The sequence below is a fragment of the Neovison vison genome, chromosome 13 (genome assembly GCF_020171115.1).
Source record: "Neovison vison isolate M4711 chromosome 13, ASM_NN_V1, whole genome shotgun sequence".
NCBI lineage: Eukaryota > Metazoa > Chordata > Mammalia > Carnivora > Mustelidae > Neogale > Neogale vison.
Window position 1 is genome coordinate 121,138,446 of NC_058103.1, and position 72,089 is coordinate 121,210,534.

A 72,089-nucleotide genomic window follows, 5' to 3' on the forward strand; every position below is an offset into this window, starting at 1 on the left:
TACTGTCTTTCTTGTCAAAAAAGCTTCACACATTGGGAGACAAGTGTGCTTGAGGAGGGATTCGTGGCAGTGTTCAGTCTGTCCAAGAAAGAAGCTGCTGGGACTGCATTGTGGGAAACAGGAATAGTCGCTTATAGGGCTCTAGTATCAGACGTCCATCGCCTTGACTCTAGGACCTTCTGTTTCAGGCAAACTGCATCAGGCGGATCCTCATATCTGACAGTGTCTTTCCAGTGGAGGAAAGCAGATAGAAAAAGGACGGACAGAGGGCAGGTTGCATACTATGAGGGAAGGGCAGGGTAATGCTCTTGCGCCTCTCAGACACATACTAGACGGGCAACACCCTTGATAGTCCACAGAGTCTACCTCTGCTCAAAACACTTCAAATGTCCTGAGATAACTGTGCCATGGGACGTACTCATGACAGGGATGCGTCTGTGTAAAGCTGGAAACTGTGGTACCTGTCTGTGGTGAGGTCATGATGTTTTCCATACAGGGCGCTTACCTGTGTACATAGTAAAGTGTCTATTCAAGGAAGCTAGTTCAGTTGGATACTCACTCATAACAGTGTCTTCTCCTTTAAGGAATGAAGGTAGAACTAGGACGGACTGTGGGCACTTCAGATACTGTGAATGAAGTGCAGGCTATAACGTGTAGGCATCCAAAACCAATAAGGAATGTGCACGACATGTGGTCATCCGCACTCTGTTTCCGTGTCGATTCCCCAGTGTCTACCTCTGCTCAAAACACTTCTAATGTCACGACGAACGGCGTTCTAGGACGTACTCATCACAGGGACGAATCTGTGGAAAGTGCGTAGCTCTGGGACCTGTCTGTGTTGAAATGATTAAGTGTTGCACACAGGGCCCTGACAGGTGATTCATAGGAAAATATCTGTTTGGGGAAACGACTTCAGGTGGATACTCATTCATAACAGTGTCTTCTCCTTGGAGGAATGAAGATAGAACAGAGACGGACTATGGGCACTTTGGGTACTGTGAGTGAAGTGCAGCCTATGGTGCGTAGGCATCCCAAACACATAATGGATGTTCACGACCAGTTGTCATCCGTACTGTCTTTCGTGTCAAGAAAGCTTCACACATTGGGAGACAAGTGTGCTTGAGGAGGGATTCGTGGCAGTGTTCAGTCTGTCCAAGAAAGAAGCTGCTGGGACTGCATTGTGGCAAACAGGAATAGTCGCGAATAGGGCTCTAGTATCAGACGTCCATCCCCTTGACCCTAGCACATTCTGTTTCAGGCAAACTGCTTCAGGCGGATCCTCATATCAGACAGTCTCTTTCCAGTGGAGGAAAGATGATAGAACAAGGCCGGACAGAGGGCAGGTTGCATACTGTGTGTGAAGGGCAGGGAAATGCACTTAGGCCTCTAAGACACATACTGGCAGTGTATTGAACCCTTGAGAGTTCACAGAGTCTACCTCTGCTCCAAACACTTCAATTTTGCGAGACAACTGTGATATGGCACGTACTCATGACAAGGAAGCCTCTGTGCAAAACTGAATACAGTGGTACCTGTCTTTGTTGAAATCATGATGTGTTCCCTACAAGGCACTTACCTGTGTTCCGAGGAAGGTACCTATGCAGAGAAACGAGTCCTGGTGGATACTCAATCCAACCAGTGTGTTCTCCTTTTACGAAATAAGGTAGAACAGGGACGGACTATGGGCACCGCAGGTACACTGAGTGAAGTGCAGCCTAAGGCGCTTAGGCATCCCAAACACATAGTGGATGTTCAATACCTGTGGTTATCCTCACTCTGTTTCTCTGTCGAAAAGGCTTCAAACCTTTGGAGGGAAGTCTGTTTTAGGTGGGTTTCGAGGCCTTGTTGAATGTTTCATGAAAGAAGCTGTTAGGACTGCCTGTGTGCTAAACAGGAATAGGCGCGTATAGGGCTCTAGTGTCAGATGGCCATCCCCTCGAGCATAGGACATTCTGTTTGAGGCAAACTCCTTGAGGCGCATTCTCCTTTCTGACACTGTCTTTCCAGTGGAGGAAAGCAGATAGAAAAAGGACGGAGAGAGGGCAGGTTGCATACTGTGAGTGAAGGGCAGGGTAATGCACTTGGCCTCACAGACACATACTCGACGTGCAGCACCCTTGATATTCCGCAGAGTCTAGCTCTGCTCAAAACACTTCAAATGTTCTGAGAAAACAGTGCCATGGGACGTACTCATTACAGGGATGCGTCTGTGCAAAGCTGGAAACTGTGCTACGTGTCTGTGGTGAGATCATGATGTGTTCCATATAGGGCTCTTACCTGTGTTCATAGTAAAGTGCTATTCAGGGAAACTAGTTCAGTTGGATACTCACTCATAACAGTGTCTTCTCCATTAAGGAATGAAGGTAGAACAAGGACGGACTATGGGCACTTCAGATACTGTGAATGAAGTGCAGGCTATAGCGTGTAGGCATCCAAAACCAATAAGGAATGTGCACGACATATGGTCATCCACACTCTGTTTCTGTGTCGATTCCCCAGTGTCCACCTCTGCTCAAAACACTTCTAATGTCACGAGGAACGGCGTTCTAGGACGTACTCATGACAGGGACGAATCTCTGGAAAGTGGGTAGCTCTGGGAACTGTCTGTGTTGAAATGATTAAGTGTTGCACACAGGGCCCTTACAGGTGATTCATAGGAAAATATCTGTTTGGGAAAACGACTTCAGGTGGATACTCATTCATAACAGTGTCTTCTCCTTGGAGGAATGAAGATAGAACAGAGACGGACTATGGGCACTTTGGGTACTGTGAGTGAAGTGCAGCCTATGGTGAGTAGGCATCCCAAACACATATGGATGTTCACGACCGGTTGTCATCCGTACTGTCTTTCTTGTCAAAAAAGCTTCACACATTGGGAGACAAGTGTGCTTGAGGAGGGATTCGTGGCAGTGTTCAGTCTGTCCAAGAAAGAAGCTGCTGGGACTGCATTGTGGGAAACAGGAATAGTCGCTTATAGGGCTCTAGTATCAGACGTCCATCGCCTTGACTCTAGGACCTTCTGTTTCAGGCAAACTGCATCAGGCGGATCCTCATATCTGACAGTGTCTTTCCAGTGGAGGAAAGCAGATAGAAAAAGGACGGACAGAGGGCAGGTTGCATACTATGAGGGAAGGGCAGGGTAATGCTCTTGCGCCTCTCAGACACATACTAGACGGGCAACACCCTTGATAGTCCACAGAGTCTACCTCTGCTCAAAACACTTCAAATGTCCTGAGATAACTGTGCCATGGGACGTACTCATGACAGGGATGCGTCTGTGTAAAGCTGGAAACTGTGGTACCTGTCTGTGGTGAGGTCATGATGTTTTCCATACAGGGCGCTTACCTGTGTACATAGTAAAGTGTCTATTCAGGGAAGCTAGTTCAGTTGGATACTCACTCATAACAGTGTCTTCTCCTTTAAGGAATGAAGGTAGAACAAGGACGGACTGTGGGCACTTCAGATACTGTGAATGAAGTGCAGGCTATAACGTGTAGGCATCCAAAACCAATAAGGAATGTGCACGACATGTGGTCATCCGCACTCTGTTTCCGTGTCGATTCCCCAGTGTCTACCTCTGCTGAAAACACTTCTAATGTCACGACGAACGGCGTTCTAGGACGTACTCATCACAGGGACGAATCTGTGGAAAGTGCGTAGCTCTGGGACCTGTCTGTGTTGAAATGATTAAGTGTTGCACACAGGGCCCTGACAGGTGATTCATAGGAAAATATCTGTTTGGGGAAACGACTTCAGGTGGATACTCATTCATAACAGTGTCTTCTCCTTGGAGGAATGAAGATAGAACAGAGACGGACTATGGGCACTTTGGGTACTGTGAGTGAAGTGCAGCCTATGGTGCGTAGGCATCCCAAACACATAATGGATGTTCACGACCAGTTGTCATCCGTACTGTCTTTCGTGTCAAGAAAGCTTCACACATTGGGAGACAAGTGTGCTTGAGGAGGGATTCGTGGCAGTGTTCAGTCTGTCCAAGAAAGAAGCTGCTGGGACTGCATTGTGGCAAACAGGAATAGTCGCGAATAGGGCTCTAGTATCAGACGTCCATCCCCTTGACCCTAGGACATTCTGTTTCAGGCAAACTGCTTCAGGCGGATCCTCATATCTGACAGTCTCTTTCCAGTGGAGGAAAGATGATAGAACAAGGCCGGACAGAGGGCAGGTTGCATACTGTGTGTGAAGGGCAGGGAAATGCACTTAGGCCTCTAAGACACATACTGGCAGTGGAAAACCCTTGAGAGTTCACAGAGTCTACCTCTGCTCCAAACACTTCAATTTTGCGAGACAACTGTGATATGGCACGTACTCATGACAAGGAAGCCTCTGTGCAAAACTGAATACAGTGGTACCTGTCTTTGTTGAAATCATGATGTGTTCCCTACAAGGCACTTACCTGTGTTCCGAGGAAGGTACCTATGCAGAGAAACGAGTCCTGGTGGATACTCAATCCAACCAGTGTGTTCTCCTTTTACGAAATAAGGTAGAACAGGGACGGACTATGGGCACCGCAGGTACACTGAGTGAAGTGCAGCCTAAGGCGCTTAGGCATCCCAAACACATAGTGGATGTTCAATACCTGTGGTTATCCTCACTCTGTTTCTCTGTCGAAAAGGCTTCAAACCTTTGGAGGGAAGTCTGTTTTAGGTGGGTTTCGAGGCCTTGTTGAATGTTTCATGAAAGAAGCTGTTAGGACTGCCTGTGTGCTAAACAGGAATAGGCGCGTATAGGGCTCTAGTGTCAGATGGCCATCCCCTCGAGCATAGGACATTCTGTTTGAGGCAAACTCCTTGAGGCGCATTCTCCTTTCTGACAGTGTCTTTCCAGTGGAGGAAAGCATATAGAAAAAGGACGGAGAGAGGGCAGGTTGCATACTGTGAGTGAAGGGCAGGGTAATGCACTTGGCCTCACAGACACATACTCGACGTGCAGCACCCTTGATATTCCGCAGAGTCTAGCTCTGCTCAAAACACTTCAAATGTTCTGAGAAAACAGTGCCATGGGACGTACTCATTAAAGGGATGCGTCTGTGCAAAGCTGGAAACTGTGCTACGTGTCTGTGGTGAGATCATGATGTGTTCCATATAGGGCTCTTACCTGTGTTCATAGTAAAGTGCTATTCAGGGAAACTAGTTCAGTTGGATACTCACTCATAACAGTGTCTTCTCCATTAAGGAATGAAGGTAGAACAAGGACGGACTATGGGCACTTCAGATACTGTGAATGAAGTGCAGGCTATAGCGTGTAGGCATCCAAAACCAATAAGGAATGTGCACGACATATGGTCATCCACACTCTGTTTCTGTGTCGATTCCCCATTGTCCACCTCTGCTCAAAACACTTCTAATGTCACGAGGAACGGCGTTCTAGGACGTACTCATGACAGGGACGAATCTCTGGAAAGTGGGTAGCTCTGGGAACTGTCTGTGTTGAAATGATTAAGTGTTGCACACAGGGCCCTTACAGGTGATTCATAGGAAAATATCTGTTTGGGAAAACGACTTCAGGTGGATACTCATTCATAACAGTGTCTTCTCCTTGGAGGAATGAAGATAGAACAGAGACGGACTATGGGCACTTTGGGTACTGTGAGTGAAGTGCAGCCTATGGTGAGTAGGCATCCCAAACACATATGGATGTTCACGACCGGTTGTCATCCGTACTGTCTTTCTTGTCAAAAAAGCTTCACACATTGGGAGACAAGTGTGCTTGAGGAGGGATTCGTGGCAGTGTTCAGTCTGTCCAAGAAAGAAGCTGCTGGGACTGCATTGTGGGAAACAGGAATAGTCGCTTATAGGGCTCTAGTATCAGACGTCCATCGCCTTGACTCTAGGACCTTCTGTTTCAGGCAAACTGCATCAGGCGGATCCTCATATCTGACAGTGTCTTTCCAGTGGAGGAAAGCAGATAGAAAAAGGACGGACAGAGGGCAGGTTGCATACTATGAGGGAAGGGCAGGGTAATGCTCTTGCGCCTCTCAGACACATACTAGACGGGCAACACCCTTGATAGTCCACAGAGTCTACCTCTGCTCAAAACACTTCAAATGTCCTGAGATAACTGTGCCATGGGACGTACTCATGACAGGGATGCGTCTGTGTAAAGCTGGAAACTGTGGTACGTGTCTGTGGTGAGATCATGATGTGTTCCATAGGGCTCTTACCTATGTTCATAGTAAAGTGCTATTCAGGGAAACTAGTTCAGTTGGATACTCACTCATAACAGTGTCTTCTCCATTAAGGAATGAAGGTAGAACAAGGACGGACTATGGGCACTTCAGATACTGTGAATGAAGTGCAGGCTATAGCGTGTAGGCATCCAAAACCAATAAGGAATGTGCACGACATATGGTCATCCACACTCTGTTTCTGTGTCGATTCCCCAGTGTCCACCTCTGCTCAAAACACTTCTAATGTCACGAGGAACGGCGTTCTAGGACGTACTCATGACAGGGACGAATCTCTGGAAAGTGGGTAGCTCTGGGAACTGTCTGTGTTGAAATGATTAAGTGTTGCACACAGGGCCCTTACAGGTGATTCATAGGAAAATATCTGTTTGGGAAAACGACTTCAGCTGGATACTCATTCATAACAGTGTCTTCTCCTTGGAGGAATGAAGATAGAACAGAGACGGACTATGGGCACTTTGGGTACTGTGAGTGAAGTGCACCCTATGGTGAGTAGGCATCCCAAACACATATGGATGTTCACGACCGGTTGTCATCCGTACTGTCTTTCTTGTCAAAAAAGCTTCACACATTGGGAGACAAGTGTGCTTGAGGAGGGATTCGTGGCAGTGTTCAGTCTGTCCAAGAAAGAAGCTGCTGGGACTGCATTGTGGGAAACAGGAATAGTCGCTTATAGGGCTCTAGTATCAGACGTCCATCGCCTTGACTCTAGGACCTTCTGTTTCAGGCAAACTGCATCAGGCGGATCCTCATATCTGACAGTGTCTTTCCAGTGGAGGAAAGCAGATAGAAAAAGGACGGACAGAGGGCAGGTTGCATACTATGAGGGAAGGGCAGGGTAATGCTCTTGCGCCTCTCAGACACATACTAGACGGGCAACACCCTTGATAGTCCACAGAGTCTACCTCTGCTCAAAACACTTCAAATGTCCTGAGATAACTGTGCCATGGGACGTACTCATGACAGGGATGCGTCTGTGTAAAGCTGGAAACTGTGGTACCTGTCTGTGGTGAGGTCATGATGTTTTCCATACAGGGCGCTTACCTGTGTACATAGTAAAGTGTCTATTCAAGGAAGCTAGTTCAGTTGGATACTCACTCATAACAGTGTCTTCTCCTTTAAGGAATGAAGGTAGAACAAGGACGGACTGTGGGCACTTCAGATACTGTGAATGAAGTGCAGGCTATAACGTGTAGGCATCCAAAACCAATAAGGAATGTGCACGACATGTGGTCATCCGCACTCTGTTTCCGTGTCGATTCCCCAGTGTCTACCTCTGCTCAAAACACTTCTAATGTCACGACGAACGGCGTTCTAGGACGTACTCATCACAGGGACGAATCTGTGGAAAGTGCGTAGCTCTGGGACCTGTCTGTGTTGAAATGATTAAGTGTTGCACACAGGGCCCTGACAGGTGATTCATAGGAAAATATCTGTTTGGGGAAACGACTTCAGGTGGATACTCATTCATAACAGTGTCTTCTCCTTGGAGGAATGAAGATAGAACAGAGACGGACTATGGGCACTTTGGGTACTGTGAGTGAAGTGCAGCCTATGGTGCGTAGGCATCCCAAACACATAATGGATGTTCACGACCAGTTGTCATCCGTACTGTCTTTCGTGTCAAGAAAGCTTCACACATTGGGAGACAAGTGTGCTTGAGGAGGGATTCGTGGCAGTGTTCAGTCTGTCCAAGAAAGAAGCTGCTGGGACTGCATTGTGGCAAACAGGAATAGTCGCGAATAGGGCTCTAGTATCAGACGTCCATCCCCTTGACCCTAGGACATTCTGTTTCAGGCAAACTGCTTCAGGCGGATCCTCATATCAGACAGTCTCTTTCCAGTGGAGGAAAGATGATAGAACAAGGCCGGACAGAGGGCAGGTTGCATACTGTGTGTGAAGGGCAGGGAAATGCACTTAGGCCTCTAAGACACATACTGGCAGTGTATTGAACCCTTGAGAGTTCACAGAGTCTACCTCTGCTCCAAACACTTCAATTTTGCGAGACAACTGTGATATGGCACGTACTCATGACAAGGAAGCCTCTGTGCAAAACTGAATACAGTGGTACCTGTCTTTGTTGAAATCATGATGTGTTCCCTACAAGGCACTTACCTGTGTTCCGAGGAAGGTACCTATGCAGAGAAACGAGTCCTGGTGGATACTCAATCCAACCAGTGTGTTCTCCTTTTACGAAATAAGGTAGAACAGGGACGGACTATGGGCACCGCAGGTACACTGAGTGAAGTGCAGCCTAAGGCGCTTAGGCATCCCAAACACATAGTGGATGTTCAATACCTGTGGTTATCCTCACTCTGTTTCTCTGTCGAAAAGGCTTCAAACCTTTGGAGGGAAGTCTGTTTTAGGTGGGTTTCGAGGCCTTGTTGAATGTTTCATGAAAGAAGCTGTTAGGACTGCCTGTGTGCTAAACAGGAATAGGCGCGTATAGGGCTCTAGTGTCAGATGGCCATCCCCTCGAGCATAGGACATTCTGTTTGAGGCAAACTCCTTGAGGCGCATTCTCCTTTCTGACAGTGTCTTTCCAGTGGAGGAAAGCAGATAGAAAAAGGACGGAGAGAGGGCAGGTTGCATACTGTGAGTGAAGGGCAGGGTAATGCACTTGGCCTCACAGACACATACTCGACGTGCAGCACCCTTGATATTCCGCAGAGTCTAGCTCTGCTCAAAACACTTCAAATGTTCTGAGAAAACAGTGCCATGGGACGTACTCATTACAGGGATGCGTCTGTGCAAAGCTGGAAACTGTGCTACGTGTCTGTGGTGAGATCATGATGTGTTCCATATAGGGCTCTTACCTGTGTTCATAGTAAAGTGCTATTCAGGGAAACTAGTTCAGTTGGATACTCACTCATAACAGTGTCTTCTCCATTAAGGAATGAAGGTAGAACAAGGACGGACTATGGGCACTTCAGATACTGTGAATGAAGTGCAGGCTATAGCGTGTAGGCATCCAAAACCAATAAGGAATGTGCACGACATATGGTCATCCACACTCTGTTTCTGTGTCGATTCCCCAGTGTCCACCTCTGCTCAAAACACTTCTAATGTCACGAGGAACGGCGTTCTAGGACGTACTCATGACAGGGACGAATCTCTGGAAAGTGGGTAGCTCTGGGAACTGTCTGTGTTGAAATGATTAAGTGTTGCACACAGGGCCCTTACAGGTGATTCATAGGAAAATATCTGTTTGGGAAAACGACTTCAGGTGGATACTCATTCATAACAGTGTCTTCTCCTTGGAGGAATGAAGATAGAACAGAGACGGACTATGGGCACTTTGGGTACTGTGAGTGAAGTGCAGCCTATGGTGAGTAGGCATCCCAAACACATATGGATGTTCACGACCGGTTGTCATCCGTACTGTCTTTCTTGTCAAAAAAGCTTCACACATTGGGAGACAAGTGTGCTTGAGGAGGGATTCGTGGCAGTGTTCAGTCTGTCCAAGAAAGAAGCTGCTGGGACTGCATTGTGGGAAACAGGAATAGTCGCTTATAGGGCTCTAGTATCAGACGTCCATCGCCTTGACTCTAGGACCTTCTGTTTCAGGCAAACTGCATCAGGCGGATCCTCATATCTGACAGTGTCTTTCCAGTGGAGGAAAGCAGATAGAAAAAGGACGGACAGAGGGCAGGTTGCATACTATGAGGGAAGGGCAGGGTAATGCTCTTGCGCCTCTCAGACACATACTAGACGGGCAACACCCTTGATAGTCCACAGAGTCTACCTCTGCTCAAAACACTTCAAATGTCCTGAGATAACTGTGCCATGGGACGTACTCATGACAGGGATGCGTCTGTGTAAAGCTGGAAACTGTGGTACCTGTCTGTGGTGAGGGCATGATGTTTTCCATACAGGGCGCTTACCTGTGTACATAGTAAAGTGTCTATTCAGGGAAGCTAGTTCAGTTGGATACTCACTCATAACAGTGTCTTCTCCTTTAAGGAATGAAGGTAGAACAAGGACGGACTGTGGGCACTTCAGATACTGTGAATGAAGTGCAGGCTATAACGTGTAGGCATCCAAAACCAATAAGGAATGTGCACGACATGTGGTCATCCGCACTCTGTTTCCGTGTCGATTCCCCAGTGTCTACCTCTGCTCAAAACACTTCTAATGTCACGACGAACGGCGTTCTAGGACGTACTCATCACAGGGACGAATCTGTGGAAAGTGCGTAGCTCTGGGACCTGTCTGTGTTGAAATGATTAAGTGTTGCACACAGGGCCCTGACAGGTGATTCATAGGAAAATATCTGTTTGGGGAAACGACTTCAGGTGGATACTCATTCATAACAGTGTCTTCTCCTTGGAGGAATGAAGATAGAACAGAGACGGACTATGGGCACTTTGGGTACTGTGAGTGAAGTGCAGCCTATGGTGCGTAGGCATCCCAAACACATAATGGATGTTCACGACCAGTTGTCATCCGTACTGTCTTTCGTGTCAAGAAAGCTTCACACATTGGGAGACAAGTGTGCTTGAGGAGGGATTCGTGGCAGTGTTCAGTCTGTCCAAGAAAGAAGCTGCTGGGACTGCATTGTGGCAAACAGGAATAGTCGCGAATAGGGCTCTAGTATCAGACGTCCATCCCCTTGACCCTAGGACATTCTGTTTCAGGCAAACTGCTTCAGGCGGATCCTCATATCTGACAGTCTCTTTCCAGTGGAGGAAAGATGATAGAACAAGGCCGGACAGAGGGCAGGTTGCATACTGTGTGTGAAGGGCAGGGAAATGCACTTAGGCCTCTAAGACACATACTGGCAGTGGAAAACCCTTGAGAGTTCACAGAGTCTACCTCTGCTCCAAACACTTCAATTTTGCGAGACAACTGTGATATGGCACGTACTCATGACAAGGAAGCCTCTGTGCAAAACTGAATACAGTGGTACCTGTCTTTGTTGAAATCATGATGTGTTCCCTACAAGGCACTTACCTGTGTTCCGAGGAAGGTACCTATGCAGAGAAACGAGTCCTGGTGGATACTCAATCCAACCAGTGTGTTCTCCTTTTACGAAATAAGGTAGAACAGGGACGGACTATGGGCACCGCAGGTACACTGAGTGAAGTGCAGCCTAAGGCGCTTAGGCATCCCAAACACATAGTGGATGTTCAATACCTGTGGTTATCCTCACTCTGTTTCTCTGTCGAAAAGGCTTCAAACCTTTGGAGGGAAGTCTGTTTTAGGTGGGTTTCGAGGCCTTGTTGAATGTTTCATGAAAGAAGCTGTTAGGACTGCCTGTGTGCTAAACAGGAATAGGCGCGTATAGGGCTCTAGTGTCAGATGGCCATCCCCTCGAGCATAGGACATTCTGTTTGAGGCAAACTCCTTGAGGCGCATTCTCCTTTCTGACAGTGTCTTTCCAGTGGAGGAAAGCATATAGAAAAAGGACGGAGAGAGGGCAGGTTGCATACTGTGAGTGAAGGGCAGGGTAATGCACTTGGCCTCACAGACACATACTCGACGTGCAGCACCCTTGATATTCCGCAGAGTCTAGCTCTGCTCAAAACACTTCAAATGTTCTGAGAAAACAGTGCCATGGGACGTACTCATTAAAGGGATGCGTCTGTGCAAAGCTGGAAACTGTGCTACGTGTCTGTGGTGAGATCATGATGTGTTCCATATAGGGCTCTTACCTGTGTTCATAGTAAAGTGCTATTCAGGGAAACTAGTTCAGTTGGATACTCACTCATAACAGTGTCTTCTCCATTAAGGAATGAAGGTAGAACAAGGACGGACTATGGGCACTTCAGATACTGTGAATGAAGTGCAGGCTATAGCGTGTAGGCATCCAAAACCAATAAGGAATGTGCACGACATATGGTCATCCACACTCTGTTTCTGTGTCGATTCCCCATTGTCCACCTCTGCTCAAAACACTTCTAATGTCACGAGGAACGGCGTTCTAGGACGTACTCATGACAGGGACGAATCTCTGGAAAGTGGGTAGCTCTGGGAACTGTCTGTGTTGAAATGATTAAGTGTTGCACACAGGGCCCTTACAGGTGATTCATAGGAAAATATCTGTTTGGGAAAACGACTTCAGGTGGATACTCATTCATAACAGTGTCTTCTCCTTGGAGGAATGAAGATAGAACAGAGACGGACTATGGGCACTTTGGGTACTGTGAGTGAAGTGCAGCCTATGGTGAGTAGGCATCCCAAACACATATGGATGTTCACGACCGGTTGTCATCCGTACTGTCTTTCTTGTCAAAAAAGCTTCACACATTGGGAGACAAGTGTGCTTGAGGAGGGATTCGTGGCAGTGTTCAGTCTGTCCAAGAAAGAAGCTGCTGGGACTGCATTGTGGGAAACAGGAATAGTCGCTTATAGGGCTCTAGTATCAGACGTCCATCGCCTTGACTCTAGGACCTTCTGTTTCAGGCAAACTGCATCAGGCGGATCCTCATATCTGACAGTGTCTTTCCAGTGGAGGAAAGCAGATAGAAAAAGGACGGACAGAGGGCAGGTTGCATACTATGAGGGAAGGGCAGGGTAATGCTCTTGCGCCTCTCAGACACATACTAGACGGGCAACACCCTTGATAGTCCACAGAGTCTACCTCTGCTCAAAACACTTCAAATGTCCTGAGATAACTGTGCCATGGGACGTACTCATGACAGGGATGCGTCTGTGTAAAGCTGGAAACTGTGGTACGTGTCTGTGGTGAGATCATGATGTGTTCCATATAGGGCTCTTACCTATGTTCATAGTAAAGTGCTATTCAGGGAAACTAGTTCAGTTGGATACTCACTCATAACAGTGTCTTCTCCATTAAGGAATGAAGGTAGAACAAGGACGGACTATGGGCACTTCAGATACTGTGAATGAAGTGCAGGCTATAGCGTGTAGGCATCCAAAACCAATAAGGAATGTGCACGACATATGGTCATCCACACTCTGTTTCTGTGTCGATTCCCCAGTGTCCACCTCTGCTCAAAACACTTCTAATGTCACGAGGAACGGCGTTCTAGGACGTACTCATGACAGGGACGAATCTCTGGAAAGTGGGTAGCTCTGGGAACTGTCTGTGTTGAAATGATTAAGTGTTGCACACAGGGCCCTTACAGGTGATTCATAGGAAAATATCTGTTTGGGAAAACGACTTCAGCTGGATACTCATTCATAACAGTGTCTTCTCCTTGGAGGAATGAAGATAGAACAGAGACGGACTATGGGCACTTTGGGTACTGTGAGTGAAGTGCACCCTATGGTGAGTAGGCATCCCAAACACATATGGATGTTCACGACCGGTTGTCATCCGTACTGTCTTTCTTGTCAAAAAAGCTTCACACATTGGGAGACAAGTGTGCTTGAGGAGGGATTCGTGGCAGTGTTCAGTCTGTCCAAGAAAGAAGCTGCTGGGACTGCATTGTGGCAAACAGGAATAGTCGCGAATAGGGCTCTAGTATCAGACGTCCATCCCCTTGACCCTAGGACATTCTGTTTCAGGCAAACTGCTTCAGGCGGATCCTCATATCAGACAGTCTCTTTCCAGTGGAGGAAAGATGATAGAACAAGGCCGGACAGAGGGCAGGTTGCATACTGTGTGTGAAGGGCAGGGAAATGCACTTAGGCCTCTAAGACACATACTGGCAGTGTATTGAACCCTTGAGAGTTCACAGAGTCTACCTCTGCTCCAAACACTTCAATTTTGCGAGACAACTGTGATATGGCACGTACTCATGACAAGGAAGCCTCTGTGCAAAACTGAATACAGTGGTACCTGTCTTTGTTGAAATCATGATGTGTTCCCTACAAGGCACTTACCTGTGTTCCGAGGAAGGTACCTATGCAGAGAAACGAGTCCTGGTGGATACTCAATCCAACCAGTGTGTTCTCCTTTTACGAAATAAGGTAGAACAGGGACGGACTATGGGCACCGCAGGTACACTGAGTGAAGTGCAGCCTAAGGCGCTTAGGCATCCCAAACACATAGTGGATGTTCAATACCTGTGGTTATCCTCACTCTGTTTCTCTGTCGAAAAGGCTTCAAACCTTTGGAGGGAAGTCTGTTTTAGGTGGGTTTCGAGGCCTTGTTGAATGTTTCATGAAAGAAGCTGTTAGGACTGCCTGTGTGCTAAACAGGAATAGGCGCGTATAGGGCTCTAGTGTCAGATGGCCATCCCCTCGAGCATAGGACATTCTGTTTGAGGCAAACTCCTTGAGGCGCATTCTCCTTTCTGACAGTGTCTTTCCAGTGGAGGAAAGCAGATAGAAAAAGGACGGAGAGAGGGCAGGTTGCATACTGTGAGTGAAGGGCAGGGTAATGCACTTGGCCTCACAGACACATACTCGACGTGCAGCACCCTTGATATTCCGCAGAGTCTAGCTCTGCTCAAAACACTTCAAATGTTCTGAGAAAACAGTGCCATGGGACGTACTCATTACAGGGATGCGTCTGTGCAAAGCTGGAAACTGTGGTACGTGTCTGTGGTGAGATCATGATGTGTTCCATATAGGGCTCTTACCTGTGTTCATAGTAAAGTGCTATTCAGGGAAACTAGTTCAGTTGGATACTCACTCATAACAGTGTCTTCTCCATTAAGGAATGAAGGTAGAACAAGGACGGACTATGGGCACTTCAGATACTGTGAATGAAGTGCAGGCTATAGCGTGTAGGCATCCAAAACCAATAAGGAATGTGCACGACATATGGTCATCCACACTCTGTTTCTGTGTCGATTCCCCAGTGTCCACCTCTGCTCAAAACACTTCTAATGTCACGAGGAACGGCGTTCTAGGACGTACTCATGACAGGGACGAATCTCTGGAAAGTGGGTAGCTCTGGGAACTGTCTGTGTTGAAATGATTAAGTGTTGCACACAGGGCCCTTACAGGTGATTCATAGGAAAATATCTGTTTGGGAAAACGACTTCAGGTGGATACTCATTCATAACAGTGTCTTCTCCTTGGAGGAATGAAGATAGAACAGAGACGGACTATGGGCACTTTGGGTACTGTGAGTGAAGTGCAGCCTATGGTGAGTAGGCATCCCAAACACATATGGATGTTCACGACCGGTTGTCATCCGTACTGTCTTTCTTGTCAAAAAAGCTTCACACATTGGGAGACAAGTGTGCTTGAGGAGGGATTCGTGGCAGTGTTCAGTCTGTCCAAGAAAGAAGCTGCTGGGACTGCATTGTGGGAAACAGGAATAGTCGCTTATAGGGCTCTAGTATCAGACGTCCATCGCCTTGACTCTAGGACCTTCTGTTTCAGGCAAACTGCATCAGGCGGATCCTCATATCTGACAGTGTCTTTCCAGTGGAGGAAAGCAGATAGAAAAAGGACGGACAGAGGGCAGGTTGCATACTATGAGGGAAGGGCAGGGTAATGCTCTTGCGCCTCTCAGACACATACTAGACGGGCAACACCCTTGATAGTCCACAGAGTCTACCTCTGCTCAAAACACTTCAAATGTCCTGAGATAACTGTGCCATGGGACGTACTCATGACAGGGATGCGTCTGTGTAAAGCTGGAAACTGTGGTACCTGTCTGTGGTGAGGGCATGATGTTTTCCATACAGGGCGCTTACCTGTGTACATAGTAAAGTGTCTATTCAGGGAAGCTAGTTCAGTTGGATACTCACTCATAACAGTGTCTTCTCCTTTAAGGAATGAAGGTAGAACAAGGACGGACTGTGGGCACTTCAGATACTGTGAATGAAGTGCAGGCTATAACGTGTAGGCATCCAAAACCAATAAGGAATGTGCACGACATGTGGTCATCCGCACTCTGTTTCCGTGTCGATTCCCCAGTGTCTACCTCTGCTGAAAACACTTCTAATGTCACGACGAACGGCGTTCTAGGACGTACTCATCACAGGGACGAATCTGTGGAAAGTGCGTAGCTCTGGGACCTGTCTGTGTTGAAATGATTAAGTGTTGCACACAGGGCCCTGACAGGTGATTCATAGGAAAATATCTGTTTGGGGAAACGACTTCAGGTGGATACTCATTCATAACAGTGTCTTCTCCTTGGAGGAATGAAGATAGAACAGAGACGGACTATGGGCACTTTGGGTACTGTGAGTGAAGTGCAGCCTATGGTGCGTAGGCATCCCAAACACATAATGGATGTTCACGACCAGTTGTCATCCGTACTGTCTTTCGTGTCAAGAAAGCTTCACACATTGGGAGACAAGTGTGCTTGAGGAGGGATTCGTGGCAGTGTTCAGTCTGTCCAAGAAAGAAGCTGCTGGGACTGCATTGTGGCAAACAGGAATAGTCGCGAATAGGGCTCTAGTATCAGACGTCCATCCCCTTGACCCTAGGACATTCTGTTTCAGGCAAACTGCTTCAGGCGGATCCTCATATCTGACAGTCTCTTTCCAGTGGAGGAAAGATGATAGAACAAGGCCGGACAGAGGGCAGGTTGCATACTGTGTGTGAAGGGCAGGGAAATGCACTTAGGCCTCTAAGACACATACTGGCAGTGGAAAACCCTTGAGAGTTCACAGAGTCTACCTCTGCTCCAAACACTTCAATTTTGCGAGACAACTGTGATATGGCACGTACTCATGACAAGGAAGCCTCTGTGCAAAACTGAATACAGTGGTACCTGTCTTTGTTGAAATCATGATGTGTTCCCTACAAGGCACTTACCTGTGTTCCGAGGAAGGTACCTATGCAGAGAAACGAGTCCTGGTGGATACTCAATCCAACCAGTGTGTTCTCCTTTTACGAAATAAGGTAGAACAGGGACGGACTATGGGCACCGCAGGTACACTGAGTGAAGTGCAGCCTAAGGCGCTTAGGCATCCCAAACACATAGTGGATGTTCAATACCTGTGGTTATCCTCACTCTGTTTCTCTGTCGAAAAGGCTTCAAACCTTTGGAGGGAAGTCTGTTTTAGGTGGGTTTCGAGGCCTTGTTGAATGTTTCATGAAAGAAGCTGTTAGGACTGCCTGTGTGCTAAACAGGAATAGGCGCGTATAGGGCTCTAGTGTCAGATGGCCATCCCCTCGAGCATAGGACATTCTGTTTGAGGCAAACTCCTTGAGGCGCATTCTCCTTTCTGACAGTGTCTTTCCAGTGGAGGAAAGCATATAGAAAAAGGACGGAGAGAGGGCAGGTTGCATACTGTGAGTGAAGGGCAGGGTAATGCACTTGGCCTCACAGACACATACTCGACGTGCAGCACCCTTGATATTCCGCAGAGTCTAGCTCTGCTCAAAACACTTCAAATGTTCTGAGAAAACAGTGCCATGGGACGTACTCATTAAAGGGATGCGTCTGTGCAAAGCTGGAAACTGTGCTACGTGTCTGTGGTGAGATCATGATGTGTTCCATATAGGGCTCTTACCTGTGTTCATAGTAAAGTGCTATTCAGGGAAACTAGTTCAGTTGGATACTCACTCATAACAGTGTCTTCTCCATTAAGGAATGAAGGTAGAACAAGGACGGACTATGGGCACTTCAGATACTGTGAATGAAGTGCAGGCTATAGCGTGTAGGCATCCAAAACCAATAAGGAATGTGCACGACATATGGTCATCCACACTCTGTTTCTGTGTCGATTCCCCAGTGTCCACCTCTGCTCAAAACACTTCTAATGTCACGAGGAACGGCGTTCTAGGACGTACTCATGACAGGGACGAATCTCTGGAAAGTGGGTAGCTCTGGGAACTGTCTGTGTTGAAATGATTAAGTGTTGCACACAGGGCCCTTACAGGTGATTCATAGGAAAATATCTGTTTGGGAAAACGACTTCAGGTGGATACTCATTCATAACAGTGTCTTCTCCTTGGAGGAATGAAGATAGAACAGAGACGGACTATGGGCACTTTGGGTACTGTGAGTGAAGTGCAGCCTATGGTGAGTAGGCATCCCAAACACATATGGATGTTCACGACCGGTTGTCATCCGTACTGTCTTTCTTGTCAAAAAAGCTTCACACATTGGGAGACAAGTGTGCTTGAGGAGGGATTCGTGGCAGTGTTCAGTCTGTCCAAGAAAGAAGCTGCTGGGACTGCATTGTGGGAAACAGGAATAGTCGCTTATAGGGCTCTAGTATCAGACGTCCATCGCCTTGACTCTAGGACCTTCTGTTTCAGGCAAACTGCATCAGGCGGATCCTCATATCTGACAGTGTCTTTCCAGTGGAGGAAAGCAGATAGAAAAAGGACGGACAGAGGGCAGGTTGCATACTATGAGGGAAGGGCAGGGTAATGCTCTTGCGCCTCTCAGACACATACTAGACGGGCAACACCCTTGATAGTCCACAGAGTCTACCTCTGCTCAAAACACTTCAAATGTCCTGAGATAACTGTGCCATGGGACGTACTCATGACAGGGATGCGTCTGTGTAAAGCTGGAAACTGTGGTACGTGTCTGTGGTGAGATCATGATGTGTTCCATATAGGGCTCTTACCTATGTTCATAGTAAAGTGCTATTCAGGGAAACTAGTTCAGTTGGATACTCACTCATAACAGTGTCTTCTCCATTAAGGAATGAAGGTAGAACAAGGACGGACTATGGGCACTTCAGATACTGTGAATGAAGTGCAGGCTATAGCGTGTAGGCATCCAAAACCAATAAGGAATGTGCACGACATATGGTCATCCACACTCTGTTTCTGTGTCGATTCCCCAGTGTCCACCTCTGCTCAAAACACTTCTAATGTCACGAGGAACGGCGTTCTAGGACGTACTCATGACAGGGACGAATCTCTGGAAAGTGGGTAGCTCTGGGAACTGTCTGTGTTGAAATGATTAAGTGTTGCACACAGGGCCCTTACAGGTGATTCATAGGAAAATATCTGTTTGGGAAAACGACTTCAGCTGGATACTCATTCATAACAGTGTCTTCTCCTTGGAGGAATGAAGATAGAACAGAGACGGACTATGGGCACTTTGGGTACTGTGAGTGAAGTGCACCCTATGGTGAGTAGGCATCCCAAACACATATGGATGTTCACGACCGGTTGTCATCCGTACTGTCTTTCTTGTCAAAAAAGCTTCACACATTGGGAGACAAGTGTGCTTGAGGAGGGATTCGTGGCAGTGTTCAGTCTGTCCAAGAAAGAAGCTGCTGGGACTGCATTGTGGGAAACAGGAATAGTCGCTTATAGGGCTCTAGTATCAGACGTCCATCGCCTTGACTCTAGGACCTTCTGTTTCAGGCAAACTGCATCAGGCGGATCCTCATATCTGACAGTGTCTTTCCAGTGGAGGAAAGCAGATAGAAAAAGGACGGACAGAGGGCAGGTTGCATACTATGAGGGAAGGGCAGGGTAATGCTCTTGCGCCTCTCAGACACATACTAGACGGGCAACACCCTTGATAGTCCACAGAGTCTACCTCTGCTCAAAACACTTCAAATGTCCTGAGATAACTGTGCCATGGGACGTACTCATGACAGGGATGCGTCTGTGTAAAGCTGGAAACTGTGGTACCTGTCTGTGGTGAGGTCATGATGTTTTCCATACAGGGCGCTTACCTGTGTACATAGTAAAGTGTCTATTCAAGGAAGCTAGTTCAGTTGGATACTCACTCATAACAGTGTCTTCTCCTTTAAGGAATGAAGGTAGAACAAGGACGGACTGTGGGCACTTCAGATACTGTGAATGAAGTGCAGGCTATAACGTGTAGGCATCCAAAACCAATAAGGAATGTGCACGACATGTGGTCATCCGCACTCTGTTTCCGTGTCGATTCCCCAGTGTCTACCTCTGCTCAAAACACTTCTAATGTCACGACGAACGGCGTTCTAGGACGTACTCATCACAGGGACGAATCTGTGGAAAGTGCGTAGCTCTGGGACCTGTCTGTGTTGAAATGATTAAGTGTTGCACACAGGGCCCTGACAGGTGATTCATAGGAAAATATCTGTTTGGGGAAACGACTTCAGGTGGATACTCATTCATAACAGTGTCTTCTCCTTGGAGGAATGAAGATAGAACAGAGACGGACTATGGGCACTTTGGGTACTGTGAGTGAAGTGCAGCCTATGGTGCGTAGGCATCCCAAACACATAATGGATGTTCACGACCAGTTGTCATCCGTACTGTCTTTCGTGTCAAGAAAGCTTCACACATTGGGAGACAAGTGTGCTTGAGGAGGGATTCGTGCCAGTGTTCAGTCTGTCCAAGAAAGAAGCTGCTGGGACTGCATTGTGGCAAACAGGAATAGTCGCGAATAGGGCTCTAGTATCAGACGTCCATCCCCTTGACCCTAGCACATTCTGTTTCAGGCAAACTGCTTCAGGCGGATCCTCATATCAGACAGTCTCTTTCCAGTGGAGGAAAGATGATAGAACAAGGCCGGACAGAGGGCAGGTTGCATACTGTGTGTGAAGGGCAGGGAATTGCACTTAGGCCTCTAAGACACATACTGGCAGTGGAAAACCCTTGAGAGTTCACAGAGTCTACCTCTGCTCCAAACACTTCAATTTTGCGAGACAACTGTGATATGGCACGTACTCATGACAAGGAAGCCTCTGTGCAAAACTGAATACAGTGGTACCTGTCTTTGTTGAAATCATGATGTGTTCCCTACAAGGCACTTACCTGTGTTCCGAGGAAGGTACCTATGCAGAGAAACGAGTCCTCGTGGATACTCAATCCAACCAGTGTGTTCTCCTTTTACGAAATAAGGTAGAACAGGGACGGACTATGGGCACCGCAGGTACACTGATTGAAGTGCAGCCTAAGGCGCTTAGGCATCCCAAACACATAGTGGATGTTCAATACCTGTGGTTATCCTCACTCTGTTTTTCTGTGGAAAAGACTTCAAACCTTTGGAGGGAAGTCTGTTTTAGGTGGGTTTCGAGGCCTTGTTGAATGTTTCATGAAAGAAGCTGTTAGGACTGCCTGTGTGCTAAACAGGAATAGGCGCGTATAGGGCTCTAGTGTCAGATGGCCATCCCCTCGAGCATAGGACATTCTGTTTGAGGCAAACTCCTTGAGGCGCATTCTCCTTTCTGACAGTGTCTTTCCAGTGGAGGAAAGCAGATAGAAAAAGGACGGAGAGAGGGCAGGTTGCATACTGTGAGTGAAGGGCAGGGTAATGCACTTGGCCTCACAGACACATACTCGACGTGCAGCACCCTTGATATTCCGCAGAGTCTAGCTCTGCTCAAAACACTTCAAATGTTCTGAGAAAACAGTGCCATGGGACGTACTCATTACAGGGATGCGTCTGTGCAAAGCTGGAAACTGTGGTACGTGTCTGTGGTGAGATCATGATGTGTTCCATATAGGGCTCTTACCTGTGTTCATAGTAAAGTGCTATTCAGGGAAACTAGTTCAGTTGGATACTCACCCATAACAGTGTCTTCTCCATTAAGGAATGAAGGTAGAACAAGGACGGACTATGGGCACTTCAGATACTGTGAATGAAGTGCAGGCTATAGCGTGTAGGCATCCAAAACCAATAAGGAATGTGCACGACATATGGTCATCCACACTCTGTTTCTGTGTCGATTCCCCAGTGTCCACCTCTGCTCAAAACACTTCTAATGTCACGAGGAACGGCGTTCTAGGACGTACTCATGACAGGGACGAATCTCTGGAAAGTGGGTAGCTCTGGGAACTGTCTGTGTCGAAATGATTAAGTGTTGCACACAGGGCCCTTACAGGTGATTCATAGGAAAATATCTGTTTGGGAAAACGACTTCAGGTGGATACTCATTCATAACAGTGTCTTCTCCTTGGAGGAATGAAGATAGAACAGAGACGGACTATGGGCACTTTGGGTACTGTGAGTGAAGTGCAGCCTATGGTGAGTAGGCATCCCAAACACATATGGATGTTCACGACCGGTTGTCATCCGTACTGTCTTTCTTGTCAAAAAAGCTTCACACATTGGGAGACAAGTGTGCTTGAGGAGGGATTCGTGGCAGTGTTCAGTCTGTCCAAGAAAGAAGCTGCTGGGACTGCATTGTGGGAAACAGGAATAGTCGCTTATAGGGCTCTAGTATCAGACGTCCATCGCCTTGACTCTAGGACCTTCTGTTTCAGGCAAACTGCATCAGGCGGATCCTCATATCTGACAGTGTCTTTCCAGTGGAGGAAAGCAGATAGAAAAAGGACGGACAGAGGGCAGGTTGCATACTATGAGGGAAGGGCAGGGTAATGCTCTTGCGCCTCTCAGACACATACTAGACGGGCAACACCCTTGATAGTCCACAGAGTCTACCTCTGCTCAAAACACTTCAAATGTCCTGAGATAACTGTGCCATGGGACGTACTCATGACAGGGATGCGTCTGTGTAAAGCTGGAAACTGTGGTACCTGTCTGTGGTGAGGTCATGATGTTTTCCATACAGGGCGCTTACCTGTGTACATAGTAAAGTGTCTATTCAGGGAAGCTAGTTCAGTTGGATACTCACTCATAACAGTGTCTTCTCCTTTAAGGAATGAAGGTAGAACAAGGACGGACTGTGGGCACTTCAGATACTGTGAATGAAGTGCAGGCTATAACGTGTAGGCATCCAAAACCAATAAGGAATGTGCACGACATGTGGTCATCCGCACTCTGTTTCCGTGTCGATTCCCCAGTGTCTACCTCTGCTCAAAACACTTCTAATGTCACGACGAACGGCGTTCTAGGACGTACTCATCACAGGGACGAATCTGTGGAAAGTGCGTAGCTCTGGGACCTGTCTGTGTTGAAATGATTAAGTGTTGCACACAGGGCCCTGACAGGTGATTCATAGGAAAATATCTGTTTGGGGAAACGACTTCAGGTGGATACTCATTCATAACAGTGTCTTCTCCTTGGAGGAATGAAGATAGAACAGAGACGGACTATGGGCACTTTGGGTACTGTGAGTGAAGTGCAGCCTATGGTGCGTAGGCATCCCAAACACATAATGGATGTTCACGACCAGTTGTCATCCGTACTGTCTTTCGTGTCAAGAAAGCTTCACACATTGGGAGACAAGTGTGCTTGAGGAGGGATTCGTGGCAGTGTTCAGTCTGTCCAAGAAAGAAGCTGCTGGGACTGCATTGTGGCAAACAGGAATAGTCGCGAATAGGGCTCTAGTATCAGACGTCCATCCCCTTGACCCTAGGACATTCTGTTTCAGGCAAACTGCTTCAGGCGGATCCTCATATCTGACAGTCTCTTTCCAGTGGAGGAAAGATGATAGAACAAGGCCGGACAGAGGGCAGGTTGCATACTGTGTGTGAAGGGCAGGGAAATGCACTTAGGCCTCTAAGATACATACTGGCAGTGTATTGAACCCTTGAGAGTTCACAGAGTCTACCTCTGCTCCAAACACTTCAATTTTGCGAGACAACTGTGATATGGCACGTACTCATGACAAGGAAGCCTCTGTGCAAAACTGAATACAGTGGTACCTGTCTTTGTTGAAATCATGATGTGTTCCCTACAAGGCACTTACCTGTGTTCCGAGGAAGGTACCTATGCAGAGAAACGAGTCCTGGTGGATACTCAATCCAACCAGTGTGTTCTCCTTTTACGAAATAAGGTAGAACAGGGACGGACTATGGGCACCGCAGGTACACTGAGTGAAGTGCAGCCTAAGGCGCTTAGGCATCCCAAACACATAGTGGATGTTCAATACCTGTGGTTATCCTCACTCTGTTTCTCTGTCGAAAAGGCTTCAAACCTTTGGAGGGAAGTCTGTTTTAGGTGGGTTTCGAGGCCTTGTTGAATGTTTCATGAAAGAAGCTGTTAGGACTGCCTGTGTGCTAAACAGGAATAGGCGCGTATAGGGCTCTAGTGTCAGATGGCCATCCCCTCGAGCATAGGACATTCTGTTTGAGGCAAACTCCTTGAGGCGCATTCTCCTTTCTGACAGTGTCTTTCCAGTGGAGGAAAGCAGATAGAAAAAGGACGGAGAGAGGGCAGGTTGCATACTGTGAGTTAAGGGCAGGGTAATGCACTTGGCCTCACAGACACATACTCGACGTGCAGCACCCTTGATATTCCGCAGAGTCTAGCTCTGCTCAGAACACTTCAAATGTTCTGAGAAAACAGTGCCATGGGACGTACTCATTACAGGGATGCGTCAGTACAAAGCTGGAAACTGTGCTACGTGTCTGTGGTGAGATCATGATGTGTTCCATATAGGGCTCTTACCTGTGTTCATAGTAAAGTGCTATTCAGGGAAACTAGTTCAGTTGGATACTCACTCAAAACAGTGTCTTCTCCATTAAGGAATGAAGGTAGAACAAGGACGGACTATGGGCACTTCAGATACTGTGAATGAAGTGCAGGCTATAGCGTGTAGGCATCCAAAACCAATAAGGAATGTGCACGACATATGGTCATCCACACTCTGTTTCTGTGTCGATTCCCCAGTGTCCACCTCTGCTCAAAACACTTCTAATGTCACGAGGAACGGCGTTCTAGGACGTACTCATGACAGGGACGAATCTCTGGAAAGTGGGTAGCTCTGGGAACTGTCTGTGTTGAAATGATTAAGTGTTGCACACAGGGCCCTTACAGGTGATTCATAGGAAAATATCTGTTTGGGAAAACGACTTCAGGTGGATACTCATTCATAACAGTGTCTTCTCCTTGGAGGAATGAAGATAGAACAGAGACGGACTATGGGCACTTTGGGTACTGTGAGTGAAGTGCAGCCTATGGTGAGTAGGCATCCCAAACACATATGGATGTTCACGACCGGTTGTCATCCGTACTGTCTTTCTTGTCAAAAAAGCTTCACACATTGGGAGACAAGTGTGCTTGAGGAGGGATTCGTGGCAGTGTTCAGTCTGTCCAAGAAAGAAGCTGCTGGGACTGCATTGTGGGAAACAGGAATAGTCGCTTATAGGGCTCTAGTATCAGACGTCCATCGCCTTGACTCTAGGACCTTCTGTTTCAGGCAAACTGCATCAGGCGGATCCTCATATCTGACAGTGTCTTTCCAGTGGAGGAAAGCAGATAGAAAAAGGACGGACAGAGGGCAGGTTGCATACTATGAGGGAAGGGCAGGGTAATGCTCTTGCGCCTCTCAGACACATACTAGACGGGCAACACCCTTGATAGTCCACAGAGTCTACCTCTGCTCAAAACACTTCAAATGTCCTGAGATAACTGTGCCATGGGACGTACTCATGACAGGGATGCGTCTGTGTAAAGCTGGAAACTGTGGTACCTGTCTGTGGTGAGGGCATGATGTTTTCCATACAGGGCGCTTACCTGTGTACATAGTAAAGTGTCTATTCAGGGAAGCTAGTTCAGTTGGATACTCACTCATAACAGTGTCTTCTCCTTTAAGGAATGAAGGTAGAACAAGGACGGACTGTGGGCACTTCAGATACTGTGAATGAAGTGCAGGCTATAACGTGTAGGCATCCAAAACCAATAAGGAATGTGCACGACATGTGGTCATCCGCACTCTGTTTCCGTGTCGATTCCCCAGTGTCTACCTCTGCTCAAAACACTTCTAATGTCACGACGAACGGCGTTCTAGGACGTACTCATCACAGGGACGAATCTGTGGAAAGTGCGTAGCTCTGGGACCTGTCTGTGTTGAAATGATTAGGTGTTGCACACAGGGCCCTGACAGGTGATTCATAGGAAAATATCTGTTTGGGGAAACGACTTCAGGTGGATACTCATTCATAACAGTGTCTTCTCCTTGGAGGAATGAAGATAGAACAGAGACGGACTATGGGCACTTTGGGTACTGTGAGTGAAGTGCAGCCTATGGTGCGTAGGCATCCCAAACACATAATGGATGTTCACGACCAGTTGTCATCCGTACTGTCTTTCGTGTCAAGAAAGCTTCACACATTGGGAGACAAGTGTGCTTGAGGAGGGATTCGTGCCAGTGTTCAGTCTGTCCAAGAAAGAAGCTGCTGGGACTGCATTGTGGCAAACAGGAATAGTCGCGAATAGGGCTCTAGTATCAGACGTCCATCCCCTTGACCCTAGGACATTCTGTTTCAGGCAAACTGCTTCAGGCGGATCCTCATATCTGACAGTCTCTTTCCAGTGGAGGAAAGATGATAGAACAAGGCCGGACAGAGGGCAGGTTGCATACTGTGTGTGAAGGGCAGGGAAATGCACTTAGGCCTCTAAGACACATACTGGCAGTGTATTGAACCCTTGAGAGTTCACAGAGTCTACCTCTGCTCCAAACACTTCAATTTTGCGAGACAACTGTGATATGGCACGTACTCATGACAAGGAAGCCTCTGTGCAAAACTGAATACAGTGGTACCTGTCTTTGTTGAAATCATGATGTGTTCCCTACAAGGCACTTACCTGTGTTCCGAGGAAGGTACCTATGCAGAGAAACGAGTCCTGGTGGATACTCAATCCAACCAGTGTGTTCTCCTTTTACGAAATAAGGTAGAACAGGGACGGACTATGGGCACCGCAGGTACACTGAGTGAAGTGCAGCCTAAGGCGCTTAGGCATCCCAAACACATAGTGGATGTTCAATACCTGTGGTTATCCTCACTCTGTTTCTCTGTCGAAAAGGCTTCAAACCTTTGGAGGGAAGTCTGTTTTAGGTGGGTTTCGAGGCCTTGTTGAATGTTTCATGAAAGAAGCTGTTAGGACTGCCTGTGTGCTAAACAGGAATAGGCGCGTATAGGGCTCTAGTGTCAGATGGCCATCCCCTCGAGCATAGGACATTCTGTTTGAGGCAAACTCCTTGAGGCGCATTCTCCTTTCTGACAGTGTCTTTCCAGTGGAGGAAAGCAGATAGAAAAAGGACGGAGAGAGGGCAGGTTGCATACTGTGAGTGAAGGGCAGGGTAATGCACTTGGCCTCACAGACACATACTCGACGTGCAGCACCCTTGATATTCCGCAGAGTCTAGCTCTGCTCAAAACACTTCAAATGTTCTGAGAAAACAGTGCCATGGGACGTACTCATTACAGGGATGCGTCTGTGCAAAGCTGGAAACTGTGCTACGTGTCTGTGGTGAGATCATGATGTGTTCCATATAGGGCTCTTACCTGTGTTCATAGTAAAGTGCTATTCAGGGAAACTAGTTCAGTTGGATACTCACTCATAACAGTGTCTTCTCCATTAAGGAATGAAGGTAGAACAAGGACGGACTATGGGCACTTCAGATACTGTGAATGAAGTGCAGGCTATAGCGTGTAGGCATCCAAAACCAATAAGGAATGTGCACGACATATGGTCATCCACACTCTGTTTCTGTGTCGATTCCCCAGTGTCCACCTCTGCTCAAAACACTTCTAATGTCACGAGGAACGGCGTTCTAGGACGTACTCATGACAGGGACGAATCTCTGGAAAGTGGGTAGCTCTGGGAACTGTCTGTGTTGAAATGATTAAGTGTTGCACACAGGGCCCTTACAGGTGATTCATAGGAAAATATCTGTTTGGGAAAACGACTTCAGGTGGATACTCATTCATAACAGTGTCTTCTCCTTGGAGGAATGAAGATAGAACAGAGACGGACTATGGGCACTTTGGGTACTGTGAGTGAAGTGCAGCCTATGGTGAGTAGGCATCCCAAACACATATGGATGTTCACGACCGGTTGTCATCCGTACTGTCTTTCTTGTCAAAAAAGCTTCACACATTGGGAGACAAGTGTGCTTGAGGAGGGATTCGTGGCAGTGTTCAGTCTGTCCAAGAAAGAAGCTGCTGGGACTGCATTGTGGGAAACAGGAATAGTCGCTTATAGGGCTCTAGTATCAGACGTCCATCGCCTTGACTCTAGGACCTTCTGTTTCAGGCAAACTGCATCAGGCGGATCCTCATATCTGACAGTGTCTTTCCAGTGGAGGAAAGCAGATAGAAAAAGGACGGACAGAGGGCAGGTTGCATACTATGAGGGAAGGGCAGGGTAATGCTCTTGCGCCTCTCAGACACATACTAGACGGGCAACACCCTTGATAGTCCACAGAGTCTACCTCTGCTCAAAACACTTCAAATGTCCTGAGATAACTGTGCCATGGGACGTACTCATGACAGGGATGCGTCTGTGTAAAGCTGGAAACTGTGGTACCTGTCTGTGGTCAGGTCATGATGTGTTCCATACAGGGCGCTTACCTGTGTACATAGTAAAGTGTCTATTCAGGGAAGCTAGTTCAGTTGGATACTCACTCATAACAGTGTCTTCTCCTTTAAGGAATGAAGGTAGAACAAGGACGGACTGTGGGCACTTCAGATACTGTGAATGAAGTGCAGGCTATAACGTGTAGGCATCCAAAACCAATAAGGAATGTGCACGACATGTGGTCATCCGCACTCTGTTTCCGTGTCGATTCCCCAGTGTCTACCTCTGCTCAAAACACTTCTAATGTCACGACGAACGGCGTTCTAGGACGTACTCATCACAGGGACGAATCTGTGGAAAGTGGGTAGCTCTGGGAACTGTCTGTGTTGAAATGATTAAGTGTTGCACACAGGGCCCTGACAGGTGATTCATAGGAAAATATCTGTTTGGGGAAACGACTTCAGGTGGATACTCATTCATAACAGTGTCTTCTCCTTGGAGGAATGAAGATAGAACAGAGACGGACTATGGGCACTTTGGGTACTGTGAGTGAAGTGCAGCCTATGGTGCGTAGGCATCCCAAACACATAATGGATGTTCACGACCAGTTGTCATCCGTACTGTCTTTCGTGTCAAGAAAGCTTCACACATTGGGAGACAAGTGTGCTTGAGGAGGGATTCGTGGCAGTGTTCAGTCTGTCCAAGAAAGAAGCTGCTGGGACTGCATTGTGGCAAACAGGAATGGTCGCGAATAGGGCTCTAGTATCAGACGTCCATCCCCTTGACCCTAGGACATTCTGTTTCAGGCAAACTGCTTCAGGCGGATCCTCATATCTGACAGTCTCTTTCCAGTGGAGGAAAGATGATAGAACAAGGCCGGACAGAGGGCAGGTTGCATACTGTGTGTGAAGGGCAGGGAAATGCACTTAGGCCTCTAAGACACATACTGGCAGTGTATTGAACCCTTGAGAGTTCACAGAGTCTACCTCTGCTCCAAACACTTCAATTTTGCGAGACAACTGTGATATGGCACGTACTCATGACAAGGAAGCCTCTGTGCAAAACTGAATACAGTGGTACCTGTCTTTGTTGAAATCATGATGTGTTCCCTACAAGGCACTTACCTGTGTTCCGAGGAAGGTACCTATGCAGAGAAACGAGTCCGGGTGGATACTCAATCCAACCAGTGTGTTCTCCTTTTACGAAATAAGGTAGAACAGGGACGGACTATGGGCACCGCAGGTACACTGATTGAAGTGCAGCCTAAGGCGCTTAGGCATCCCAAACACATAGTGGATGTTCAATACCTGTGGTTATCCTCACTCTGTTTTTCTGTGGAAAAGACTTCAAACCTTTGGAGGGAAGTCTGTTTTAGGTGGGTTTCGAGGCCTTGTTGAATGTTTCATGAAAGAAGCTGTTAGGACTGCCTGTGTGCTAAACAGGAATAGGCGCGTATAGGGCTCTAGTGTCAGATGGCCATCCCCTCGAGCATAGGACATTCTGTTTGAGGCAAACTCCTTGAGGCGCATTCTCCTTTCTGACAGTGTCTTTCCAGTGGAGGAAAGCAGATAGAAAAAGGACGGAGAGAGGGCAGGTTGCATACTGTGAGTGAAGGGCAGGGTAATGCACTTGGCCTCACAGACACATACTCGACGTGCAGCACCCTTGATATTCCGCAGAGTCTAGCTCTGCTCAAAACACTTCAAATGTTCTGAGAAAACAGTGCCATGGGACGTACTCATTACAGGGATGCGTCTGTGCAAAGCTGGAAACTGTGGTACGTGTCTGTGGTGAGATCATGATGTGTTCCATATAGGGCTCTTACCTGTGTTCATAGTAAAGTGCTATTCAGGGAAACTAGTTCAGTTGGATACTCACTCATAACAGTGTCTGCTCCATGAAGGAATGAAGGTAGAACAAGGACGGACTATGGGCACTTCAGATACTGTGAATGAAGTGCAGGCTATAGCGTGTAGGCATCCAAAACCAATAAGGAATGTGCACGACATATGGTCATCCACACTCTGTTTCTGTGTCGATTCCCCAGTGTCCACCTCTGCTCAAAACACTTCTAATGTCACGAGGAACGGCGTTCTAGGACGTACTCATGACAGGGACGAATCTCTGGAAAGTGGGTAGCTCTGGGAACTGTCTGTGTTGAAATGATTAAGTGTTGCACACAGGGCCCTTACAGGTGATTCATAGGAAAATATCTGTTTGGGAAAACGACTTCAGGTGGATACTCATTCATAACAGTGTCTTCTCCTTGGAGGAATGAAGATAGAACAGAGACGGACTATGGGCACTTTGGGTACTGTGAGTGAAGTGCAGCCTATGGTGAGTAGGCATCCCAAACACATATGGATGTTCACGACCGGTTGTCATCCGTACTGTCTTTCTTGTCAAAAAAGCTTCACACATTGGGAGACAAGTGTGCTTGAGGAGGGATTCGTGGCAGTGTTCAGTCTGTCCAAGAAAGAAGCTGCTGGGACTGCATTGTGGGAAACATGAATAGTCGCTTATAGGACTCTAGTATCAGACGTCCATCGCCTTGACTCTAGGACCTTCTGTTTCAGGCAAACTGCATCAGGCGGATCCTCATATCTGACAGTGTCTTTCCAGTGGAGGAAAGCAGATAGAAAAAGGACGGACAGAGGGCAGGTTGCATACTATGAGGGAAGGGCAGGGTAATGCTCTTGCGCCTCTCAGACACATACTAGACGGGCAACACCCTTGATAGTCCACAGAGTCTACCTCTGCTCAAAACACTTCAAATGTCCTGAGATAACTGTGCCATGGGACGTACTCATGACAGGGATGCGTCTGTGTAAAGCTGGAAACTGTGGTACCTGTCTGTGGTGAGGTCATGATGTTTTCCATACAGGGCGCTTACCTGTGTACATAGTAAAGTGTCTATTCAGGGAAGCTAGTTCAGTTGGATACTCACTCATAACAGTGTCTTCTCCTTTAAGGAATGAAGGTAGAACAAGGACGGACTGTGGGCACTTCAGATACTGTGAATGAAGTGCAGGCTATAACGTGTAGGCATCCAAAACCAATAAGGAATGTGCACGACATGTGGTCATCCGCACTCTGTTTCCGTGTCGATTCCCCAGTGTCTACCTCTGCTCAAAACACTTCTAATGTCACGACGAACGGCGTTCTAGGACGTACTCATCACAGGGACGAATCTGTGGAAAGTGCGTAGCTCTGGGACCTGTCTGTGTTGAAATGATTAAGTGTTGCACACAGGGCCCTGACAGGTGATTCATAGGAAAATATCTGTTTGGGGAAACGACTTCAGGTGGATACTCATTCATAACAGTGTCTTCTCCTTGGAGGAATGAAGATAGAACAGAGACGGACTATGGGCACTTTGGGTACTGTGAGTGAAGTGCAGCCTATGGTGCGTAGGCATCCCAAACACATAATGGATGTTCACGACCAGTTGTCATCCGTACTGTCTTTCGTGTCAAGAAAGCTTCACACATTGGGAGACAAGTGTGCTTGAGGAGGGATTCGTGGCAGTGTTCAGTCTGTCCAAGAAAGAAGCTGCTGGGACTGCATTGTGGCAAACAGGAATAGTCGCGAATAGGGCTCTAGTATCAGACGTCCATCCCCTTGACCCTAGGACATTCTGTTTCAGGCAAACTGCTTCAGGCGGATCCTCATATCTGACAGTCTCTTTCCAGTGGAGGAAAGATGATAGAACAAGGCCGGACAGAGGGCAGGTTGCATACTGTGTGTGAAGGGCAGGGAAATGCACTTAGGCCTCTAAGATACATACTGGCAGTGTATTGAACCCTTGAGAGTTCACAGAGTCTACCTCTGCTCCAAACACTTCAATTTTGCGAGACAACTGTGATATGGCACGTACTCATGACAAGGAAGCCTCTGTGCAAAACTGAATACAGTGGTACCTGTCTTTGTTGAAATCATGATGTGTTCCCTACAAGGCACTTACCTGTGTTCCGAGGAAGGTACCTATGCAGAGAAACGAGTCCTGGTGGATACTCAATCCAACCAGTGTGTTCTCCTTTTACGAAATAAGGTAGAACAGGGACGGACTATGGGCACCGCAGGTACACTGAGTGAAGTGCAGCCTAAGGCGCTTAGGCATCCCAAACACATAGTGGATGTTCAATACCTGTGGTTATCCTCACTCTGTTTCTCTGTCGAAAAGGCTTCAAACCTTTGGAGGGAAGTCTGTTTTAGGTGGGTTTCGAGGCCTTGTTGAATGTTTCATGAAAGAAGCTGTTAGGACTGCCTGTGTGCTAAACAGGAATAGGCGCGTATAGGGCTCTAGTGTCAGATGGCCATCCCCTCGAGCATAGGACATTCTGTTTGAGGCAAACTCCTTGAGGCGCATTCTCCTTTCTGACAGTGTCTTTCCAGTGGAGGAAAGCAGATAGAAAAAGGACGGAGAGAGGGCAGGTTGCATACTGTGAGTGAAGGGCAGGGTAATGCACTTGGCCTCACAGACACATACTCGACGTGCAGCACCCTTGATATTCCGCAGAGTCTAGCTCTGCTCAAAACACTTCAAATGTTCTGAGAAAACAGTGCCATGGGACGTACTCATTACAGGGATGCGTCTGTGCAAAGCTGGAAACTGTGGTACGTGTCTGTGGTGAGATCATGATGTGTTCCATATAGGGCTCTTACCTGTGTTCATAGTAAAGTGCTATTCAGGGAAACTAGTTCAGTTGGATACTCACTCATAACAGTGTCTTCTCCATTAAGGAATGAAGGTAGAACAAGGACGGACTATGGGCACTTCAGATACTGTGAATGAAGTGCAGGCTATAGCGTGTAGGCATCCAAAACCAATAAGGAATGTGCACGACATATGGTCATCCACACTCTGTTTCTGTGTCGATTCCCCAGTGTCCACCTCTGCTCAAAACACTTCTAATGTCACGAGGAACGGCGTTCTAGGACGTACTCATGACAGGGACGAATCTCTGGAAAGTGGGTAGCTCTGGGAACTGTCTGTGTTGAAATGATTAAGTGTTGCACACAGGGCCCTTACAGGTGATTCATAGGAAAATATCTGTTTGGGAAAACGACTTCAGGTGGATACTCATTCATAACAGTGTCTTCTCCTTGGAGGAATGAAGATAGAACAGAGACGGACTATGGGCACTTTGGGTACTGTGAGTGAAGTGCAGCCTATGGTGAGTAGGCATCCCAAACACATATGGATGTTCACGACCGGTTGTCATCCGTACTGTCTTTCTTGTCAAAAACGCTTCACACATTGGGAGACAAGTGTGCTTGAGGAGGGATTCGTGGCAGTGTTCAGTCTGTCCAAGAAAGAAGCTGCTGGGACTGCATTGTGGGAAACAGGAATAGTCGCTTATAGGGCTCTAGTATCAGACGTCCATCGCCTTGACTCTAGGACCTTCTGTTTCAGGCAAACTGCATCAGGCGGATCCTCATATCTGACAGTGTCTTTCCAGTGGAGGAAAGCAGATAGAAAAAGGACGGACAGAGGGCAGGTTGCATACTATGAGGGAAGGGCAGGGTAATGCTCTTGCGCCTCTCAGACACATACTAGACGGGCAACACCCTTGATAGTCCACAGAGTCTACCTCTGCTCAAAACACTTCAAATGTCCTGAGATAACTGTGCCATGGGACGTACTCATGACAGGGATGCGTCTGTGTAAAGCTGGAAACTGTGGTACCTGTCTGTGGTGAGGTCATGATGTTTTCCATACAGGGCGCTTACCTGTGTACATAGTAAAGTGTCTATTCAGGGAAGCTAGTTCAGTTGGATACTCACTCATAACAGTGTCTTCTCCTTTAAGGAATGAAGGTAGAACAAGGACGGACTGTGGGCACTTCAGATACTGTGAATGAAGTGCAGGCTATAACGTGTAGGCATCCAAAACCAATAAGGAATGTGCACGACATGTGGTCATCCGCACTCTGTTTCCGTGTCGATTCCCCAGTGTCTACCTCTGCTCAAAACACTTCTAATGTCACGACGAACGGCGTTCTAGGACGTACTCATCACAGGGACGAATCTGTGGAAAGTGCGTAGCTCTGGGACCTGTCTGTGTTGAAATGATTAAGTGTTGCACACAGGGCCCTGACAGGTGATTCATAGGAAAATATCTGTTTGGGGAAACGACTTCAGGTGGATACTCATTCATAACAGTGTCTTCTCCTTGGAGGAATGAAGATAGAACAGAGACGGACTATGGGCACTTTGGGTACTGTGAGTGAAGTGCAGCCTATGGTGCGTAGGCATCCCAAACACATATTGGATGTTCACGACCAGTTGTCATCCGTACTGTCTTTCGTGTCAAGAAAGCTTCACACATTGGGAGACAAGTGTGCTTGAGGAGGGATTCGTGGCAGTGTTCAGTCTGTCCAAGAAAGAAGCTGCTGGGACTGCATTGTGGCAAACAGGAATAGTCGCGAATAGGGCTCTAGTATCAGACGTCCATCCCCTTGACCCTAGGACATTCTGTTTCAGGCAAACTGCTTCAGGCGGATCCTCATATCTGACAGTCTCTTTCCAGTGGAGGAAAGATGATAGAACAAGGCCGGACAGAGGGCAGGTTGCATACTGTGTGTGAAGGGCAGGGAATTGCACTTAGGCCTCTAAGACACATACTGGCAGTGGAAAACCCTTGAGAGTTCACAGAGTCTACCTCTGCTCCAAACACTTCAATTTTGCGAGACAACTGTGATATGGCACGTACTCATGACAAGGAAGCCTCTGTGCAAAACTGAATACAGTGGTACCTGTCTTTGTTGAAATCATGATGTGTTCCCTACAAGGCACTTACCTGTGTTCCGAGGAAGGTACCTATGCAGAGAAACGAGTCCTCGTGGATACTCAATCCAACCAGTGTGTTCTCCTTTTACGAAATAAGGTAGAACAGGGACGGACTATGGGCACCGCAGGTACACTGATTGAAGTGCAGCCTAAGGCGCTTAGGCATCCCAAACACATAGTGGATGTTCAATACCTGTGGTTATCCTCACTCTGTTTTTCTGTGGAAAAGACTTCAAACCTTTGGAGGGAAGTCTGTTTTTGGTGGGTTTCGAGGCCTTGTTGAATGTTTCATGAAAGAAGCTGTTAGGACTGCCTGTGTGCTAAACAGGAATAGGCGCGTATAGGGCTCTAGTGTCAGATGGCCATCCCCTCGAGCATAGGACATTCTGTTTGAGGCAAACTCCTTGAGGCGCATTCTCCTTTCTGACAGTGTCTTTCCAGTGGAGGAAAGCATATAGAAAAAGGACGGAGAGAGGGCAGGTTGCATACTGTGAGTGAAGGGCAGGGTAATGCACTTGGCCTCACAGACACATACTCGACGTGCAGCACCCTTGATATTCCGCAGAGTCTAGCTCTGCTCAAAACACTTCAAATGTTCTGAGAAAACAGTGCCATGGGACGTACTCATTACAGGGATGCGTCTGTGCAAAGCTGGAAACTGTGGTACGTGTCTGTGGTGAGATCATGATGTGTTCCATATAGGGCTCTTACCTGTGTTCATAGTAAAGTGCTATTCAGGGAAACTAGTTCAGTTGGATACTCACCCATAACAGTGTCTTCTCCATTAAGGAATGAAGGTAGAACAAGGACGGACTATGGGCACTTCAGATACTGTGAATGAAGTGCAGGCTATAGCGTGTAGGCATCCAAAACCAATAAGGAATGTGCACGACATATGGTCATCCACACTCTGTTTCTGTGTCGATTCCCCAGTGTCCACCTCTGCTCAAAACACTTCTAATGTCACGAGGAACGGCGTTCTAGGACGTACTCATGACAGGGACGAATCTCTGGAAAGTGGGTAGCTCTGGGAACTGTCTGTGTCGAAATGATTAAGTGTTGCACACAGGGCCCTTACAGGTGATTCATAGGAAAATATCTGTTTGGGAAAACGACTTCAGGTGGATACTCATTCATAACAGTGTCTTCTCCTTGGAGGAATGAAGATAGAACAGAGACGGACTATGGGCACTTTGGGTACTGTGAGTGAAGTGCAGCCTATGGTGAGTAGGCATCCCAAACACATATGGATGTTCACGACCGGTTGTCATCCGTACTGTCTTTCTTGTCAAAAAAGCTTCACACATTGGGAGACAAGTGTGCTTGAGGAGGGATTCGTGGCAGTGTTCAGTCTGTCCAAGAAAGAAGCTGCTGGGACTGCATTGTGGGAAACAGGAATAGTCGCTTATAGGGCTCTAGTATCAGACGTCCATCGCCTTGACTCTAGGACCTTCTGTTTCAGGCAAACTGCATCAGGCGGATCCTCATATCTGACAGTGTCTTTCCAGTGGAGGAAAGCAGATAGAAAAAGGACGGACAGAGGGCAGGTTGCATACTATGAGGGAAGGGCAGGGTAATGCTCTTGCGCCTCTCAGACACATACTAGACGGGCAACACCCTTGATAGTCCACAGAGTCTACCTCTGCTCAAAACACTTCAAATGTCCTGAGATAACTGTGCCATGGGACGTACTCATGACAGGGATGCGTCTGTGTAAAGCTGGAAACTGTGGTACCTGTCTGTGGTGAGGGCATGATGTTTTCCATACAGGGCGCTTACCTGTGTACATAGTAAAGTGTCTATTCAGGGAAGCTAGTTCAGTTGGATACTCACTCATAACAGTGTCTTCTCCTTTAAGGAATGAAGGTAGAACAAGGACGGACTGTGGGCACTTCAGATACTGTGAATGAAGTGCAGGCTATAACGTGTAGGCATCCAAAACCAATAAGGAATGTGCACGACATGTGGTCATCCGCACTCTGTTTCCGTGTCGATTCCCCAGTGTCTACCTCTGCTCAAAACACTTCTAATGTCACGACGAACGGCGTTCTAGGACGTACTCATCACAGGGACGAATCTGTGGAAAGTGCGTAGCTCTGGGACCTGTCTGTGTTGAAATGATTAGGTGTTGCACACAGGGCCCTGACAGGTGATTCATAGGAAAATATCTGTTTGGGTAAACGACTTCAGGTGGATACTCATTCATAACAGTGTCTTCTCCTTGGAGGAATGAAGATAGAACAGAGACGGACTATGGGCACTTTGGGTACTGTGAGTGAAGTGCAGCCTATGGTGCGTAGGCATCCCAAACACATAATGGATGTTCACGACCAGTTGTCATCCGTACTGTCTTTCGTGTCAAGAAAGCTTCACACATTGGGAGACAAGTGTGCTTGAGGAGGGATTCGTGCCAGTGTTCAGTCTGTCCAAGAAAGAAGCTGCTGGGACTGCATTGTGGCAAACAGGAATAGTCGCGAATAGGGCTCTAGTATCAGACGTCCATCCCCTTGACCCTAGGACATTCTGTTTCAGGCAAACTGCTTCAGGCGGATCCTCATATCTGACAGTCTCTTTCCAGTGGAGGAAAGATGATAGAACAAGGCCGGACAGAGGGCAGGTTGCATACTGTGTGTGAAGGGCAGGGAAATGCACTTAGGCCTCTAAGACACATACTGGCAGTGTATTGAACCCTTGAGAGTTCACAGAGTCTACCTCTGCTCCAAACACTTCAATTTTGCGAGACAACTGTGATATGGCACGTACTCATGACAAGGAAGCCTCTGTGCAAAACTGAATACAGTGGTACCTGTCTTTGTTGAAATCATGATGTGTTCCCTACAAGGCACTTACCTGTGTTCCGAGGAAGGTACCTATGCAGAGAAACGAGTCCTGGTGGATACTCAATCCAACCAGTGTGTTCTCCTTTTACGAAATAAGGTAGAACAGGGACGGACTATGGGCACCGCAGGTACACTGAGTGAAGTGCAGCCTAAGGCGCTTAGGCATCCCAAACACATAGTGGATGTTCAATACCTGTGGTTATCCTCACTCTGTTTCTCTGTCGAAAAGGCTTCAAACCTTTGGAGGGAAGTCTGTTTTAGGTGGGTTTCGAGGCCTTGTTGAATGTTTCATGAAAGAAGCTGTTAGGACTGCCTGTGTGCTAAACAGGAATAGGCGCGTATAGGGCTCTAGTGTCAGATGGCCATCCCCTCGAGCATAGGACATTCTGTTTGAGGCAAACTCCTTGAGGCGCATTCTCCTTTCTGACAGTGTCTTTCCAGTGGAGGAAAGCAGATAGAAAAAGGACGGAGAGAGGGCAGGTTGCATACTGTGAGTGAAGGGCAGGGTAATGCACTTGGCCTCACAGACACATACTCGACGTGCAGCACCCTTGATATTCCGCAGAGTCTAGCTCTGCTCAAAACACTTCAAATGTTCTGAGAAAACAGTGCCATGGGACGTACTCATTACAGGGATGCGTCTGTGCAAAGCTGGAAACTGTGCTACGTGTCTGTGGTGAGATCATGATGTGTTCCATATAGGGCTCTTACCTGTGTTCATAGTAAAGTGCTATTCAGGGAAACTAGTTCAGTTGGATACTCACTCATAACAGTGTCTTCTCCATTAAGGAATGAAGGTAGAACAAGGACGGACTATGGGCACTTCAGATACTGTGAATGAAGTGCAGGCTATAGCGTGTAGGCATCCAAAACCAATAAGGAATGTGCACGACATATGGTCATCCACACTCTGTTTCTGTGTCGATTCCCCAGTGTCCACCTCTGCTCAAAACACTTCTAATGTCACGAGGAACGGCGTTCTAGGACGTACTCATGACAGGGACGAATCTCTGGAAAGTGGGTAGCTCTGGGAACTGTCTGTGTTGAAATGATTAAGTGTTGCACACAGGGCCCTTACAGGTGATTCATAGGAAAATATCTGTTTGGGAAAACGACTTCAGGTGGATACTCATTCATAACAGTGTCTTCTCCTTGGAGGAATGAAGATAGAACAGAGACGGACTATGGGCACTTTGGGTACTGTGAGTGAAGTGCAGCCTATGGTGAGTAGGCATCCCAAACACATATGGATGTTCACGACCGGTTGTCATCCGTACTGTCTTTCTTGTCAAAAACGCTTCACACATTGGGAGACAAGTGTGCTTGAGGAGGGATTCGTGGCAGTGTTCAGTCTGTCCAAGAAAGAAGCTGCTGGGACTGCATTGTGGGAAACAGGAATAGTCGCTTATAGGGCTCTAGTATCAGACGTCCATCGCCTTGACTCTAGGACCTTCTGTTTCAGGCAAACTGCATCAGGCGGATCCTCATATCTGACAGTGTCTTTCCAGTGGAGGAAAGCAGATAGAAAAAGGACGGACAGAGGGCAGGTTGCATACTATGAGGGAAGGGCAGGGTAATGCTCTTGCGCCTCTCAGACACATACTAGACGGGCAACACCCTTGATAGTCCACAGAGTCTACCTCTGCTCAAAACACTTCAAATGTCCTGAGATAACTGTGCCATGGGACGTACTCATGACAGGGATGCGTCTGTGTAAAGCTGGAAACTGTGGTACCTGTCTTTGGTGAGGTCATGATGTTTTCCATACAGGGCGCTTACCTGTGTACATAGTAAAGTGTCTATTCAGGGAAGCTAGTTCAGTTGGATACTCACTCATAACAGTGTCTTCTCCTTTAAGGAATGAAGGTAGAACAAGGACGGACTGTGGGCACTTCAGATACTGTGAATGAAGTGCAGGCTATAACGTGTAGGCATCCAAAACCAATAAGGAATGTGCACGACATGTGGTCATCCGCACTGTGTTTCCGTGTCGATTCCCCAGTGTCTACCTCTGCTCAAAACACTTCTAATGTCACGACGAACGGCGTTCTAGGACGTACTCATCACAGGGACGAATCTGTGGAAAGTGCGTAGCTCTGGGACCTGTCTGTGTTGAAATGATTAAGTGTTGCACACAGGGCCCTGACAGGTGATTCATAGGAAAATATCTGTTTGGGGAAACGACTTCAGGTGGATACTCATTCATAACAGTGTCTTCTCCTTGGAGGAATGAAGATAGAACAGAGACGGACTATGGGCACTTTGGGTACTGTGAGTGAAGTGCAGCCTATGGTGCGTAGGCATCCCAAACACATATTGGATGTTCACGACCAGTTGTCATCCGTACTGTCTTTCGTGTCAAGAAAGCTTCACACATTGGGAGACAAGTGTGCTTGAGGAGGGATTCGTGGCAGTGTTCAGTCTGTCCAAGAAAGAAGCTGCTGGGACTGCATTGTGGCAAACAGGAATAGTCGCGAATAGGGCTCTAGTATCAGACGTCCATCCCCTTGACCCTAGGACATTCTGTTTCAGGCAAACTGCTTCAGGCGGATCCTCATATCTGACAGTCTCTTTCTAGTGGAGGAAAGATGATAGAACAAGGCCGGACAGAGGGCAGGTTGCATACTGTGTGTGAAGGGCAGGGAATTGCACTTAGGCCTCTAAGACACATACTGGCAGTGGAAAACCCTTGAGCGTTCACAGAGTCTACCTCTGCTCCAAACACTTCAATTTTGCGAGACAACTGTGATATGGCACGTACTCATGACAAGGAAGCCTCTGTGCAAAACTGAATACAGTGGTACCTGTCTTTGTTGAAATCATGATGTGTTCCCTACAAGGCACTTACCTGTGTTCCGAGGAAGGTACCTATGCAGAGAAACGAGTCCTCGTGGATACTCAATCCAACCAGTGTGTTCTCCTTTTACGAAATAAGGTAGAACAGGGACGGACTATGGGCACCGCAGGTACACTGATAGAAGTGCAGCCTAAGGCGCTTAGGCATCCCAAACACATAGTGGATGTTCAATACCTGTGGTTATCCTCACTCTGTTTTTCTGTGGAAAAGACTTCAAACCTTTGGAGGGAAGTCTGTTTTAGGTGGGTTTCGAGGCCTTGTTGAATGTTTCATGAAAGAAGCTGTTAGGACTGCCTGTGTGCTAAACAGGAATAGGCGCGTATAGGGCTCTAGTGTCAGATGGCCATCCCCTCGAGCATAGGACATTCTGTTTGAGGCAAACTCCTTGAGGCGCATTCTCCTTTCTGACAGTGTCTTTCCAGTGGAGGAAAGCAGATAGAAAAAGGACGGAGAGAGGGCAGGTTGCATACTGTGAGTGAAGGGCAGGGTAATGCACTTGGCCTCACAGACACATACTCGACGTGCAGCACCCTTGATATTCCGCAGAGTCTAGCTCTGCTCAAAACACTTCAAATGTTCTGAGAAAACAGTGCCATGGGACGTACTCATTACAGGGATGCGTCTGTGCAAAGCTGGAAACTGTGGTACGTGTCTGTGGTGAGATCATGATGTGTTCCATATAGGGCTCTTACCTGTGTTCATAGTAAAGTGCTATTCAGGGAAACTAGTTCAGTTGGATACTCACCCATAACAGTGTCTTCTCCATTAAGGAATGAAGGTAGAACAAGGACGGACTATGGGCACTTCAGATACTGTGAATGAAGTGCAGGCTATAGCGTGTAGGCATCCAAAACCAATAAGGAATGTGCACGACATATGGTCATCCACACTCTGTTTCTGTGTCGATTCCCCAGTGTCCACCTCTGCTCAAAACACTTCTAATGTCACGAGGAACGGCGTTCTAGGACGTACTCATGACAGGGACGAATCTCTGGAAAGTGGGTAGCTCTGGGAACTGTCTGTGTCGAAATGATTAAGTGTTGCACACAGGGCCCTTACAGGTGATTCATAGGAAAATATCTGTTTGGGAAAACGACTTCAGGTGGATACTCATTCATAACAGTGTCTTCTCCTTGGAGGAATGAAGATAGAACAGAGACGGACTATGGGCACTTTGGGTACTGTGAGTGAAGTGCAGCCTATGGTGAGTAGGCATCCCAAACACATATGGATGTTCACGACCGGTTGTCATCCGTACTGTCTTTCTTGTCAAAAAAGCTTCACACATTGGGAGACAAGTGTGCTTGAGGAGGGATTCGTGGCAGTGTTCAGTCTGTCCAAGAAAGAAGCTGCTGGGACTGCATTGTGGGAAACAGGAATAGTCGCTTATAGGGCTCTAGTATCAGACGTCCATCGCCTTGACTCTAGGACCTTCTGTTTCAGGCAAACTGCATCAGGCGGATCCTCATATCTGACAGTGTCTTTCCAGTGGAGGAAAGCAGATAGAAAAAGGACGGACAGAGGGCAGGTTGCATACTATGAGGGAAGGGCAGGGTAATGCTCTTGCGCCTCTCAGACACATACTAGACGGGCAACACCCTTGATAGTCCACAGAGTCTACCTCTGCTCAAAACACTTCAAATGTCCTGAGATAACTGTGCCATGGGACGTACTCATGACAGGGATGCGTCTGTGTAAAGCTGGAAACTGTGGTACCTGTCTGTGGTGAGGTCATGATGTTTTCCATACAGGGCGCTTACCTGTGTACATAGTAAAGTGTCTATTCAAGGAAGCTAGTTCAGTTGGATACTCACTCATAACAGTGTCTTCTCCTTTAAGGAATGAAGGTAGAACAAGGACGGACTGTGGGCACTTCAGATACTGTGAATGAAGTGCAGGCTATAACGTGTAGGCATCCAAAACCAATAAGGAATGTGCACGACATGTGGTCATCCGCACTCTGTTTCCGTGTCGATTCCCCAGTGTCTACCTCTGCTCAAAACACTTCTAATGTCACGACGAACGGCGTTCTAGGACGTACTCATCACAGGGACGAATCTGTGGAAAGTGCGTAGCTCTGGGACCTGTCTGTGTTGAAATGATTAGGTGTTGCACACAGGGCCCTGACAGGTGATTCATAGGAAAATATCTGTTTGGGGAAACGACTTCAGGTGGATACTCATTCATAACAGTGTCTTCTCCTTGGAGGAATGAAGATAGAACAGAGACAGACTATGGGCACTTTGGGTACTGTGAGTGAAGTGCAGCCTATGGTGCGTAGGCATCCCAAACACATAATGGATGTTCACGACCAGTTGTCATCCGTACTGTCTTTCGTGTCAAGAAAGCTTCACACATTGGGAGACAAGTGTGCTTGAGGAGGGATTCGTGGCAGTGTTCAGTCTGTCCAAGAAAGAAGCTGCTGGGACTGCATTGTGGCAAACAGGAATAGTCGTGAATAGGGCTCTAGTATCAGACGTCCATCCCCTTGACCCTAGGACATTCTGTTTCAGGCAAACTGCTTCAGGCGGATCCTCATATCTGACAGTCTCTTTCCAGTGGAGGAAAGATGATAGAACAAGGCCGGACAGAGGGCAGGTTGCATACTGTGTGTGAAGGGCAGGGAAATGCACTTAGGCCTCTAAGACACATACTGGCAGTGTATTGAACCCTTGAGAGTTCACAGAGTCTACCTCTGCTCCAAACACTTCAATTTTGCGAGACAACTGTGATATGGCACGTACTCATGACAAGGAAGCCTCTGTGCAAAACTGAATACAGTGGTACCTGTCTTTGTTGAAATCATGATGTGTTCCCTACAAGGCACTTACCTGTGTTCCGAGGAAGGTACCTATGCAGAGAAACGAGTCCTGGTGGATACTCAATCCAACCAGTGTGTTCTCCTTTTACGAAATAAGGTAGAACAGGGACGGACTATGGGCACCGCAGGTACACTGAGTGAAGTGCAGCCTAAGGCGCTTAGGCATCCCAAACACATAGTGGATGTTCAATACCTGTGGTTATCCTCACTCTGTTTCTCTGTCGAAAAGGCTTCAAACCTTTGGAGGGAAGTCTGTTTTAGGTGGGTTTCGAGGCCTTGTTGAATGTTTCATGAAAGAAGCTGTTAGGACTGCCTGTGTGCTAAACAGGAATAGGCGCGTATAGGGCTCTAGTGTCAGATGGCCATCCCCTCGAGCATAGGACATTCTGTTTGAGGCAAACTCCTTGAGGCGCATTCTCCTTTCTGACAGTGTCTTTCCAGTGGAGGAAAGCAGATAGAAAAAGGACGGAGAGAGGGCAGTTTGCATACTGTGAGTGAAGGGCAGGGTAATGCACTTGGCCTCACAGACACATACTCGACGTGCAGCACCCTTGATATTCCGCAGAGTCTAGCTCTGCTCAAAACACTTCAAATGTTCTGAGAAAACAGTGCCATGGGACGTACTCATTACAGGGATGCGTCTGTGCAAAGCTGGAAACTGTGCTACGTGTCTGTGGTGAGATCATGATGTGTTCCATATAGGGCTCTTACCTGTGTTCATAGTAAAGTGCTATTCAGGGAAACTAGTTCAGTTGGATACTCACTCATAACAGTGTCTTCTCCATTAAGGAATGAAGGTAGAACAAAGACGGACTATGGGCACTTCAGATACTGTGAATGAAGTGCAGGCTATAGCGTGTAGGCATCCAAAACCAATAAGGAATGTGCACGACATATGGTCATCCACACTCTGTTTCTGTGTCGATTCCCCAGTGTCCACCTCTGCTCAAAACACTTCTAATGTCACGAGGAACGGCGTTCTAGGACGTACACATGACAGGGACGAATCTCTGGAAAGTGGGTAGCTCTGGGAACTGTCTGTGTTGAAATGATTAAGTGTTGCACACAGGGCCCTTACAGGTGATTCATAGGAAAATATCTGTTTGGGAAAACGACTTCAGGTGGATACTCATTCATAACAGTGTCTTCTCCTTGGAGGAATGAAGATAGAACAGAGACGGACTATGGGCACTTTGGGTACTGTGAGTGAAGTGCAGCCTATGGTGAGTAGGCATCCCAAACACATATGGATGTTCACGACCGGTTGTCATCCGTACTGTCTTTCTTGTCAAAAAAGCTTCACACATTGGGAGACAAGTGTGCTTGAGGAGGGATTCGTGGCTGTGTTCAGTCTGTCCAAGAAAGAAGCTGCTGGGACTGCATTGTGGGAAACAGGAATAGTCGCTTATAGGGCTCTAGTATCAGACGTCCATCGCCTTGACTCTAGGACCTTCTGTTTCAGGCAAACTGCATCAGGCGGATCCTCATATCTGACAGTGTCTTTCCAGTGGAGGAAAGCAGATAGAAAAAGGACGGACAGAGGGCAGGTTGCATACTATGAGGGAAGGGCAGGGTAATGCTCTTGCGCCTCTCAGACACATACTAGACGGGCAACACCCTTGATAGTCCACAGAGTCTACCTCTGCTCAAAACACTTCAAATGTCCTGAGATAACTGTGCCATGGGACGTACTCATGACAGGGATGCGTCTGTGTAAAGCTGGAAACTGTGGTACCTGTCTGTGGTGAGGGCATGATGTTTTCCATACAGGGCGCTTACCTGTGTACATAGTAAAGTGTCTATTCAGGGAAGCTAGTTCAGTTGGATACTCACTCATAACAGTGTCTTCTCCTTTAAGGAATGAAGGTAGAACAAGGACGGACTGTGGGCACTTCAGATACTGTGAATGAAGTGCAGGCTATAACGTGTAGGCATCCAAAACCAATAAGGAATGTGCACGACATGTGGTCATCCGCACTCTGTTTCCGTGTCGATTCCCCAGTGTCTACCTCTGCTCAAAACACTTCTAATGTCACGACGAACGGCGTTCTAGGACGTACTCATCACAGGGACGAATCTGTGGAAAGTGCGTAGCTCTGGGACCTGTCTGTGTTGAAATGATTAAGTGTTGCACACAGGGCCCTGACAGGTGATTCATAGGAAAATATCTGTTTGGGGAAACGACTTCAGGTGGATACTCATTCATAACAGTGTCTTCTCCTTGGAGGAATGAAGATAGAACAGAGACGGACTATGGGCACTTTGGGTACTGTGAGTGAAGTGCACCCTATGGTGAGTAGGCATCCCAAACACATATGGATGTTCACGACCGGTTGTCATCCGTACTGTCTTTCTTGTCAAAAAAGCTTCACACATTGGGAGACAAGTGTGCTTGAGGAGGGATTCGTGGCAGTGTTCAGTCTGTCCAAGAAAGAAGCTGCTGGGACTGCATTGTGGCAAACAGGAATAGTCGCGAATAGGGCTCTAGTATCAGACGTCCATCCCCTTGACCCTAGGACATTCTGTTTCAGGCAAACTGCTTCAGGCGGATCCTCATATCAGACAGTCTCTTTCCAGTGGAGGAAAGATGATAGAACAAGGCCGGACAGAGGGCAGGTTGCATACTGTGTGTGAAGGGCAGGGAAATGCACTTAGGCCTCTAAGACACATACTGGCAGTGTATTGAACCCTTGAGAGTTCACAGAGTCTACCTCTGCTCCAAACACTTCAATTTTGCGAGACAACTGTGATATGGCACGTACTCATGACAAGGAAGCCTCTGTGCAAAACTGAATACAGTGGTACCTGTCTTTGTTGAAATCATGATGTGTTCCCTACAAGGCACTTACCTGTGTTCCGAGGAAGGTACCTATGCAGAGAAACGAGTCCTGGTGGATACTCAATCCAACCAGTGTGTTCTCCTTTTACGAAATAAGGTAGAACAGGGACGGACTATGGGCACCGCAGGTACACTGAGTGAAGTGCAGCCTAAGGCGCTTAGGCATCCCAAACACATAGTGGATGTTCAATACCTGTGGTTATCCTCACTCTGTTTCTCTGTCGAAAAGGCTTCAAACCTTTGGAGGGAAGTCTGTTTTAGGTGGGTTTCGAGGCCTTGTTGAATGTTTCATGAAAGAAGCTGTTAGGACTGCCTGTGTGCTAAACAGGAATAGGCGCGTATAGGGCTCTAGTGTCAGATGGCCATCCCCTCGAGCATAGGACATTCTGTTTGAGGCAAACTCCTTGAGGCGCATTCTCCTTTCTGACAGTGTCTTTCCAGTGGAGGAAAGCAGATAGAAAAAGGACGGAGAGAGGGCAGGTTGCATACTGTGAGTGAAGGGCAGGGTAATGCACTTGGCCTCACAGACACATACTCGACGTGCAGCACCCTTGATATTCCGCAGAGTCTAGCTCTGCTCAAAACACTTCAAATGTTCTGAGAAAACAGTGCCATGGGACGTACTCATTACAGGGATGCGTCTGTGCAAAGCTGGAAACTGTGCTACGTGTCTGTGGTGAGATCATGATGTGTTCCATATAGGGCTCTTACCTGTGTTCATAGTAAAGTGCTATTCAGGGAAACTAGTTCAGTTGGATACTCACTCATAACAGTGTCTTCTCCATTAAGGAATGAAGGTAGAACAAGGACGGACTATGGGCACTTCAGATACTGTGAATGAAGTGCAGGCTATAGCGTGTAGGCATCCAAAACCAATAAGGAATGTGCACGACATATGGTCATCCACACTCTGTTTCTGTGTCGATTCCCCAGTGTCCACCTCTGCTCAAAACACTTCTAATGTCACGAGGAACGACGTTCTAGGACGTACTCATGACAGGGACGAATCTCTGGAAAGTGGGTAGCTCTGGGAACTGTCTGTGTTGAAATGATTAAGTGTTGCACACAGGGCCCTTACAGGTGATTCATAGGAAAATATCTGTTTGGGAAAACGACTTCAGGTGGATACTCATTCATAACAGTGTCTTCTCCTTGGAGGAATGAAGATAGAACAGAGACGGACTATGGGCACTTTGGGTACTGTGAGTGAAGTGCAGCCTATGGTGAGTAGGCATCCCAAACACATATGGATGTTCACGACCGGTTGTCATCCGTACTGTCTTTCTTGTCAAAAAAGCTTCACACATTGGGAGACAAGTGTGCTTGAGGAGGGATTCGTGGCAGTGTTCAGTCTGTCCAAGAAAGAAGCTGCTGGGACTGCATTGTGGGAAACAGGAATAGTCGCTTATAGGGCTCTAGTATCAGAGGTCCATCGCCTTGACTCTAGGACCTTCTGTTTCAGGCAAACTGCATCAGGCGGATCCTCATATCTGACAGTGTCTTTCCAGTGGAGGAAAGCAGATAGAAAAAGGACGGACAGAGGGCAGGTTGCATACTATGAGGGAAGGGCAGGGTAATGCTCTTGCGCCTCTCAGACACATACTAGACGGGCAACACCCTTGATAGTCCACAGAGTCTACCTCTGCTCAAAACACTTCAAATGTCCTGAGATAACTGTGCCATGGGACGTACTCATGACAGGGATGCGTCTGTGTAAAGCTGGAAACTGTGGTACCTGTCTGTGGTGAGGGCATGATGTTTTCCATACAGGGCGCTTACCTGTGTACATAGTAAAGTGTCTATTCAGGGAAGCTAGTTCAGTTGGATACTCACTCATAACAGTGTCTTCTCCTTTAAGGAATGAAGGTAGAACAAGGACGGACTGTGGGCACTTCAGATACTGTGAATGAAGTGCAGGCTATAACGTGTAGGCATCCAAAACCAATAAGGAATGTGCACGACATGTGGTCATCCGCACTCTGTTTCCGTGTCGATTCCCCAGTGTCTACCTCTGCTCAAAACACTTCTAATGTCACGACGAACGGCGTTCTAGGACGTACTCATCACAGGGACGAATCTGTGGAAAGTGCGTAGCTCTGGGACCTGTCTGTGTTGAAATGATTAGGTGTTGCACACAGGGCCCTGACAGGTGATTCATAGGAAAATATCTGTTTGGGGAAACGACTTCAGGTGGATACTCATTCATAACAGTGTCTTCTCCTTGGAGGAATGAAGATAGAACAGAGACGGACTATGGGCACTTTGGGTACTGTGAGTGAAGTGCAGCCTATGGTGCGTAGGCATCCCAAACACATAATGGATGTTCACGACCAGTTGTCATCCGTACTGTCTTTCGTGTCAAGAAAGCTTCACACATTGGGAGACAAGTGTGCTTGAGGAGGGATTCGTGCCAGTGTTCAGTCTGTCCAAGAAAGAAGCTGCTGGGACTGCATTGTGGCAAACAGGAATAGTCGCGAATAGGGCTCTAGTATCAGACGTCCATCCCCTTGACCCTAGCACATTCTGTTTCAGGCAAACTGCTTCAGGCGGATCCTCATATCTGACAGTCTCTTTCCAGTGGAGGAAAGATGATAGAACAAGGCCGGACAGAGGGCAGGTTGCATACTGTGTGTGAAGGGCAGGGAAATGCACTTAGGCCTCTAAGACACATACTGGCAGTGTATTGAACCCTTGAGAGTTCACAGAGTCTACCTCTGCTCCAAACACTTCAATTTTGCGAGACAACTGTGATATGGCACGTACTCATGACAAGGAAGCCTCTGTGCAAAACTGAATACAGTGGTACCTGTCTTTGTTGAAATCATGATGTGTTCCCTACAAGGCACTTACCTGTGTTCCGAGGAAGGTACCTATGCAGAGAAACGAGTCCTGGTGGATACTCAATCCAACCAGTGTGTTCTCCTTTTACGAAATAAGGTAGAACAGGGACGGACTATGGGCACCGCAGGTACACTGAGTGAAGTGCAGCCTAAGGCGCTTAGGCATCCCAAACACATAGTGGATGTTCAATACCTGTGGTTATCCTCACTCTGTTTCTCTGTCGAAAAGGCTTCAAACCTTTGGAGGGAAGTCTGTTTTAGGTGGGTTTCGAGGCCTTGTTGAATGTTTCATGAAAGAAGCTGTTAGGACTGCCTGTGTGCTAAACAGGAATAGGCGCGTATAGGGCTCTAGTGTCAGATGGCCATCCCCTCGAGCATAGGACATTCTGTTTGAGGCAAACTCCTTGAGGCGCATTCTCCTTTCTGACAGTGTCTTTCCAGTGGAGGAAAGCAGATAGAAAAAGGACGGAGAGAGGGCAGGTTGCATACTGTGAGTGAAGGGCAGGGTAATGCACTTGGCCTCACAGACACATACTCGACGTGCAGCACCCTTGATATTCCGCAGAGTCTAGCTCTGCTCAAAACACTTCAAATGTTCTGAGAAAACAGTGCCATGGGACGTACTCATTACAGGGATGCGTCTGTGCAAAGCTGGAAACTGTGCTACGTGTCTGTGGTGAGATCATGATGTGTTCCATATAGGGCTCTTACCTGTGTTCATAGTAAAGTGCTATTCAGGGAAACTAGTTCAGTTGGATACTCACTCATAACAGTGTCTTCTCCATTAAGGAATGAAGGTAGAACAAGGACGGACTATGGGCACTTCAGATACTGTGAATGAAGTGCAGGCTATAGCGTGTAGGCATCCAAAACCAATAAGGAATGTGCACGACATATGGTCATCCACACTCTGTTTCTGTGTCGATTCCCCAGTGTCCACCTCTGCTCAAAACACTTCTAATGTCACGAGGAACGGCGTTCTAGGACGTACTCATGACAGGGACGAATCTCTGGAAAGTGGGTAGCTCTGGGAACTGTCTGTGTTGAAATGATTAAGTGTTGCACACAGGGCCCTTACAGGTGATTCATAGGAAAATATCTGTTTGGGAAAACGACTTCAGGTGGATACTCATTCATAACAGTGTCTTCTCCTTGGAGGAATGAAGATAGAACAGAGACGGACTATGGGCACTTTGGGTACTGTGAGTGAAGTGCAGCCTATGGTGAGTAGGCATCCCAAACACATATGGATGTTCACGACCGGTTGTCATCCGTACTGTCTTTCTTGTCAAAAACGCTTCACACATTGGGAGACAAGTGTGCTTGAGGAGGGATTCGTGGCAGTGTTCAGTCTGTCCAAGAAAGAAGCTGCTGGGACTGCATTGTGGGAAACAGGAATAGTCGCTTATAGGGCTCTAGTATCAGACGTCCATCGCCTTGACTCTAGGACCTTCTGTTTCAGGCAAACTGCATCAGGCGGATCCTCATATCTGACAGTGTCTTTCCAGTGGAGGAAAGCAGATAGAAAAAGGACGGACAGAGGGCAGGTTGCATACTATGAGGGAAGGGCAGGGTAATGCTCTTGCGCCTCTCAGACACATACTAGACGGGCAACACCCTTGATAGTCCACAGAGTCTACCTCTGCTCAAAACACTTCAAATGTCCTGAGATAACTGTGCCATGGGACGTACTCATGACAGGGATGCGTCTGTGTAAAGCTGGAAACTGTGGTACCTGTCTTTGGTGAGGTCATGATGTTTTCCATACAGGGCGCTTACCTGTGTACATAGTAAAGTGTCTATTCAGGGAAGCTAGTTCAGTTGGATACTCACTCATAACAGTGTCTTCTCCTTTAAGGAATGAAGGTAGAACAAGGACGGACTGTGGGCACTTCAGATACTGTGAATGAAGTGCAGGCTATAACGTGTAGGCATCCAAAACCAATAAGGAATGTGCACGACATGTGGTCATCCGCACTGTGTTTCCGTGTCGATTCCCCAGTGTCTACCTCTGCTCAAAACACTTCTAATGTCACGACGAACGGCGTTCTAGGACGTACTCATCACAGGGACGAATCTGTGGAAAGTGCGTAGCTCTGGGACCTGTCTGTGTTGAAATGATTAAGTGTTGCACACAGGGCCCTGACAGGTGATTCATAGGAAAATATCTGTTTGGGGAAACGACTTCAGGTGGATACTCATTCATAACAGTGTCTTCTCCTTGGAGGAATGAAGATAGAACAGAGACGGACTATGGGCACTTTGGGTACTGTGAGTGAAGTGCAGCCTATGGTGCGTAGGCATCCCAAACACATATTGGATGTTCACGACCAGTTGTCATCCGTACTGTCTTTCGTGTCAAGAAAGCTTCACACATTGGGAGACAAGTGTGCTTGAGGAGGGATTCGTGGCAGTGTTCAGTCTGTCCAAGAAAGAAGCTGCTGGGACTGCATTGTGGCAAACAGGAATAGTCGCGAATAGGGCTCTAGTATCAGACGTCCATCCCCTTGACCCTAGGACATTCTGTTTCAGGCAAACTGCTTCAGGCGGATCCTCATATCTGACAGTCTCTTTCCAGTGGAGGAAAGATGATAGAACAAGGCCGGACAGAGGGCAGGTTGCATACTGTGTGTGAAGGGCAGGGAATTGCACTTAGGCCTCTAAGACACATACTGGCAGTGGAAAACCCTTGAGCGTTCACAGAGTCTACCTCTGCTCCAAACACTTCAATTTTGCGAGACAACTGTGATATGGCACGTACTCATGACAAGGAAGCCTCTGTGCAAAACTGAATACAGTGGTACCTGTCTTTGTTGAAATCATGATGTGTTCCCTACAAGGCACTTACCTGTGTTCCGAGGAAGGTACCTATGCAGAGAAACGAGTCCTCGTGGATACTCAATCCAACCAGTGTGTTCTCCTTTTACGAAATAAGGTAGAACAGGGACGGACTATGGGCACCGCAGGTACACTGATTGAAGTGCAGCCTAAGGCGCTTAGGCATCCCAAACACATAGTGGATGTTCAATACCTGTGGTTATCCTCACTCTGTTTTTCTGTGGAAAAGACTTCAAACCTTTGGAGGGAAGTCTGTTTTAGGTGGGTTTCGAGGCCTTGTTGAATGTTTCATGAAAGAAGCTGTTAGGACTGCCTGTGTGCTAAACAGGAATAGGCGCGTATAGGGCTCTAGTGTCAGATGGCCATCCCCTCGAGCATAGGACATTCTGTTTGAGGCAAACTCCTTGAGGCGCATTCTCCTTTCTGACAGTGTCTTTCCAGTGGAGGAAAGCAGATAGAAAAAGGACGGAGAGAGGGCAGGTTGCATACTGTGAGTGAAGGGCAGGGTAATGCACTTGGCCTCACAGACACATACTCGACGTGCAGCACCCTTGATATTCCGCAGAGTCTAGCTCTGCTCAAAACACTTCAAATGTTCTGAGAAAACAGTGCCATGGGACGTACTCATTACAGGGATGCGTCTGTGCAAAGCTGGAAACTGTGGTACGTGTCTGTGGTGAGATCATGATGTGTTCCATATAGGGCTCTTACCTGTGTTCATAGTAAAGTGCTATTCAGGGAAACTAGTTCAGTTGGATACTCACCCATAACAGTGTCTTCTCCATTAAGGAATGAAGGTAGAACAAGGACGGACTATGGGCACTTCAGATACTGTGAATGAAGTGCAGGCTATAGCGTGTAGGCATCCAAAACCAATAAGGAATGTGCACGACATATGGTCATCCACACTCTGTTTCTGTGTCGATTCCCCAGTGTCCACCTCTGCTCAAAACACTTCTAATGTCACGAGGAACGGCGTTCTAGGACGTACTCATGACAGGGACGAATCTCTGGAAAGTGGGTAGCTCTGGGAACTGTCTGTGTCGAAATGATTAAGTGTTGCACACAGGGCCCTTACAGGTGATTCATAGGAAAATATCTGTTTGGGAAAACGACTTCAGGTGGATACTCATTCATAACAGTGTCTTCTCCTTGGAGGAATGAAGATAGAACAGAGACGGACTATGGGCACTTTGGGTACTGTGAGTGAAGTGCAGCCTATGGTGAGTAGGCATCCCAAACACATATGGATGTTCACGACCGGTTGTCATCCGTACTGTCTTTCTTGTCAAAAAAGCTTCACACATTGGGAGACAAGTGTGCTTGAGGAGGGATTCGTGGCAGTGTTCAGTCTGTCCAAGAAAGAAGCTGCTGGGACTGCATTGTGGGAAACAGGAATAGTCGCGAATAGGGCTCTAGTATCAGACGTCCATCGCCTTGACTCTAGGACCTTCTGTTTCAGGCAAACTGCATCAGGCGGATCCTCATATCTGACAGTGTCTTTCCAGTGGAGGAAAGCAGATAGAAAAAGGACGGACAGAGGGCAGGTTGCATACTATGAGGGAAGGGCAGGGTAATGCTCTTGCGCCTCTCAGACACATACTAGACGGGCAACACCCTTGATAGTCCACAGAGTCTACCTCTGCTCAAAACACTTCAAATGTCCTGAGATAACTGTGCCATGGGACGTACTCATGACAGGGATGCGTCTGTGTAAAGCTGGAAACTGTGGTACCTGTCTGTGGTGAGGTCATGATGTTTTCCATACAGGGCGCTTACCTGTGTACATAGTAAAGTGTCTATTCAAGGAAGCTAGTTCAGTTGGATACTCACTCATAACAGTGTCTTCTCCTTTAAGGAATGAAGGTAGAACAAGGACGGACTGTGGGCACTTCAGATACTGTGAATGAAGTGCAGGCTATAACGTGTAGGCATCCAAAACCAATAAGGAATGTGCACGACATGTGGTCATCCGCACTCTGTTTCCGTGTCGATTCCCCAGTGTCTACCTCTGCTCAAAACACTTCTAATGTCACGACGAACGGCGTTCTAGGACGTACTCATCACAGGGACGAATCTGTGGAAAGTGCGTAGCTCTGGGACCTGTCTGTGTTGAAATGATTAGGTGTTGCACACAGGGCCCTGACAGGTGATTCATAGGAAAATATCTGTTTGGGGAAACGACTTCAGGTGGATACTCATTCATAACAGTGTCTTCTCCTTGGAGGAATGAAGATAGAACAGAGACGGACTATGGGCACTTTGGGTACTGTGAGTGAAGTGCAGCCTATGGTGCGTAGGCATCCCAAACACATAATGGATGTTCACGACCAGTTGTCATCCGTACTGTCTTTCGTGTCAAGAAAGCTTCACACATTGGGAGACAAGTGTGCTTGAGGAGGGATTCGTGCCAGTGTTCAGTCTGTCCAAGAAAGAAGCTGCTGGGACTGCATTGTGGCAAACAGGAATAGTCGCGAATAGGGCTCTAGTATCAGACGTCCATCCCCTTGACCCTAGGACATTCTGTTTCAGGCAAACTGCTTCAGGCGGATCCTCATATCTGACAGTCTCTTTCCAGTGGAGGAAAGATGATAGAACAAGGCCGGACAGAGGGCAGGTTGCATACTGTGTGTGAAGGGCAGGGAAATGCACTTAGGCCTCTAAGACACATACTGGCAGTGTATTGAACCCTTGAGAGTTCACAGAGTCTACCTCTGCTCCAAACACTTCAATTTTGCGAGACAACTGTGATATGGCACGTACTCATGACAAGGAAGCCTCTGTGCAAAACTGAATACAGTGGTACCTGTCTTTGTTGAAATCATGATGTGTTCCCTACAAGGCACTTACCTGTGTTCCGAGGAAGGTACCTATGCAGAGAAACGAGTCCTGGTGGATACTCAATCCAACCAGTGTGTTCTCCTTTTACGAAATAAGGTAGAACAGGGACGGACTATGGGCACCGCAGGTACACTGAGTGAAGTGCAGCCTAAGGCGCTTAGGCATCCCAAACACATAGTGGATGTTCAATACCTGTGGTTATCCTCACTCTGTTTCTCTGTCGAAAAGGCTTCAAACCTTTGGAGGGAAGTCTGTTTTAGGTGGGTTTCGAGGCCTTGTTGAATGTTTCATGAAAGAAGCTGTTAGGACTGCCTGTGTGCTAAACAGGAATAGGCGCGTATAGGGCTCTAGTGTCAGATGGCCATCCCCTCGAGCATAGGACATTCTGTTTGAGGCAAACTCCTTGAGGCGCATTCTCCTTTCTGACAGTGTCTTTCCAGTGGAGGAAAGCAGATAGAAAAAGGACGGAGAGAGGGCAGGTTGCATACTGTGAGTGAAGGGCAGGGTAATGCACTTGGCCTCACAGACACATACTCGACGTGCAGCACCCTTGATATTCCGCAGAGTCTAGCTCTGCTCAAAACACTTCAAATGTTCTGAGAAAACAGTGCCATGGGACGTACTCATTACAGGGATGCGTCTGTGCAAAGCTGGAAACTGTGCTACGTGTCTGTGGTGAGATCATGATGTGTTCCATATAGGGCTCTTACCTGTGTTCATAGTAAAGTGCTATTCAGGGAAACTAGTTCAGTTGGATACTCACTCATAACAGTGTCTTCTCCATTAAGGAATGAAGGTAGAACAAGGACGGACTATGGGCACTTCAGATACTGTGAATGAAGTGCAGGCTATAGCGTGTAGGCATCCAAAACCAATAAGGAATGTGCACGACATATGGTCATCCACACTCTGTTTCTGTGTCGATTCCCCAGTGTCCACCTCTGCTCAAAACACTTCTAATGTCACGAGGAACGGCGTTCTAGGACGTACTCATGACAGGGACGAATCTCTGGAAAGTGGGTAGCTCTGGGAACTGTCTGTGTTGAAATGATTAAGTGTTGCACACAGGGCCCTTACAGGTGATTCATAGGAAAATATCTGTTTGGGAAAACGACTTCAGGTGGATACTCATTCATAACAGTGTCTTCTCCTTGGAGGAATGAAGATAGAACAGAGACGGACTATGGGCACTTTGGGTACTGTGAGTGAAGTGCAGCCTATGGTGAGTAGGCATCCCAAACACATATGGATGTTCACGACCGGTTGTCATCCGTACTGTCTTTCTTGTCAAAAAAGCTTCACACATTGGGAGACAAGTGTGCTTGAGGAGGGATTCGTGGCAGTGTTCAGTCTGTCCAAGAAAGAAGCTGCTGGGACTGCATTGTGGGAAACAGGAATAGTCGCTTATAGGGCTCTAGTATCAGACGTCCATCGCCTTGACTCTAGGACCTTCTGTTTCAGGCAAACTGCATCAGGCGGATCCTCATATCTGACAGTGTCTTTCCAGTGGAGGAAAGCAGATAGAAAAAGGACGGACAGAGGGCAGGTTGCATACTATGAGGGAAGGGCAGGGTAATGCTCTTGCGCCTCTCAGACACATACTAGACGGGCAACACCCTTGATAGTCCACAGAGTCTACCTCTGCTCAAAACACTTCAAATGTCCTGAGATAACTGTGCCATGGGACGTACTCATGACAGGGATGCGTCTGTGTAAAGCTGGAAACTGTGGTACCTGTCTGTGGTGAGGGCATGATGTTTTCCATACAGGGCGCTTACCTGTGTACATAGTAAAGTGTCTATTCAGGGAAGCTAGTTCAGTTGGATACTCACTCATAACAGTGTCTTCTCCTTTAAGGAATGAAGGTAGAACAAGGACGGACTGTGGGCACTTCAGATACTGTGAATGAAGTGCAGGCTATAACGTGTAGGCATCCAAAACCAATAAGGAATGTGCACGACATGTGGTCATCCGCACTCTGTTTCCGTGTCGATTCCCCAGTGTCTACCTCTGCTCAAAACACTTCTAATGTCACGACGAACGGCGTTCTAGGACGTACTCATCACAGGGACGAATCTGTGGAAAGTGCGTAGCTCTGGGACCTGTCTGTGTTGAAATGATTAGGTGTTGCACACAGGGCCCTGACAGGTGATTCATAGGAAAATATCTGTTTGGGGAAACGACTTCAGGTGGATACTCATTCATAACAGTGTCTTCTCCTTGGAGGAATGAAGATAGAACAGAGACGGACTATGGGCACTTTGGGTACTGTGAGTGAAGTGCAGCCTATGGTGCGTAGGCATCCCAAACACATAATGGATGTTCACGACCAGTTGTCATCCGTACTGTCTTTCGTGTCAAGAAAGCTTCACACATTGGGAGACAAGTGTGCTTGAGGAGGGATTCGTGCCAGTGTTCAGTCTGTCCAAGAAAGAAGCTGCTGGGACTGCATTGTGGCAAACAGGAATAGTCGCGAATAGGGCTCTAGTATCAGACGTCCATCCCCTTGACCCTAGGACATTCTGTTACAGGCAAACTGCTCCAGGCGGATCCTCATATCTGACAGTCTCTTTCCAGTGGAGGAAAGATGATAGAACAAGGCCGGACAGAGGGCAGGTTGCATACTGTGTGTGAAGGGCAGGGAAATGCACTTAGGCCTCTAAGACACATACTGGCAGTGTATTGAACCCTTGAGAGTTCACAGAGTCTACCTCTGCTCCAAACACTTCAATTTTGCGAGACAACTGTGATATGGCACGTACTCATGACAAGGAAGCCTCTGTGCAAAACTGAATACAGTGGTACCTGTCTTTGTTGAAATCATGATGTGTTCCCTACAAGGCACTTACCTGTGTTCCGAGGAAGGTACCTATGCAGAGAAACGAGTCCTGGTGGATACTCAATCCAACCAGTGTGTTCTCCTTTTACGAAATAAGGTAGAACAGGGACGGATTATGGGCACCGCAGGTACACTGATTGAAGTGCAGCCTAAGGCGCTTAGGCATCCCAAACACATAGTGGATGTTCAATACCTGTGGTTATCCTCACTCTGTTTTTCTGTGGAAAAGACTTCAAACCTTTGGAGGGAAGTCTGTTTTAGGTGGGTTTCGAGGCCTTGTTGAATGTTTCATGAAAGAAGCTGTTAGGACTGCCTGTGTGCTAAACAGGAATAGGCGCGTATAGGGCTCTAGTGTCAGATGGCCATCCCCTCGAGCATAGGACATTCTGTTTGAGGCAAACTCCTTGAGGCGCATTCTCCTTTCTGACAGTGTCTTTCCAGTGGAGGAAAGCAGATAGAAAAAGGACGGAGAGAGGGCAGGTTGCATACTGTGAGTGAAGGGCAGGGTAATGCACTTGGCCTCACAGACACATACTCGACGTGCAGCACCCTTGATATTCCGCAGAGTCTAGCTCTGCTCAAAACACTTCAAATGTTCTGAGAAAACAGTGCCATGGGACGTACTCATTACAGGGATGCGTCTGTGCAAAGCTGGAAACGGTGGTACGTGTCTGTGGTGAGATCATGATGTGTTCCATATAGGGCTCTTACCTGTGTTCATAGTAAAGTGCTATTCAGGGAAACTAGTTCAGTTGGATACTCACTCATAACAGTGTCTTCTCCATTAAGGAATGAAGGTAGAACAAGGACGGACTATGGGCACTTCAGATACTGTGAATGAAGTGCAGGCTATAGCGTGTAGGCATCCAAAACCAATAAGGAATGTGCACGACATATGGTCATCCACACTCTGTTTCTGTGTCGATTCCCCAGTGTCCACCTCTGCTCAAAACACTTCTAATGTCACGAGGAACGGCGTTCTAGGACGTACTCATGACAGGGACGAATCTCTGGAAAGTGGGTAGCTCTGGGAACTGTCTGTGTTGAAATGATTAAGTGTTGCACACAGGGCCCTTACAGGTGATTCATAGGAAAATATCTGTTTGGGAAAACGACTTCAGGTGGATACTCATTCATAACAGTGTCTTCTCCTTGGAGGAATGAAGATAGAACAGAGACGGACTATGGGCACTTTGGGTACTGTGAGTGAAGTGCAGCCTATGGTGAGTAAGCATCCCAAACACATATGGATGTTCACGACCGGTTGTCATCCGTACTGTCTTTCTTGTCAAAAAAGCTTCACACATTGGGAGACAAGTGTGCTTGAGGAGGGATTCGTGGCAGTGTTCAGTCTGTCCAAGAAAGAAGCTGCTGGGACTGCATTGTGGGAAACAGGAATAGTCGCTTATAGGGCTCTAGTATCAGACGTCCATCGCCTTGACTCTAGGACCTTCTGTTTCAGGCAAACTGCATCAGGCGGATCCTCATATCTGACAGTGTCTTTCCAGTGGAGGAAAGCAGATAGAAAAAGGACGGACAGAGGGCAGGTTGCATACTATGAGGGAAGGGCAGGGTAATGCTCTTGCGCCTCTCAGACACATACTAGACGGGCAACACCCTTGATAGTCCACAGAGTCTACCTCTGCTCAAAACACTTCAAATGTCCTGAGATAACTGTGCCATGGGACGTACTCATGACAGGGATGCGTCTGTGTAAAGCTGGAAACTGTGGTACCTGTCTGTGGTGAGGGCATGATGTTTTCCATACAGGGCGCTTACCTGTGTACATAGTAAAGTGTCTATTCAGGGAAGCTAGTTCAGTTGGATACTCACTCATAACAGTGTCTTCTCCTTTAAGGAATGAAGGTAGAACAAGGACGGACTGTGGGCACTTCAGATACTGTGAATGAAGTGCAGGCTATAACGTGTAGGCATCCAAAACCAATAAGGAATGTGCACGACATGTGGTCATCCGCACTCTGTTTCCGTGTCGATTCCCCAGTGTCTACCTCTGCTCAAAACACTTCTAATGTCACGACGAACGGCGTTCTAGGACGTACTCATCACAGGGACGAATCTGTGGAAAGTGCGTAGCTCTGGGACCTGTCTGTGTTGAAATGATTAAGTGTTGCACACAGGGCCCTGACAGGTGATTCATAGGAAAATATCTGTTTGGGGAAACGACTTCAGGTGGATACTCATTCATAACAGTGTCTTCTCCTTGGAGGAATGAAGATAGAACAGAGACGGACTATGGGCACTTTGGGTACTGTGAGTGAAGTGCAGCCTATGGTGCGTAGGCATCCCAAACACATAATGGATGTTCACGACCAGTTGTCATCCGTACTGTCTTTCGTGTCAAGAAAGCTTCACACATTGGGAGACAAGTGTGCTTGAGGAGGGATTCGTGGCAGTGTTCAGTCTGTCCAAGAAAGAAGCTGCTGGGACTGCATTGTGGCAAACAGGAATAGTCGCGAATAGGGCTCTAGTATCAGACGTCCATCCCCTTGACCCTAGGACATTCTGTTTCAGGCAAACTGCTTCAGGCGGATCCTCATATCTGACAGTCTCTTTCCAGTGGAGGAAAGATGATAGAACAAGGCCGGACAGAGGGCAGGTTGCATACTGTGTGTGAAGGGCAGGGAAATGCACTTAGGCCTCTAAGACACATACTGGCAGTGTATTGAACCCTTGAGAGTTCACAGAGTCTACCTCTGCTCCAAACACTTCAATTTTGCGAGACAACTGTGATATGGCACGTACTCATGACAAGGAAGCCTCTGTGCAAAACTGAATACAGTGGTACCTGTCTTTGTTGAAATCATGATGTGTTCCCTACAAGGCACTTACCTGTGTTCCGAGGAAGGTACCTATGCAGAGAAACGAGTCCTGGTGGATACTCAATCCAACCAGTGTGTTCTCCTTTTACGAAATAAGGTAGAACAGGGACGGACTATGGGCACCGCAGGTACACTGAGTGAAGTGCAGCCTAAGGCGCTTAGGCATCCCAAACACATAGTGGATGTTCAATACCTGTGGTTATCCTCACTCTGTTTCTCTGTCGAAAAGGCTTCAAACCTTTGGAGGGAAGTCTGTTTTAGGTGGGTTTCGAGGCCTTGTTGAATGTTTCATGAAAGAAGCTGTTAGGACTGCCTGTGTGCTAAACAGGAATAGGCGCGTATAGGGCTCTAGTGTCAGATGGCCATCCCCTCGAGCATAGGACATTCTGTTTGAGGCAAACTCCTTGAGGCGCATTCTCCTTTCTGACAGTGTCTTTCCAGTGGAGGAAAGCAGATAGAAAAAGGACGGAGAGAGGGCAGGTTGCATACTGTGAGTGAAGGGCAGGGTAATGCACTTGGCCTCACAGACACATACTCGACGTGCAGCACCCTTGATATTCCGCAGAGTCTAGCTCTGCTCAAAACACTTCAAATGTTCTGAGAAAACAGTGCCATGGGACGTACTCATTACAGGGATGCGTCTGTGCAAAGCTGGAAACTGTGGTACGTGTCTGTGGTGAGATCATGATGTGTTCCATATAGGGCTCTTACCTGTGTTCATAGTAAAGTGCTATTCAGGGAAACTAGTTCAGTTGGATACTCACTCATAACAGTGTCTTCTCCATTAAGGAATGAAGGTAGAACAAGGACGGACTACGGGCACTTCAGATACTGTGAATGAAGTGCAGGCTATAGCGTGTAGGCATCCAAAACCAATAAGGAATGTGCACGACATATGGTCATCCACACTCTGTTTCTGTGTCGATTCCCCAGTGTCCACCTCTGCTCAAAACACTTCTAATGTCACGAGGAACGGCGTTCTAGGACGTACTCATGACAGGGACGAATCTCTGGAAAGTGGGTAGCTCTGGGAACTGTCTGTGTTGAAATGATTAAGTGTTGCACACAGGGCCCTTACAGGTGATTCATAGGAAAATATCTGTTTGGGAAAACGACTTCAGGTGGATACTCATTCATAACAGTGTCTTCTCCTTGGAGGAATGAAGATAGAACAGAGACGGACTATGGGCACTTTGGGTACTGTGAGTGAAGTGCAGCCTATGGTGAGTAGGCATCCCAAACACATATGGATGTTCACGACCGGTTGTCATCCGTACTGTCTTTCTTGTCAAAAAAGCTTCACACATTGGGAGACAAGTGTGCTTGAGGAGGGATTCGTGGCAGTGTTCAGTCTGTCCAAGAAAGAAGCTGCTGGGACTGCATTGTGGGAAACAGGAATAGTCGCTTATAGGGCTCTAGTATCAGACGTCCATCGCCTTGACTCTAGGACCTTCTGTTTCAGGCAAACTGCATCAGGCGGATCCTCATATCTGACAGTGTCTTTCCAGTGGAGGAAAGCAGATAGAAAAAGGACGGACAGAGGGCAGGTTGCATACTATGAGGGAAGGGCAGGGTAATGCTCTTGCGCCTCTCAGACACATACTAGACGGGCAACACCCTTGATAGTCCACAGAGTCTACCTCTGCTCAAAACACTTCAAATGTCCTGAGATAACTGTGCCATGGGACGTACTCATGACAGGGATGCGTCTGTGTAAAGCTGGAAACTGTGGTACCTATCTGTGGTGAGGTCATGATGTGTTCCATACAGGGCGCTTACCTGTGTACATAGTAAAGTGTCTATTCAGGGAAGCTAGTTCAGTTGGATACTCACTCATAACAGTGTCTTCTCCTTTAAGGAATGAAGGTAGAACAAGGACGGACTGTGGGCACTTCAGATACTGTGAATGAAGTGCAGGCTATAACGTGTAGGCATCCAAAACCAATAAGGAATGTGCACGACATGTGGTCATCCGCACTCTGTTTCCGTGTCGATTCCCCAGTGTCTACCTCTGCTCAAAACACTTCTAATGTCACGACGAACGGCGTTCTAGGACGTACTCATCACAGGGACGAATCTGTGGAAAGTGCGTAGCTCTGGGACCTGTCTGTGTTGAAATGATTAAGTGTTGCACACAGGGCCCTGACAGGTGATTCATAGGAAAATATCTGTTTGGGGAAACGACTTCAGGTGGATACTCATTCATAACAGTGTCTTCTCCTTGGAGGAATGAAGATAGAACAGAGACGGACTATGGGCACTTTGGGTACTGTGAGTGAAGTGCAGCCTATGGTGCGTAGGCATCCCAAACACATAATGGATGTTCACGACCAGTTGTCATCCGTACTGTCTTTCGTGTCAAGAAAGCTTCACACATTGGGAGACAAGTGTGCTTGAGGAGGGATTCGTGGCAGTGTTCAGTCTGTCCAAGAAAGAAGCTGCTGGGACTGCATTGTGGCAAACAGGAATAGTCGCGAATAGGGCTCTAGTATCAGACGTCCATCCCCTTGACCCTAGGACATTCTGTTTCAGGCAAACTGCTTCAGGCGGATCCTCATATCTGACAGTCTTTTTCCAGTGGAGGAAAGATGATAGAACAAGGCCGGACAGAGGGCAGGTTGCATACTGTGTGTGAAGGGCAGGGAAATGCACTTAGGCCTCTAAGACACATACTGGCAGTGGAAAACCCTTGAGACTTCACAGAGTCTACCTCTGCTCCAAACACTTCAATTTTGCGAGACAACTGTGATATGGCACGTACTCATGACAAGGAAGCCTCTGTGCAAAACTGAATACAGTGGTACCTGTCTTTGTTGAAATCATGATGTGTTCCCTACAAGGCACTTACCTGTGTTCCGAGGAAGGTACCTATGCAGAGAAACGAGTCCTGGTGGATACTCAATCCAACCAGTGTGTTCTCCTTTTACGAAATAAGGTAGAACAGGGACGGACTATGGGCACCGCAGGTACACTGAGTGAAGTGCAGCCTAAGGCGCTTAGGCATCCCAAACACATAGTGGATGTTCAATACCTGTGGTTATCCTCACTCTGTTTCTCTGTCGAAAAGGCTTCAAACCTTTGGAGGGAAGTCTGTTTTAGGTGGGTTTCGAGGCCTTGTTGAATGTTTCATGAAAGAAGCTGTTAGGACTGCCTGTGTGCTAAACAGGAATAGGCGCGTATAGGGCTCTAGTGTCAGATGGCCATCCCCTCGAGCATAGGACATTCTGTTTGAGGCAAACTCCTTGAGGCGCATTCTCCTTTCTGACAGTGTCTTTCCAGTGGAGGAAAGCAGATAGAAAAAGGACGGAGAGAGGGCAGGTTGCATACTGTGAGTGAAGGGCAGGGTAATGCACTTGGCCTCACAGACACATACTCGACGTGCAGCACCCTTGATATTCCGCAGAGTCTAGCTCTGCTCAAAACACTTCAAATGTTCTGAGAAAACAGTGCCATGGGACGTACTCATTACAGGGATGCGTCTGTGCAAAGCTGGAAACTGTGCTACGTGTCTGTGGTGAGATCATGATGTGTTCCATATAGGGCTCTTACCTGTGTTCATAGTAAAGTGCTATTCAGGGAAACTAGTTCAGTTGGATACTCACTCATAACAGTGTCTTCTCCATGAAGGAATGAAGGTAGAACAAGGACGGACTATGGGCACTTCAGATACTGTGAATGAAGTGCAGGCTATAGCGTGTAGGCATCCAAAACCAATAAGGAATGTGCACGACATATGGTCATCCACACTCTGTTTCTGTGTCGATTCCCCAGTGTCCACCTCTGCTCAAAACACTTCTAATGTCACGAGGAACGGCGTTCTAGGACGTACTCATGACAGGGACGAATCTCTGGAAAGTGGGTAGCTCTGGGAACTGTCTGTGTTGAAATGATTAAGTGTTGCACACAGGGCCCTTACAGGTGATTCATAGGAAAATATCTGTTTGGGAAAACGACTTCAGGTGGATACTCATTCATAACAGTGTCTTCTCCTTGGAGGAATGAAGATAGAACAGAGACGGACTATGGGCACTTTGGGTACTGTGAGTGAAGTGCAGCCTATGGTGAGTAGGCATCCCAAACACATATGGATGTTCACGACCGGTTATCATCCGTACTGTCTTTCTTGTCAAAAAAGCTTCACACATTGGGAGACAAGTGTGCTTGAGGAGGGATTCGTGGCAGTGTTCAGTCTGTCCAAGAAAGAAGCTGCTGGGACTGCATTGTGGGAAACAGGAATAGTCGCTTATAGGGCTCTAGTATCAGACGTCCATCGCCTTGACTCTAGGACCTTCTGTTTCAGGCAAACTGCATCAGGCGGATCCTCATATCTGACAGTGTCTTTCCAGTGGAGGAAAGCAGATAGAAAAAGGACGGACAGAGGGCAGGTTGCATACTATGAGGGAAGGGCAGGGTAATGCTCTTGCGCCTCTCAGACACATACTAGACGGGCAACACCCTTGATAGTCCACAGAGTCTACCTGTGCTCAAAACACTTCAAATGTCCTGAGATAACTGTGCCATGGGACGTACTCATGACAGGGATGCGTCTGTGTAAAGCTGGAAACTGTGGTACCTGTCTGTGGTGAGGTCATGATGTGTTCCATACAGGGCGCTTACCTGTGTACATAGTAAAGTGTCTATTCAGGGAAGCTAGTTCAGTTGGATACTCACTCATAACAGTGTCTTCTCCTTTAAGGAATGAAGGTAGAACAAGGACGGACTGTGGGCACTTCAGATACTGTGAATGAAGTGCAGGCTATAACGTGTAGGCATCCAAAACCAATAAGGAATGTGCACGACATGTGGTCATCCGCACTCTGTTTCCGTGTCGATTCCCCAGTGTCTACCTCTGCTCAAAACACTTCTAATGTCACGACGAACGGCGTTCTAGGACGTACTCATCACAGGGACGAATCTGTGGAAAGTGCGTAGCTCTGGGACCTGTCTGTGTTGAAATGATTAGGTGTTGCACACAGGGCCCTGACAGGTGATTCATAGGAAAATATCTGTTTGGGGAAACGACTTCAGGTGGATACTCATTCATAACAGTGTCTTCTCCTTGGAGGAATGAAGATAGAACAGAGACGGACTATGGGCACTTTGGGTACTGTGAGTGAAGTGCAGCCTATGGTGCGTAGGCATCCCAAACACATAATGGATGTTCACGACCAGTTGTCATCCGTACTGTCTTTCGTGTCAAGAAAGCTTCACACATTGGGAGACAAGTGTGCTTGAGGAGGGATTCGTGCCAGTGTTCAGTCTGTCCAAGAAAGAAGCTGCTGGGACTGCATTGTGGCAAACAGGAATAGTCGCGAATAGGGCTCTAGTATCAGACGTCCATCCCCTTGACCCTAGGACATTCTGTTTCAGGCAAACTGCTTCAGGCGGATCCTCATATCTGACAGTCTCTTTCCAGTGGAGGAAAGATGATAGAACAAGGCCGGACAGAGGGCAGGTTGCATACTGTGTGTGAAGGGCAGGGAAATGCACTTAGGCCTCTAAGACACATACTGGCAGTGGAAAACCCTTGAGAGTTCACAGAGTCTACCTCTGCTCCAAACACTTCAATTTTGCGAGACAACTGTGATATGGCACGTACTCATGACAAGGAAGCCTCTGTGCAAAACTGAATACAGTGGTACCTGTCTTTGTTGAAATCATGATGTGTTCCCTACAAGGCACTTACCTGTGTTCCGAGGAAGGTACCTATGCAGAGAAACGAGTCCTGGTGGATACTCAATCCAACCAGTCTGTTCTCCTTTTACGAAATAAGGTAGAACAGGGACGGACTATGGGCACCGCAGGTACACTGAGTGAAGTGCAGCCTAAGGCGCTTAGGCATCCCAAACACATAGTGGATGTTCAATACCTGTGGTTATCCTCACTCTGTTTCTCTGTCGAAAAGGCTTCAAACCTTTGGAGGGAAGTCTGTTTTAGGGGGGTTTCGAGGCCTTGTTGAATGTTTCATGAAAGAAGCTGTTAGGACTGCCTGTGTGCTAAACAGGAATAGGCGCGTATAGGGCTCTAGTGTCAGATGGCCATCCCCTCGAGCATAGGACATTCTGTTTGAGGCAAACTCCTTGAGGCGCATTCTCCTTTCTGACAGTGTCTTTCCAGTGGAGGAAAGCAGATAGAAAAAGGACGGAGAGAGGGCAGGTTGCATACTGTGAGTGAAGGGCAGGGTAATGCACTTGGCCTCACAGACACATACTCGACGTGCAGCACCCTTGATATTCCGCAGAGTCTAGCTCTGCTCAAAACACTTCAAATGTTCTGAGAAAACAGTGCCATGGGACGTACTCATTAAAGGGATGCGTCTGTGCAAAGCTGGAAACGGTGGTACGTGTCTGTGGTGAGATCATGATGTGTTCCATATAGGGCTCTTACCTGTGTTCATAGTAAAGTGCTATTCAGGGAAACTAGTTCAGTTGGATACTCACTCATAACAGTGTCTTCTCCATTAAGGAATGAAGGTAGAACAAGGACGGACTATGGGCACTTCAGATACTGTGAATGAAGTGCAGGCTATAGCGTGTAGGCATCCAAAACCAATAAGGAATGTGCACGACATATGGTCATCCACACTCTGTTTCTGTGTCGATTCCCCAGTGTCCACCTCTGCTCAAAACACTTCTAATGTCACGAGGAACGGCGTTCTAGGACGTACTCATGACAGGGACGAATCTCTGGAAAGTGGGTAGCTCTGGGAACTGTCTGTGTTGAAATGATTAAGTGTTGCACACAGGGCCCTTACAGGTGATTCATAGGAAAATATCTGTTTGGGAAAACGACTTCAGGTGGATACTCATTCATAACAGTGTCTTCTCCTTGGAGGAATGAAGATAGAACAGAGACGGACTATGGGCACTTTGGGTACTGTGAGTAAGTGCAGCCTATGGTGAGTAGGCATCCCAAACACATATGGATGTTCACGACCGGTTGTCATCCGTGCTGTCTTTCTTGTCAAAAAAGCTTCACACATTGGGAGACAAGTGTGCTTGAGGAGGGATTCGTGGCAGTGTTCAGTCTGTCCAAGAAAGAAGCTGCTGGGACTGCATTGTGGGAAACAGGAATAGTCGCTTATAGGGCTCTAGTATCAGACGTCCATCGCCTTGACTCTAGGACCTTCTGTTTCAGGCAAACTGCATCAGGCGGATCCTCATATCTGACAGTGTCTTTCCAGTGGAGGAAAGCAGATAGAAAAAGGACGGACAGAGGGCAGGTTGCATACTATGAGGGAAGGGCAGGGTAATGCTCTTGCGCCTCTCAGACACATACTAGACGGGCAACACCCTTGATAGTCCACAGAGTCTACCTCTGCTCAAAACACTTCAAATGTCCTGAGATAACTGTGCCATGGGACGTACTCATGACAGGGATGCGTCTGTGTAAAGCTGGAAACTGTGGTACCTGTCTGTGGTGAGGTCATGATGTTTTCCATACAGGGCGCTTACCTGTGTACATAGTAAAGTGTCTATTCAGGGAAGCTAGTTCAGTTGGATACTCACTCATAACAGTGTCTTCTCCTTTAAGGAATGAAGGTAGAACAAGGACGGACTGTGGGCACTTCAGATACTGTGAATGAAGTGCAGGCTATAACGTGTAGGCATCCAAAACCAATAAGGAATGTGCACGACATGTGGTCATCCGCACTCTGTTTCCGTGTCGATTCCCCAGTGTCTACCTCTGCTCAAAACACTTCTAATGTCACGACGAACGGCGTTCTAGGACGTACTCATCACAGGGACGAATCTGTGGAAAGTGCGTAGCTCTGGGACCTGTCTGTGTTGAAATGATTAAGTGTTGCACACAGGGCCCTGACAGGTGATTCATAGGAAAATATCTGTTTGGGGAAACGACTTCAGGTGGATACTCATTCATAACAGTGTCTTCTCCTTGGAGGAATGAAGATAGAACAGAGACGGACTATGGGCACTTTGGGTACTGTGAGTGAAGTGCAGCCTATGGTGCGTAGGCATCCCAAACACATAATGGATGTTCACGACCAGTTGTCATCCGTACTGTCTTTCGTGTCAAGAAAGCTTCACACATTGGGAGACAAGTGTGCTTGAGGAGGGATTCGTGGCAGTGTTCAGTCTGTCCAAGAAAGAAGCTGCTGGGACTGCATTGTGGCAAACAGGAATAGTCGCGAATAGGGCTCTAGTATCAGACGTCCATCCCCTTGACCCTAGGACATTCTGTTTCAGGCAAACTGCTTCAGGCGGATCCTCATATCTGACAGTCTCTTTCCAGTGGAGGAAAGATGATAGAACAAGGCCGGACAGAGGGCAGGTTGCATACTGTGTGTGAAGGGCAGGGAAATGCACTTAGGCCTCTAAGACACATACTGGCAGTGGAAAACCCTTGAGAGTTCACAGAGTCTACCTCTGCTCCAAACACTTCAATTTTGCGAGACAACTGTGATATGGCACGTACTCATGACAAGGAAGCCTCAGTGCAAAACTGAATACAGTGGTACCTGTCTTTGTTGAAATCATGATGTGTTCCCTACAAGGCACTTACCTGTGTTCCGAGGAAGGTACCTATGCAGAGAAACGAGTCCTGGTGGATACTCAATCCAACCAGTGTGTTCTCCTTTTACGAAATAAGGTAGAACAGGGACGGACTATGGGCACCGCAGGTACACTGAGTGAAGTGCAGCCTAAGGCGCTTAGGCATCCCAAACACATAGTGGATGTTCAATACCTGTGGTTATCCTCACTCTGTTTCTCTGTCGAAAAGGCTTCAAACCTTTGGAGGGAAGTCTGTTTTAGGTGGGTTTCGAGGCCTTGTTGAATGTTTCATGAAAGAAGCTGTTAGGACTGCCTGTGTGCTAAACAGGAATAGGCGCGTATAGGGCTCTAGTGTCAGATGGCCATCCCCTCGAGCATAGGACATTCTGTTTGAGGCAAACACCTTGAGGCGCATTCTCCTTTCTGACAGTGTCTTTCCAGTGGAGGAAAGCAGATAGAAAAAGGACGGAGAGAGGGCAGGTTGCATACTGTGAGTGAAGGGCAGGGTAATGCACTTGGCCTCACAGACACATACTCGACGTGCAGCACCCTTGATATTCCGCAGAGTCTAGCTCTGCTCAAAACACTTCAAATGTTCTGAGAAAACAGTGCCATGGGACGTACTCAACAGGGATGCGTCTGTGCAAAGCTGGAAACTGTGCTACGTGTCTGTGGTGAGATCATGATGTGTTCCATATAGGGCTCTTACCTGTGTTCATAGTAAAGTGCTATTCAGGGAAGCTAGTTCAGTTGGATACTCACTCATAACAGTGTCTTCTCCATTAAGGAATGAAGGTAGAACAAGGACGGACTATGGGCACTTCAGATACTGTGAATGAAGTGCAGGCTATAGCGTGTAGGCATCCAAAACCAATAAGGAATGTGCACGACATATGGTCATCCACACTCTGTTTCTGTGTCGATTCCCCAGTGTCCACCTCTGCTCAAAACACTTCTAATGTCACGAGGAACGGCGCTCTAGGACGTACTCATGACAGGGACGAATCTCTGGAAAGTGGGTAGCTCTGGGAACTGTCTGTGTTGAAATGATTAAGTGTTGCACACTGGGCCCTTACAGGTGATTCATAGGAAAATATCTGTTTGGGAAAACGACTTCAGGTGGATACTCATTCATAACAGTGTCTTCTCCTTGGAGGAATGAAGATAGAACAGAGACGGACTATGGGCACTTTGGGTACTGTGAGTAAGTGCAGCCTATGGTGAGTAGGCATCCCAAACACATATGGATGTTCACGACCGGTTGTCATCCGTACTGTCTTTCTTGTCAAAAAAGCTTCACACATTGGGAGACAAGTGTGCTTGAGGAGGGATTCGTGGCAGTGTTCAGTCTGTCCAAGAAAGAAGCTGCTGGGACTGCATTGTGGGAAACAGGAATAGTCGCTTATAGGGCTCTAGTATCAGACGTCCATCGCCTTGACTCTAGGACCTTCTGTTTCAGGCAAACTGCATCAGGCGGATCCTCATATCTGACAGTGTCTTTCCAGTGGAGGAAAGCAGATAGAAAAAGGACGGACAGAGGGCAGGTTGCATACTATGAGGGAAGGGCAGGGTAATGCTCTTGCGCCTCTCAGACACATACTAGACGGGCAACACCCTTGATAGTCCACAGAGTCTACCTCTGCTCAAAACACTTCAAATGTCCTGAGATAACTGTGCCATGGGACGTACTCATGACAGGGATGCGTCTGTGTAAAGCTGGAAACTGTGGTACCTGTCTGTGGTGAGGTCATGATGTTTTCCATACAGGGCGCTTACCTGTGTACATAGTAAAGTGTCTATTCAGGGAAGCTAGTTCAGTTGGATACTCACTCATAACAGTGTCTTCTCCTTTAAGGAATGAAGGTAGAACAAGGACGGACTGTGGGCACTTCAGATACTGTGAATGAAGTGCAGGCTATAACGTGTAGGCATCCAAAACCAATAAGGAATGTGCACGACATGTGGTCATCCGCACTCTGTTTCCGTGTCGATTCCCCAGTGTCTACCTCTGCTCAAAACACTTCTAATGTCACGACGAACGGCGTTCTAGGACGTACTCATCACAGGGACGAATCTGTGGAAAGTGCGTAGCTCTGGGACCTGTCTGTGTTGAAATGATTAAGTGTTGCACACAGGGCCCTGACAGGTGATTCATAGGAAAATATCTGTTTGGGGAAACGACTTCAGGTGGATACTCATTCATAACAGTGTCTTCTCCTTGGAGGAATGAAGATAGAACAGAGACGGACTATGGGCACTTTGGGTACTGTGAGTGAAGTGCAGCCTATGGTGCGTAGGCATCCCAAACACATAATGGATGTTCACGACCAGTTGTCATCCGTACTGTCTTTCGTGTCAAGAAAGCTTCACACATTGGGAGACAAGTGTGCTTGAGGAGGGATTCGTGGCAGTGTTCAGTCTGTCCAAGAAAGAAGCTGCTGGGACTGCATTGTGGCAAACAGGAATAGTCGCGAATAGGGCTCTAGTATCAGACGTCCATCCCCTTGACCCTAGGACATTCTGTTTCAGGCAAACTGCTTCAGGCGGATCCTCATATCTGACAGTCTCTTTCCAGTGGAGGAAAGATGATAGAACAAGGCCGGACAGAGGGCAGGTTGCATACTGTGTGTGAAGGGCAGGGAAATGCACTTAGGCCTCTAAGACACATACTGGCAGTGGAAAACCCTTGAGAGTTCACAGAGTCTACCTCTGCTCCAAACACTTCAATTTTGCGAGACAACTGTGATATGGCACGTACTCATGACAAGGAAGCCTCTGTGCAAAACTGAATACAGTGGTACCTGTCTTTGTTGAAATCATGATGTGTTCCCTACAAGGCACTTACCTGTGTTCCGAGGAAGGTACCTATGCAGAGAAACGAGTCCTGGTGGATACTCAATCCAACCAGTGTGTTCTCCTTTTACGAAATAAGGTAGAACAGGGACGGACTATGGGCACCGCAGGTACACTGAGTGAAGTGCAGCCTAAGGCGCTTAGGCATCCCAAACACATAGTGGATGTTCAATACCTGTGGTTATCCTCACTCTGTTTCTCTGTCGAAAAGGCTTCAAACCTTTGGAGGGAAGTCTGTTT